The sequence below is a fragment of the Moschus berezovskii genome, chromosome 7, assembly GCF_049115385.1.
Source record: "Moschus berezovskii isolate FMDL1 chromosome 7, NW_MosBer_1.0, whole genome shotgun sequence".
Taxonomy (NCBI): Eukaryota; Metazoa; Chordata; class Mammalia; order Artiodactyla; family Moschidae; genus Moschus; species Moschus berezovskii.
In genome coordinates this window covers 2631771-2703006 of record NC_142466.1, presented here as the reverse complement: position 1 = coordinate 2703006, position 71236 = coordinate 2631771, and positions in this window count along the sequence as shown.

Sequence of the window (71236 nt, the reverse complement as noted above, 5' to 3'; positions counted from 1 at the left end):
AGTCAGGACTCGCTCTGGTTGCTTCAGGGAAGTCAAGACCCCTTTTGTGTTCAAAGGGGAACTTCCGGATTACTCTGGAGCCCTTTAAATGGAATAGGGCCTCTTCGCGAGTTGAGTCCATAAAGTGTGTATGCCTCTCCAATGGGGACGGATGTTAGGGAACTTTCTGAGGGGCTTAAAGTGTGTCAATTTCCCTTTTGCCTTTCAAGCGGGAATGTGGGATTTCTCTTGAGATTCTGCAGCGCAAAATTTCCTCATCTCGCATTGAGGGGATAATTTTGTGGTGTTTCTCGAGTTGCGGAGGGAAGCTGGGGGTACTTCTGGAGTTGCAACTGGGATCTCAGTATTTCACTCGAGTTACTTCAGGGAAGTCGGTTCACCTTTTGTGCTGGAAGGGGAACTTCCGGATTACTCTGGAGCCCTTTAAATGGAATAGGGCCTCTTATCCAGTTTAGTCCATAAAGTGAGTTCTCCTGTCCAATGGGTATGGATGTTAGGGAACATTCTGAGGGGCATAAGAGTGTCAAGTTCCCTTTTGCCTTTCAAGTGGGAATGTGGTATTTCTCTTGAGATTCTGCAGTGCAAAATTTCCTCATCTCGCATTGAGGGGATAATTTTGTGGTGTTTCTGGAATTGCGGCAAGAAGCAGGGAGTACTTCTAGAGTTGGGGCGGGGACCTCAGGAACTCACTCGAGTTACTTCAGGGAAGTCAGGTCCCCTTTTGTGCTGGAAGGGGAAATTCCGAATTACCCTCCATCCCTTTAATGGGAATAGGGGCTCTTCTGGAGTTGAGTCCATAAAGTGTGTATGCCTCTCCAAAGGGGACGGATGTTAGGGAACTTTCTGAGGGGCTTAAAGTGTGTCAATTTCCCTTTTGCCTTTCAAGCGGGAATGTGGAATTTCTCTTGAGATTCTGCAGCGCAAAATTTCCTCATCTCGCATTGAGGGGATAATTTTGTGGTGTTTCTCGAGTTGCCTCGTGAAGCTGGGGGTACTTCTCGAGTTGCGACGGGGACATCAGGAACTCGCTCGGGTTGCTTCAGGGAAGTCAAGTCCCCTTTGGTGTTGGAAGGGGAAATTCCGGTTTGCTCTCAAGCCCTTAAATGTGAACAGGGGCTCATCTCGAATTGAGTCTATAAAGTGTGTTCTCCTCTCCAATGAGGATGGCTGTTTGGGGGAACTTTCTGAGTCGAATAAAGGGTGTCATGAACCTTTTTGCCTCTCAAGAGGGAATGTGATATTTCTCTAGAGCTTCTGCATCGCAAAATTTCCTCCTCTCGCATTGAGGGGATAATTTTGTGGTGTTTCTCAAGTTGCGGCGGGAAGCTGTGGGTACTTCTCGAGTAGCGACGGGGACCTCAGGAGCTCGCTTGGTTGGCTTCAGGGAAGTCAGGTCCCCTTTGTTGTTGGAAGGGGAACTACCGGTTTGCCCCTAGCCCTTAAATGTGAACAGGGGCTCATCTCGAATTGAGTCCATAAAGTGTGTTCTCTTCTCCAATGGGGACGGCTGTGTGAGGGAACTTTCTGAGTCGAGTAAAGGGTTTCAAGTACCTTTTTTCCTTTCAAGAGGGAATGTGTTATTTCTCTTGAGCTTCTGCATCGCAAAATTTCCTCCTCTCGCATTGAGGGGATAATTTTGTGGTGTTTCTCGAATTGAGGCGGGAAGATGGGGGTACTTCTGCAGTTGCGACAGGGACCACAGGAACTCACTCCAGTTAATTCAGGCAAGTCAAGTCCCCTTTTGTGTTTAAAGGGGAACTTCCGGATTACTCGGGAGCCCTTTAAATGGAATAGGGCCTCTTCGCGAGTTGAGTCCATAAAGTGTGCTCTTCTCTCCAATAGGGACGGATGTTAGGGAACTTTCTGAGTGGCATAAAGTGTGTCAAGTATGCTTTTGCCTTTCAAGCGGGAATGTGGGATTTCTCTTGAGATTCTTCAGCTCAAAATTTTCTCATCTCTCATTGAGGGGATAATTTTGTGGTGTTTCTCGAGTTGTGGAGGGAAGCAGGGGTACTTCTCTAGTTGCGACGGGGATCTCAGGAACTCGCTCCAGTTGCTTCAGGGAAGTCAAGTACTCTTTTGTGTTTGAAGGGGAAATTCTTGATTACTCAGGAGCCTTTAAATGGGAATATTGCCTCTTCTCGATTTGATTCAATGAAATGTGCACTCCTCTCCACTGAGGACTAATGTTAGGGAACATTCTGAGTCGCATAAACGGAGTCAAGTACCCTTTTGCCTTTCAAGCGGGAATGTGGGACTTCTCTTGAGATTCTGCAGCGAAAATTTTCCTCATCTCGCATTGAGGGGATAATTTGTGGTGTTTCTCGAGGTGCAGCGGGAAGCAGGGGGTACTTCTTGAGTTGCGGCGGGGACCTCAGGAACTCGCTGGGGTTGCTTCAGGGAAGTCAAGTCTCCTTTTGTGCTGGAAGGGGAAATTCCGGATTACTCTCGAGCCGTTAAAAGGAAATATTGCCTCTTCTCCATTTGAGTCCATAAAGTATGTTCTCCTCTCCACTGAGAATGGATGTTACGGAATATTCTGAGTCGCATAAAGGGAGTCAAGTATCCTTTTGCCTTTCAAGCGGTAATGTGGTATTTCTCTTGAGATTCTGCAGCGCAAAATTTCCTCATCTCGCATTGAGGGGATAATTTTGTGGTGTTTCTCGAATTGCGGCGGGAAGCTGGGGTTACTTCTGGAGTTGCGACTGGGACCTAAGGAATTCACTCGAGTTACATCAGGGAAGTCAGGTCCCCTTTTGTGCTGGAAGGGGAACTTCCGGATTACTCTCAAGCCCTTGAATGGGAATACGGCCTCTTCTCCAGTTGAGTCCATAAAGTGTGTTCTCCTCTCCAGTGGGGACGGATGTTAGGGAACATTCTGAGAGGCATAAAGTGTGTCAAGTACGCTTTTGCCTTTCAAGGTTAATGTGGATTTTCTCTTGAGAATCTGCAGCACAAAATTTCCTCATCTCGCATTGAGGGGATAATTTAGTGGTGTTTCTCGAGTTGTGGTGGGAAGCAGTGTGCACTTCTCTATCTACTGCGGGGACCTCAGGAACTTGCTCGGGTTGCTTCAGGGAAGTCAAGTCCCCTTTTGTGATGGAAGGAGAAATTCCGGATTACTCTGGAGCTGTTAAATGGGAATAATGCCTCTTCTCGATTTGAGTCCATAAAGTGTGTTTTCGTCTCCACTGAGGAAGGATGGTAGGGAACATTCTGAGTCGCCTAAAGGGAGTCAAGTACCCTTTTTCCATTCAAGCGGGAATGTGGGATTTCTCTTGACGTTCTGCAGCGCAAATTTTGCTCATCTCGCATTGAGGGGATAATTTTGTGGTGTTTCTCGAGGTGCGGCGGGAAGCAGGGGGTACTTCTCGAGTTGCAGCGGGGACCTCAGGAACTCGCTCGGGTTGCTTCAGGGAAGTCAAGTCCCCTTTTAAGTTGGAAGGGGAAATTCCGGATTACTCTCGAGCCTTAAAAGGGAATATTGCCTCTTCTCCATTTGAGCCCATAAAGTATGTTCTCCTCTCCACTGAGAATGGATGTTACGGAATATTCTGAGTCGCATAAAGGGAGTCAAGTACCCTTTTGCCTTTCAAGCGGGAATTGGGATTCCTCTTGAGATTCTGCAGTGCAAAATTTCCTCATGTCACATTGAGGGGATAATTTTGTGGTGTTTCTCGAATTGCGGCGGGAAGCTGGGGGTACTTCTCGAGTTTCGGCGGGGACCTGAGGAACTCATTCAAGTTACTTCAGGGAAGTCAGGTCCCCTTTTGTGCTGGAAGGGGAACTTCCAGATTACTCTGGAGCCCTTAAATAGGAATATTGCCTCTTCTCGACTTGAGTCCATAAAGTGTGTTCTCCTCTCCAATGAGGACGATTTTAGGGGCCATTCTGAGTCGCCTAAAGGGATTCAAGTACCCTTGTGCCTTTCAAGTGGGAATGTGGGATTTCTCTTTAGATTCTGCAGCAAAAATTTACCTCATCTCGCATTGAGAGCATAATTCTGTGGTGTTTCTCGAGTTGCTGCGGGAAGCAGGGTTTACTTCTCCAGATTCGATGGGGAAGTCAGGACTCGCTCTGGTTGCTTCAGGGAAGTCAAGACCCCTTTTGTGTTCAAAGGGGAACTTCCGGATTACTCTGGAGCCCTTTAAATGGAATAGGGCCTCTTCGCGAGTTGAGTCCATAAAGTGTGTTCTCCTCTCCAATGGTGACGGATGTTAGGGAACTTTCTGAGTGGCATAAAGTGTGTCAAGTACGCTTTTGCCTTTCAATCAGGAATGTGGGATTTCTCTTGAGATTCTGCAGCGCAAAATTTCTTCATCTCGCATTGAGGGGACACTTTTCTGGTGTTTCTCAAATTGCGGCGGGCAGCTGGGGGTACTTCTCCAGTTGTGGCGGGGACCTCAGGAACTCGCTCGGGTTGCTTCAGGGAAGTCAAGTCCCCTTTTGTGTTGAAAGGGGAACTTCCGGATTACTCTCGAGCCGTTAAATAAGAATATTGCCGCTTCTCGACTTGAATCCATAAAGTGTGTACTCCTCTCCAATGAGGACGGTTTTAGGGGCCATTCTGAGTCGCCTAAAGGGAGTCAAGTACCCTTATGCCTTTCAAGCGGGAATGTAGGATTTCTCTTGAGATTCTGCAGCAAAAATTTACCTCATCTCGCATGGAGAGCATAATTTTGTGGTGTTTCTCGAGTTGCTGCGGGAAGCAGGGTTTACCTCTCGAGTTTCGAGGGGGAACTCAGAACTAGCTCGGGTTGCTTCAGGGATGTAAAGTCCCCTTTTTTGTTGGAAGTGGAACTTCCGGATTACTCTCGAGCTGTTAAATGGGAATATAGCCTCTTCTCGATTTGAGTCCATAAAGTGTGTTGTCCTCTCCACTGAGGAGGGATGTTAGGAACCATTCGGATTCGCCTCAAGGGAGCCAAGTACACTTTGCCTTTCAAGTGGGAATGTGGGATTTCTCTTGAAATTCTGCAGCGCAAAATTTCCTCATGTTGCCTTGAGGGGATAATTTTGTGGAGTTTCTCGAATTGTGGCGGGAAGCTGGGGGTACATCTCGAGGTGCCACGGGGACTTCAGGAACTCACTCGAATTACTTCAGGGAAGTCAGGTACCCTTTTGTGCTGGAAGGAGAATTTCCAGCTTACTCTGGAGCCGTTATATGGGAATATTGCCTCTTCTCGATTTGAGTCCATAAAGTGTGTTCTCCTCTCCACTGAGGACAGATGTTAGGGAACATTCTCAGTCATATAAAGGGAGTCAAGTACACTTGTGCCTTTCAAGCGGGAATTTGCGATTTCTCTTGAGATTCTGCAGCGCAAAATTTCCTCATATCGCATTGAGGGGATAATTTTGTGGTGTTTCTCGAATTGCGGCGGGAAGCTGGGGGTACTTCTGGAGTTACGATGGAGACCTCAGGAACTCACTCGAGTTACTTCAGGGAAGTCAGGTCCCCTTTTCTGCTGGAAGGGGAATTTCCGGGTTACTCTGGAGCCCTTTAATTGGAATAGGGCCTCTTCTGGAGTTTAGTCCATAAATCTGTTTTTCTCTCCAATGGGAACGGATGTTAGGGAACTTTCTGCGTGGTATTAAGTGTGTCAAGTACCCTTTTGCCTTTCAAGCGGGAAAGTGGGATTTCTATTGAGATTCTACAGCAGAAAATTACCTCATCTCACATTGAGAGCGTAATTTTGTGGTGTTTCTCGAGTTGAGGCAGGAAGCAGGGTGTACGTCTCGAGTTGTGACGGGCAACTCAGGGACTCGCTCGGGTTGCTTCAGGGAAGTCAAGTCCCCTTTTTGTTGGAAGGGGAATTTCCGGATTATTCATGAGCTGTTAAATGGGAATATTACCTCTACTCGATTTGAGTCCATAAAGTGTGTTATCCTCTCCTCTGAGAATGGATGTTAGGGATCATTCTGAGTCTCCTAAAGGGAGTCAAGTACCCTTTTGCCTTTCAAGCGGGAATGTGGGATTTCTCTTGAGATTATGCATCACAAAATTTCCTCAGGTCTCATTGAGGGGATAATTTTGTGGTGTTTCTCCTATTGCGCAGGTAATCTAGGGGTACTTCTCGAGTTGTGAACGGGACCTCATGAAATCACTGGAGTTACTGCAGGGAAGCCAGGTCCCCTTTTGTGCTTAAGGGGATCTGCCGGATTACTCTCGAGCCCTTTAATGGGAATAAGGCCTCTTCTCGATTTTAGTCCATAAAGTGTGTTCTCCTCTCCAATGGGGATTGATATTAGGGAAATTTCTGAGTGGCATAAAGTTTGTCAAGTACACTTTTGCCTTTCAAGCGGGAATGGGTGATTTGTCTTGAGATTCTTCAGCGCAAAATTACCTCATGTCTCATTGAGGGGATAATTTTTTGGTGTTTCTTGAGTTGCAGTGGGAAGCAGGGGGTACATTTCGAATTGCGAAGGGGACCTCAGGAACTCACTCTGGTTTCTTCAGGGAAGTCAAGTCCCCTTTTGTGTTGAAAGGGGAACTTCCGGATTTCTCTCAAGCCGTTAAATAGGAATATTGCCTCTTCTCGATTTGAGTCCATAAAGTGTGTTCTCCTCTCAAATGAGGACGGTTTTAGGGGCCATTCTTAGTCGCCTAAAGAGAGTCAAGTACACTTTTGCCTTTCAAGCAGGAATGTCATATTTCTCTTGAGATTCTTCAGCGCACAATTTCCTCATCTCGCATTAAGGGGATAATTTTGTGGTGTTTCTCGAGTTGCAGCGAGATGCTGCAGGTGCTTCTCGAGTTGCAACGGGGACCTCAGGAACTCGCTGGGTTTGCTTCAGGGAAGTCAGGTCCAATTTGGTGTTGTAAGGGGAACTTCCGGTTTCCTCTCGAGCCCTTAAATGTGCACAGGGGCTCATCTCGAATTGAGTCCATAAAGTGTGTTCCCCTCTCCAAAGGGGACGGCTGTGTGTGGGAACTTTCTGAGTTGAATAAAGGGTGTCAAGTACCTTTTTGCCTTTCAAGAGTGAATGTGGTATTTCTCTTGAGATTCTGCATCGCAAAATTTCCTCCTTTCACATTGAGGGGATAATTTTGGGGTGCTTCTTGAGTTGCGACTCTGACCTAAGGAATTCGCTCGGGGTGCTTCAGGGAAGTTATGTCCCCTTTGGTGTTGAAAGGGGAACTTCCGGGTTCCTCTCGAGCCCTTTAATGTGAACAGGGGCTCATCTGGAATTGTGTCCATAAAGTGTGTTCTCCTCTCCAAAGGGGACGGCTGTGTGAGGGAACTTTCTGAGTCGAATAAAGGGTGTCAAGTACCTTTCTCCTTTCAATAGGGAATGTGGTATTTCTCTTGAGAATCTGCATCGCAAAATTTCCTCATCTCGCTTTGAGGGGATAATTTTGTTGTGTTTCTCGAGTTGTGGCGGGAAGCTGGGGTGCTTCTCGAGTTGCGACGGGTACCTCAGGAACTAGCTGGTGTTTCTTCAAGGAAGTCAGGTCCCCTTTGTTGTTGGTAGGGGAACTTCCGGTTTCCACTCGAGCCCTTAAATGTGAACAGGGGCTCATCTCGAATTGAGTACATAAAGTGAGTTCTCGTCTCCAAAGGGGACGGATGTGTGAGGGAACTTTCTGAGTCGAACGAAGGGTTTCAAGTACCTTTTTGCCTTTCAAGAGGGAATGTGGTATTTCTCTTCATATTCTGCAGGGCAAAATTACCTCATTTCCCATTGAGGGGATAATTTTGTTGTGTTTCTCGAGTTGCGGCGGGAAGCAGGGTTACTTCTACATTTTCGACTGGGACCTCAGGTACTCACTCGAGTTACTTCAGTGAATTCAGGTCCCCTTTTGTGCTGGAAAGGGAACGTCCGGATTACTTTTGAGCCCTTTAAAGGGAATAGGGCTTCTTCTCGTGTTGAGTCCATAAAATGTGTTCTCCTTTCCAATGGGGATGGATGTTAGGGAACTTTCTTAATGGCATAAAGTGTGTCAAGTAGGCTTTTGCCTTTCAAGCGGGGATGTGGTATTGCTTTTGAGATTGTGCAGCGCAAAATTATCTCATCTAGCATTGAGGGAATAATTTTGTGGTGTTACTGGAGTTGCGGCAGGAAGCAAGGGGTACTTTTCGAGTTACAAGGGGTACCTGAGGAACTCACTCGAGTTACTTCAGGGAAGTCAAGTCTTCTTTTTTGCTGGAAGGCAACTTCCGGATAACTTTTGAGCCGTTAAATGGGAATATGGTCTCTTCTCAATTTGAGTCCATAAAGTGTGATCTCCTCTCCACTGAGGACGGATGTTAGGGAACATTCTGAGTCACATAAAGGGAGTCAAGTACCCTTTGCCATTCAAGCGGGAATGTGGAATTTCTCTTGAGATTCTGCAGCACAAAATTACCTCATCTCGCATTGAGGGGTTAATTTTGTGGTGTTTCTGGTGTTGCAGCGGGAAAAAGGGAGTACTTCTCGAGTTGCGAGGGGGACCTCAGGAACTCGCTCGGGTTGCTTCAGCGTAGTCAAGTCCCCTTTTGTGTTGGATGGGGAACTTCCAGATTACTCTCGAGCAGTTATTTGGAATATTGCCTCTTCTTGATTTCAGTACATAAAATGTATTCTCCTCTCCACTGAGGATGGATGTAAGGGAACATTCTGAGTCGCATAAAGGGTATCAAGTACCCTTTTTCCTTTCAACCGGGAATGTGGAATTTCAATTGAGATTTTGCAGCGCAAAATTACCTCATCTCCCAGTGAGGGGATAATTTTGTTCTGTTTCTTTAGTTGCTGCGGGAACCCGAGGGTACTTCTGGATATGGGAAGAGAACGTCAGGAACTCGCTAGGTTGCTTCAGGGAAGTCAAGTCCTCTTTTGTCTTGGACGTGGAACTTCCGGGTTTTTCTCGAGCCATTAAACGGGAATATTGCCTCTTCGCTATTTGAGTCAATACAGTGTGTTCCCCTCTCCACAGAGTTCGTATGTTAGGGAACATTGTGAGTCGCATAAATGGAGTCAAGTACCCTTTGGCCTTTCAAGCGGGAATGTGGAATTTCTCTTGAGATCCTGCAGCGCAAAATTTCCTCATCTCGCATTGAGGGCATAAATTTGTGGTAGTTCTCTAATTGTGGTGGGAAGCTGGGTGTACTACCTGAGTTGCGACGGGTAAGTCAGGAACTCACTTGAGTTATTTCAGAGAAGTCTGGTCGCCTTTTCTGCTGGAAGGGGAACTTCCGGAATACTCTCTAGCCCTTTAATTGGAATAGGGCCTCTTCTGGTGTTGAATCCATAAAATGTGTTCTCCTCTCCAATGAGGAAGGATGTTAGAGAACTTTCTGAGTGGCATAAACTGTGTCAAGTACCTTTTGCCTTTCAAGCGGGAATGTGGCATTTCTCGAGATTCTGCTTTGCAAAATTACCTCATTTCCCATTGAGGGGATAATTTTGTTCTGTTTCTCCAGTTGCGGCGGGAAGCCGGGGGTACTTCTGGAGTTGCGCCGGGATCTCAAGAAGTCGCTCTGGTTGCTTCAGGGAAGTCAAGTCCCCTATTGTGTTGGAAGTGGAACTTCCGGGTTACTCTCGAGCCATTAAATGGGAATATTGCCTCTCTTCGATTTGAGTTCATAAAGTGTGCTCTCCACTCCACTGAGGACGGATGTTAGGGAACATTCTGAGTCGCCTAAAGGGAGTCAAGTACCCTTTTGCCTTTCAAGCGGGAATGTGGGAATTCTCTTGATATTCTGCAGCGCAAAATTACCTTATCTCGCATTGAGGGGATAATTTTGTGGTGTTTCTAGAGTTGCGGTGGGAAGCAGCGGGTACTTTTCGATTTGCGAAGGGAACCTCAGGAACTCCCTCGAATTGCTTCAGGGAAGTCAAGTCCCCTTTTGTGTTGGAAGTGGAATGTCTAGGTTACTCTCTAGATGTTAAATCGGAATATTGCCTCTTCTAAATTTGAGTACATAAAGTGTGTTCTCCACTCCACTGATGACGGATGTTAGGGAACATTCTGAGTCGCATAAAGGGAGTAAAGTACCCTTTTGCCTTTCAAGCGGGAATGTGGCATTTCTCTTGAGATTCTGCTTTGCAAAATTACCTCATTTCGCATTGAGGGGATAATTTTGTTCTGTTTCTTCAGTTGTGGCGGGAAGCCGGGGGTACATCTGGAGTTGCGCCGGGATCCCAAGAAGTCGCTCTGGTTGCTTCAGGGAAGTGAAGTCCCCTTTTGTGTTGGAAGGGGAACCCTCGGATTACTCTCAAGCCGTTAAATGAGAATATTGCCTCTTCTCGATTTCAGTCAATAAAGTGTGTTCTCGTCTCCATTGAGGACGGATGTTAGGGAACATTCTGATTCGCATATGGGAGTCAAGTACCCTTTTTCTTTTCAAGCAGGAATGTGGGATTTCTCTTGAGATCCTGCAGCACAAAATTTCCTCATCTCGCATTGAGGGAATAAATTTGTGGTATTTCTCTAATTGTGGTGAAAAGTTGGGGGTACTACTGGAGTTAAAACGGGGAAGTCAGGAACTCACTTGAGTTATTTCAGAGAAGTCTGGTCGCCTTTTCTTTAGAAGGGGAACTTCCTGATTACTCTCGAGCCCTTTAAACGGAATAGGCCTCTTCTCGATTTGAGTCCATAAAATGTGTTCTCCTCTCCAATGGGGACAGATGATAGGGAACTTTCTGAATGGGATAAAGTGTGTCAAGTACCCTTTTGCCTTTCAAGCGGGAATGTGGGATTTCTCTTGAGATTCTGCAGCGCAAAATTACCTCATTTCGCATTGAGGGGATAATTTTCTGGTGTTTCCCGAGTTGCGGCGGGAAGCAGCGGGTACTTTTCGACTTGCGGTGGGAACCTCAGGAACTCGCTCGAATTGCTTCAAGGAAGTCAAGTCTCCTTTTGTGTTGGAAGGAGAACGTCTGCGTTACTCTCTAGATGTTAAATTGGAATATTGCCTCTTCTAAATTTGAGTCCATAAAGTGTGTTCTCCACTCCACTTAGGACGGATGTTAGGGAACATTCTGAGTCGCCTAAAGGGAGTCAAGTACCCTTTTGCCTTTCAAGCGGGAATGTGGGAATTCTCTCGATATTCTGCAGCGCAAATTTTCCTCATCTCGCATTGAGGGGATAATATTGTGGTTGTTCTCGAATTGCGGCGGGAAGCTGGGGTTACTAATCTAGGTGCGATGGGGACCTCAGGGACTCACTCGAGTTACTTCAGGGAAGTAAGTTCCCCTTTTGTGCTGGAAAGGGAACTTCCGGATTACTCTCGAGCCTTTTACTTGAAATAGGCCTCTTCTCGATTTGAGTCCATAAAATGTGTTCTCCTCTCCAACGGAGACGGATGATAGGGAACTTTCTGAATGGGATAAAGTGTGTAAAGTACCCTTTTGCCTCTCAAGCTGCAATGTGGGAATCTCTTGAGATTGTGCAGCGCAAAATTACCTCATCTCGCATTGAGGGAATAATTTTGTGGTTTTTCTGGAGTTGCGGCGGGAAGCAGGGGGTACTTCGCGAGTTAAGACAGGGACCTGAGGAACTCACTCGAGTTACTTCGTGGAAGTCAGGTCCCCTTTTGTGCTGGAAGGAAACTTCCGAATTACCTTCAAGCCATTAATTGGGAATATTGCCTCTTCTCGGTTTGAGTCCATAAAGTGGGTTCTCCTCTCCACTGAGGACGGATGTTAGGGAACATTCTGAGACGCATAAAGGGAGTCAAGTACCCTTTTGCCTTTCAAGCGGGAATGTGGGATTTCTCTTGAGATTCTGTAGCGCAAAATTACCTCATCTTGCATTGACGGGCTAATTCTGTGGTGTTTCTCCAGTTGCGTTGGGAAGCAGCGGGTAATTTTCGATTTGCGTCGGGAACCTCAGGAACTCGCTCCAATTGCTCAGCGATTTCAAGTCGCCCTTTGTGTTGGAAGGGGAACTTCCGGGTTACTCTCTAGAAGTTAAATGGGAATATTGCCTCTTCAAGATTTGAGTCCATAAAGTGTGTTCTCCACTCCACTGTGGACGGATGTTAGGGAAAATTCTGAGTCACATAAAGGGTATCTATTACCCTTTTGCCTTTCAAGCAGGAATCCGGGATTTCTCTTGAGATCCTGCAGCGCAAAATTTCCTCATCTCTCACTGAGGGCATAATATTGTGGTATTTCTCGAATTGTGGCGGGAAGCTGGGGGTTCTACTGGAGTTGCGACGGGGACCTAAGGAACTCACTTAAGTTATTTCAGAGATGTCAGGTCACGTTTTGTGCTGGAAGGGGAACTTCGTGTAATTGGAATAGGGCCTCTTCTGGTGTTGAATCCATAAAGTGTGTTCTCCTCTCCAATGGGGACGGATGTTAGGGAACTTTCTGAGTGGCATAAAGTTTGTCAAGTACCCTTTGGCCTTTCAAGCTGAATGTGGGATTTCTTTTGAGATTCTGCTTCGCAAAATTACCTCATCTCCCAGCGAGGGGATAATTTTGTTCTGTTTCTTTAGTTGCTGCGGGAACCCGAGGGTACTTCTGGATATGGGAAGGGAACGTCAGGAACTCGCTCGGGTTGCTTCAGGGAAGTCAAGTCCTCTTTTGTGTTGTAAGGGGAACTTCCGGGTTCTTCTCGAGCCATTTTATGGGAATATTGCCTCTTCTCTATTTCAGTCAATACAGTCTGTTCCCCTCTCCACAGAGTTCGGATGTTAGGGAACATTGTGAGTCGCATAAATGGAGTCAAGTACCCTTTTGCCTTTCAAGCAGGAATGTGGGATTTCTCTTGAGATCCTCAGCGCAAAATTTCCTCATCTCGCATTGAAGGCATAAATTTGTGGTATTTATCTAATTGTGGTGGGAAGTGGGGGTAATACCGGAGTTGCGGCGGGGACGTCAGGAACTCACTTGAGCTATTTCAGAGAAGTCTGGTCGCCTTTTCTGCTGGAAGGGGAACTTCCGGAATACTCTCTAGCACTTTAATTGGAATAGGGCCTCTTCTGGTGTTGAATCCATAAAGTGTGTTCTCCTCTCCTATGGGGATGGATGTTAGAGAACTTTCTGAGTTGCATAAACTGTGTCAAGTACCCTTTTGCCTTTCAAGCGGGAATGTGCGATTTCTCTTGAGATTCTGCTTCGCAAAATTACCTCATCTCCCAGTGAGAGGATAATTTTGTTCTGTTTCTTTAGTTACGGCGGGAACCCGGGGGTACTTCTGGATATGGGAAGGGAACGTCAGGAACTCGCTCTGGTTGCTTCAGGGAAGTCAAGTCCCCTTTTGTGTTGGAAGGGGAACTTCTGGATTTATCTCGAGCCTTTAAATGGGAATATTGCCTCTTCTCGATTTGAGTCCATAAATTGTGTTCCCCTCTGCACTGAGAACGGATGATAAGGAATATTCTGAGTCGCATAAATGGAGTCAAGTACCCTTTTTCCTTTCAAGCCGGAATGTGGGATTTCTCTTGAGATTCTGCAGCTCAAAATTTCCTCATCTCGCATTGAGGGGATAATTTTGTGGTATTTCTCGAATTGCGGCGGTAAGCTGGGGGTACTACTTGAGTTGCAACCGGGACCTCAGGAACTCGCTCGGGTTGCTTCAGGGAAGTCAGGTCCCCTTTTGTGCTGGAAGGGGAACTTCCGGATTACTCTCTAGCACTTTAATTGGAATAGGGCCTCTTCTTGTGGTGATTCATAAAATGTGTTCTCCTCTCCAATGGGGAGGGATGTTAGGGAAATTTCTGAGTGGTGTAAAGTGTGTCAAGTACCCTTTTACCTTTCAAGTGGGAAATTGGGATTTCTCTTGAGATTCTGCAGCACAAAATTTCCTCATGTCACATTGAGTGGATAATTTTGTGGTGTTTCTCGAGTTGCGGCCGGAAGCAGGGAGTACCTCTTGAGTTCTGACGTGGACGTCAGGAATTCGCTCCGGTTGCTTCAGGGAATTCAAGATCCCTTTTATGTTGGAAGGGGAACTTTCGGATTATTCTCAAGTCGTTAAATGAGAATATTGCCTCTTCCCGATTTCAGTCGATAAAGTGTGTTCTCCTCTCCACTGAGGACGGATGTTAGGGAACATTCTGATTTGCACAACGGGAGTCATGTACCCTTTTTCTTTTCAAGCGGGAATGTGGGTTTTCTCTTGAGATTCTGCAGCGAAAATTACCTCATCCACCAATGAAGGGATAATTCTGTGGTGTTTCTCGAGTTGCAGCTGTAAGCAGGGGGTACTTCTCGAGTTGGGACGGGGACCTCAGGAACTCGCTCGGGTTACTTCAGGGAAGTCAAGTCCCCTTTTGTTTTGGAAGGGGAACTTCCGGATTACTCTCGAGCCGTTAAATGGGAATATTGCCTCCTCTCGATTTCAGTGCATAAAGTGTGTTCTCCTCTCCTAGAGGACGGATGTTAGGTAAGATTGTGAGTCGCCTACAGCGAGTCAAGTACCCTTTTACTTTTCTAGAGGGAATGTGGGATTTCTCTTGAGATTCTGCAGTGCAAAATTACTTCATCTCGCATTGAGGGGTTAATTTTGTGGTCTTTCAAGAGTTGCGGCGGTAAACAGGGAGTGCTTCTCGAGTTGCGACGGGGACCTCAGGAACTCGCTCAGGTTGCTTCAGGGAAGTCAGGTCCCCTTTGGTGTTGGAAGGGGAACTTCCGGATAAATCTCGAGTCTTTAAATGTGAATAGGGGCTCATCTTGAATGAGTCCATAAAGTGTGTTCTCCTGTTCAATGGGGATGGCTTTGTGAGGGAAATTTATTAGTCGCATAAAGGTTGTCAAGTACCCTTTAGATTTTCTGGCAGTAATGTTGAATTTCTCCTGAATTGTGCAGTGCAAAATTTCCTCATCTCGCATTGAGCGGATAATATTGTGGTGTTTCTCCTCTTGAGGCGGGAAGCTGGGGGTACCTCTCGAGTTGTGACGGGGACCTCAGGTATTCGCTCGTGTTGCTTCAGGGTAGTTAGGTTCCCTTTAGTGATGGAAGGGGAATTTTGGGGTTACTCTCGACCCGTTGAATGGGAATAGGGCCTCTTCCCAAGTTGAGTCCATAAATTTTGTTCTCCTCTCCAATGGGGACACCTGTGTGAGGGAAGTTTCTGAGTCGCATAAAGGGTGTCAAGCACAGTTTTGCCTTTCCAGCCGGAACGTGAGATTTCTCTTGAATTGTGCAGCGCATAATTTCCTGATCTCGCATTGAGAGGAAAATTTTGTTGTGTTTCTCAAGTTGAGGCGGGAAGTTGGTGGAACTTTTGGAGTAGTGAAGAGGACGTCAGGAATTCACTCTGGTTGCTTCAGGGAAGTCAGGTCCCCTTTTGTGTTGAAAGGGGAATTTCGGGATTACTCTCGAGCCGTTAAATGGGAATAGGGCCTCTTCTCGAGTTAAGTCCATAAAGTGTGCTCTCCTCTCCAATGAGGACGACTGTGTGAGGGAATTTTCTGAGTCTCACCCGGCGGCACAGACTCGAGAGATGCCATCCCCTCCTGCGCAGATGCAAGAGAATCTTTCCCTGCCTGTTGAGACGCGAGAGACCTAGGCCCCGCCCGAGCAGTCGCGAGAGAACCCGGCTGTGCCCGTGCAGACCAAAAAGACTCCAGCCCCTCCCAGGCAGACAGGAGAGACGCCGGCCCTGGCGCAACCGACCATGCAAAGATGCACGGCCATGAGGAGTTACCCCACGCCTGAAGCCAGGACAGGCGGCCAAGAGGAGGTACCCCACGTCCAATAGGTTCAGGGGAGGGCTGAGAGGAGCTACTCACATTCAAGCTCAGGAGGCGCAGCCTTGAGGACATACCCCTCATCCAAGGTAAGGTGCAGCAGCTGCGCTCTCTTGGAGCAGCTGTGAAGAGATATCCCACACCCAAGGTAAGAGAAACTCAAATCAGATGGTAGGTATTGTGAGGGGGCATCAGAGGGCAGACACACTTAAATCATCATCACAGGAATCTAGTCAATCTGATCACATGGACCAGAGCCTAACGTGGTCCACTGGAGAAGGGAATGGCAAACCACTTCAGTATACTTGCCTTGAGAACCCCATGAACAGTATCAAAGGGCAAAATGACAGGATACTGAATGAGGAATTCCCCAGGTCGATAGGTGCCCAGTATGCTACTGGAGATCAGTGGAGAAATAACTCTAGAAGGGATGAAGGGATAGAGCAAAAGCAAAACCAGTACCCAGTTGTGGATGTGACTGGTGATAAAAGCAAGGTCTGGTGCTGTAAAGAGCAATATTGCATAGGAACCTGGAATGTTAGGTCCATGAATCAAGGCAAATTGGAAGTGGTCAAACAGGAGATGGCAAGAGTGAACATAGACATTCTAGGAATCAGTGAATTAAAATGGACTGGAATGTGTGAATTTAACTCAGATGACCATTATATCTACTACTGTGGGCAGAAATCCCTTAGAAGAAATGGAGTAGCAATCATGGTCAACAAAAGAGTCCGAAATGCAGTACTTGGATGCAATCTTAAAAACGACAGAATGATTTCTGTTCGTTTCCAAGGCAAACCATTCAACATTACAGTAATCCAGGCCGATGCCCCAACCAGTAACACTGAAGAAGCCGAAGTTGAACGGTTCTATGAAGACCTACAAGACCTTTTGGAACTAACACCCAGAAAAGATATCCTTTTCATTATAGGGGACTGGAATGCAAAAGTAGGAAGCCAAGAAACACCTGGAGTAACAGGCAAATTTGGCCTTGGAGCACGGAATGAAGCAGGGCCAAGGCTAATAGAGTTTTGTCAAGAGAACGCACTGGTCATAGCAAACTCCCTCTTCCAGCAACACAAGACAAGACTCTACACATGGACATTACCAGATGGTCAACACCAAAATCAGATTGATTATATTCTTTGCAGCCAAAGATGGAGAAGCTGTATACAGTTAGCAAAAACAAGACCAGGAGCTGACTGTGGCTCAGATCATGAAATCCTTATTGCCAAATTCAGACTTAAATTGAAGAAAGTAGGGAAAACCCCTAGACCATTCAGATAGGACAAAAATCAAATCCCTTATGATTATACAGTGGAAGTGAGAAATAGATTTAAGGGACTAGATCTGATAGATAGAGTGCCTGCTGAACTCTGGACGGAGGTTCGTGACATTGTACAGGAGACAGGGACCAAGAGCATTCCCCATGGAAAAGAAATGCAAAAATAGCAAAATGGTTGTCTGAGGGGGCCTTCCAAATAGCTGTGAAAAGAAGAGAATGGAAAAGCAAAGGAGAAAGGGAAAGATATATGCATTAGAATGCAGAGTTTCAAAGAATAGCAAGGAGAGATAAGAAAGCCTTCCTCAGTGATCTATGCAAAGAAATAGAGGAAAACAACAGAATAGGAAAAGCAAGAGATCTCTTCAAGAATATGAGAGATTCCAAGGGAACATTTCATGCAAAGATGTGCTCGATAAAGGACAGAAATGGTATGGACCTAACAGAAGAAGATATTAAGAAGAGGTGGCAAGAATACACAGAAGAACTGTACAAAAAAGATCTTCAAGACCAGGATAGTCACGAAAATGTGATCACTGACCTAGAGCCAGACATCTTGGAATGTGAAGTTAAGTGTGCCTTAGAAAGCATCACTATGAACAAAGCTAGTGGAAGTGATGGAATTCCAGTTGAGCTCTTTCAAATCTTGAAAGATGATGCTGTGAAAGTGCTGCACTCAATATGCCAACAAATTTGGAAAACTCAGCAGTGGCCACAGGACTGGAAGAGGTCAGTCTTCATTCCAATCCCAAAGAAAGGCAATGCCAAAGAATGCTCAAACTACCGCACAATTTCACTCATCTCACACGCTAGTTCAGTCATGCTCAAAATTCTCCAAGCCAGGATTCAGCAGTATTTGATCTGTGAAATCCCAGATGTTCAAGCAGGTTTTAGAAAAGGCAGAGGCACCAGAGATCAAATTGACAACATCCGCTGGATCATGGAGAAAGCAAGAGAGTTCCAGAAAAACATCTATTTCTGCTTCATTGACTATGTCAAAGCCTTTGACGGTGTGGATCACAATAAACTGTGAAAGATTCTGAAAGAGAAGGGAATCCCAGACCACCTGAGCTGCCTCTTTAGAAACCTGTATGAAGGTCAGGAAGCAATATTCAGAATTGTACATGGAACAACAGACTGGTTCCAAATAGGAAAAGGAGTACGTCAAGGCTGTATATTGTCACCTTGCTTATTTAACTTATATGCAGAGTACATCCTGAGAAATGCTGGGCTGGAAGAAAACAAGCTGGAATCAAGATTGCTGGGAGAAATAAAAATAACCTCAGATATGCAGATGACACCACCCTTAGGGCAGAAAATGAAGAGGAACTCAAAAGCCTCTTGATGAAATTGAAAGAGGAGAGTGAAAATGTTGGCTTGAAGCTCAACATTCAGAAAACAAAGATCATGGAATCTGGCTTGGCGAACAGTGATTCATGGAGTCACAGAGAGTAGGACACGACTGAGCAACTGAACTGAACTGAAGTGAATAAACTGTGTCAAGTACCCTTTTGACTTTCAGGCGGGAATGAGGAATTTCTCTTGATTGAGCAGTGCAAAATTTCCTCATCTCGCCTTGAGGGGATAATTTTGTGGTGTCTCTCAAGATGCAACGGGAAACTGGGGATTACTTCTCGAGTTGTCATGGGGACCTAAGGAACTCGCTCGGGTTGCTTCAGGGAAGTCAGGAACCCTTTCGTGTTGGAAGGGGAACTTCGGGATTACTTCCGAGCCGTTATAGGGAATAGGGCCTCTTCTCGAGTTGAGTTCGTAAAGTGTGTTCTCCTCTCCAATGGGGACGGCTGTTTAAGGGAACTTACTGAGGCGTATAAACGGTGTCAAGTAACCTCTTGCCTTTCAATGGGAAATGTGGGATTTCTCTTGAATTGTGCAGCGCAAAATTTCCTCATCTTGCATTGAGGGCATAATTTTGTGGTGTTTCACGACTTGCAGTGGGAAACTGGGGGTTTTCTCCTGTTGCGACGGGGACCTCAGGAACTCGCTCGGGTTGCTTCAGGGAAGTCAGGTCCCTCTTTTGGTTGGAAGGGAATATTCTGGATTACTCTCGAGCCGTTAAAGCGAATACGGCCTCTTCTAGAGTTGAGTCCATAAATGTGTTCTCCTCTCCAATGGGTTCGTCTGTTTGAGGGAAGTTTCTGGGTCACATAGAGGGGGTCAAGTACCATTTTGCCTTTCAAGTGGGAATGTGGATTTTCCCTTCAGATTCTGCAGTGCAAAATTTCCTCATCTCGCATTCAGGGAATAATTTTGTGGTGTTTCTCGAGTTGTAGCCGAAAGCTGTGCGGTACTTATGGACTCGATTTGAGTCCATAAAGTGTGTTCTCCTCTCTACTGAGGATGGACGTTAGGGAACATTCTGAGTCGCATAAATGCAGTCAAGTACTCTTTGCCTTTCAGTCGTAAATGTGGGGTTTCCCTTGAGATTCTGCAGCGCAAAATTTCCTCATCTTGCATTGAGGGGATAATTTTGTGGTGTTTATCGAATTGCGGCGGGAAGCTGGGGGTACTTCTCAAGTTGCGATGGGGACCTCAGGATTTCACTCGAGTTACTTCAGGGAAGTCAGGTCCCATTTTGTGCTGGATGGGGAACTTCCGGATTACTCTCAGCCCTTTAATGGGAATAGGGCCTCTTCTGGAGTTGAGTCCATAAAGTGTGTTCTCCGATCCAATAAGTACGGATGTTAGGAAACTATCTGAATCACATAAAGTGTGTCAAGTGCCCTTTTGCCTTTCAAGCGGGAATGTCGGATTTCTCCTGAGGTTCTGCAGCGCAAAATTACCTCATCTGGCATTGTGGGGATAATTTTGTGTTGTTTCTCGAGTTGCGGCGGGAAGCAGGGCATATTTCTCGAGTTGCCACGGGGACCTCAGGAACTCGCTTGGGTTTCTTCCAGGAAGTTAACTCACCTTTTGTTTTGGGAGGGGAGCTTCCGGATTACTGTCGAGCCGTTCAATGGGAATATTGACTCTTCTCGATTTGAGTCCATAAAGTGTGTTCTCCTCTCCAATGAGGACGGATGTTAGGGACCATTCTGATTCGCCTAATGGGAGTCAAGTAGCCTTTTGCCTTTCAACCGTGAATGTGGGAAATCTCTTGAGATTCTGCAGCGCAAATTTTCCTTATCTTGCATTGAATGGATAATTTTGAGATGTTTCTCTTATTGTGGCGGGAAGCTGGGGGTACTTCTACAGTTGCGACGGGGACCTCACAAACTCACTCGAGTTACTTTAGCTAAGTCAGGTCCCCTTTTGTGCTGGAAGGGGAACATACGGATTACTCTCGAGCCCTTTAATGGGAATAGGACCTCTTCTTGAGTTGAGTCCATAAAGTGTATTATCCTCTCCACTGGGGACGGATGTTAGGGAACTTTGTGAGTGGCATAAAGTGTGTCAAGTACCCTTTTGCCTTTCAAGCGGGAATGTGGTATTTCACTTGAGATTCTACAGCGCAAAATTTTCTAATCTCCCATTGAGGGAATAATTTTGTGGTGTATCTCGTGTTGTGGCGAGAAGCAGGGGGTACTTCTCGAGATGCAACGGGACCTGAGGAACTCGCTCGGGTTGCTTCAGGGAGGTCAAGTCCCCTTTTGTGCTGGAAGGGTAACTTCTGGGTTACTCTCGAGCCGATAAATGGGAATATTGCCTCTTATCGATTTGAGTCTATAAAGTGTGTTCTCCACCCACTGAGGACGGATATAAGGGAATATTCTGAGTCCCATAAAGGGAGTCCAGTACCCTTTTGCCTGTCAAGCGGGAATGTGGGATTTCTCTTGAGATTTTGCAGCCCAAAATTTCCTCATCTCGCATTGAGGGTATAATATTGTGGTGTTTCTCGAATTGCGGCGGGAAGTTGGGGGTACTTCTCGAGGCGCGATGGAGACCTCAGGAACTCACTCGTGTTACTTTAGGGAAGTCAGGTCCCCTTTTGTACTGGAAAGAGAAAGTCCATATTGCTTTTGAGCCCTTTAAAGGGCATAGGGACTCTTCTCGAGTTGAGTCCATAAAGTGTGTTTTCCTCTCCAATGGGGACGGATGTTAGGGAAATTTCTGAGTGGCATAAAGTGTGTCAAGTACACTTTCGCCTTTCAAGCGGAAATGTGGGATTTCTCTTGAGATTTTGCAGCAAAAATTACCTCAGCTCGCATTGAGGGGATAATTTTGTGGTGTTTCTGGACTTGAGGCAGAAAGCAGGGTGTTCTTCTCGAATTACGACGGGAACCTCAGGAACTCACTCGAGTTACTTCATGGAAGTCAGTGCCCCTAAAGTGCTGAAAGGGAAGTTCTGAATTACTCTCGAGCCGTTAAATGGGAATATTGCCTCTTCTCGATTTGAGTCCATAAGGTATGTTCTCTTCTCCTATGAGGTCGATGTTAAGGAACATTCTGAGTCGCATAAAGGGAGTCAAGTATCCTTTTGCCTTTCAAGCGGGAATGTGGGATTTCTCTTGAGATTCTGCATTGCAAAACTACCTCATCTCGCATTGAGGGGATAATTTTGTGGTGTTTCTCTAATTGCGGCAGGAAGCTGGGGGTACTTCTTGAGGTTCGAGGAGGACCTCAGGAACTCACTAGGGTTACTTCAGAATAATCAGGTCCACTTTTGGGCTGGAAAGGGAACTTCCGGATTACTCTGAAGCCCTTTAAAGGAAATAGGGCCTCTTCTTGAGTTGAGTCCATAAAATGTGTTCTCCTCTGCAATGGGGACAGATGTTATGGAACATTCTGAGTCGCATAAATGAGTCAAGTACCCTTTTGCCTTTCGAGCGGGAATGTGGGATTTCTCTTGAGATTCTGCAGCGAAAATTACCTCATCCACCACTGAGGGGATAATTTTGTGGTGTTTATCCTGTTGCGGCGGGAAGCAGTGAGTACTTTTCGATTTGCGTCCGGAACCTCAGGAACTCTCTTGGGTTGCTTCAGGGAAGGCAAGTCCCTTTTTGTGTTGGAAGGGGAACTTCCGGGTTACTCTCGAGCCGTTAAATGGGAATATTGCCTCTTCTCGATTTGGGTCAATATAGTGTTTCCCCTCTCCACAGAGGACTTATGTTAGGGACCATTGTGAGTCTCATAAAGGGAGTCAAGTACCCTTTTGACTTTCAAGCGGGAATGTGGTATTTCTCTTGAGATTCTGCAGCACCAATTTACCTCATATCGCATTGAGGCGATAATTTTGTCGTGTTTCTCGAATTGTGGCGGGAAGCTGGGGGTATTTCTCAATTGCCAATGGGACCTCAGGAAATCACTAGACTTACTTCAGGGATGTCAGTTCCCCTTTTGTGCTGGAAAGGGAACTTCTGGATTACTCTCGAGCGCTTTCATGGGAATAGGGCCTCTTCTCGAGTTGAGTCCATAAAGTGTAGTCTCCTCTCCAATAGGGACGGATGTTAGGGAATTTTCTTAGTGGCAAAAAGGGTGTCAAGTACCATTTTGCTTTCAAGCGGGAATGTGGAATTTCTTTTGAGATTCTGCAGTGCAAAATTACCTCATCTCACATTGAGGGGATGATTTTGTGGTATTTCTCGAGTTGCAGCGGGTAGCAGGGTTACTTCTCCATTTGCGACGGGAACCTCAGGAATTCACTCGGGTTACTTCAGGGAAGTCCAGTCCCCTTTTGTGTTGGAATGGGAACTTCTGGGTTACTCTGGAGCCATTAAATGGGAATATTGCCTCTTCTCGATTTGAGTCCATAAAGTGTATTCTCCTCTCCAATGGGGACGAATGTTAGGGAACTTTTTAAGTGGCATAAAGGAAGTCAAGTACCCTTTTTCCTTTCAAACGGGAATGTGGGATTTCTCGTGAGATTCTGCAGTGCAAAATTACCTCATCTCGCATTGAGGGGATAATTTTGTGGTGTTTCTCGAGTTGCATCGGGAAACACGGAGTACTTCTCAAGTTGCGACGGAGATTTCAGGAACTCGTCTGGGTTGCTTCAGGGAAGTCAGGTCCCCTTTTGTGTTGGAAGGGGAACTTCTTGATTAATCTCGAGCCATTAAATGGGAATATTGCCTCTTCTCGATTTGGGTCCATAAAATGTGTTCCCCTCTCCACTGAGGACGGATGTTAGGGAACATTCTGAGTCCCATAAAGGGAGTCAAGTACCCTTTTTCCTTTCAAGGGGAATGTGGGATTTCTCTTGAGATTCTGCAGTGGAAAATTACCTCAACTCGCATTGAGTGGATAATTTCGTGGTGTTTCTCGAGTTGCGGCGGGAAGCAGGGGGTACTTCTCGAGTTCCGAAGGGGACATCAGGCACTCTCTCAGGTTGCTTCAGGAAACTCAAGTCCCCTTTTGTGCTGGAAGGGGAACATCCGGATTATTCTCCAGCCGTTAAATGAGAATATTGCCTCTACTCGATTTCAGTGCATAAAGTGTGTTTTCCTCCTCTTGATGACAGATGTTAGGGAACATTCTGAGTCACATGAAGGGAGTCAAGTATCCTTTTTCTTTCAAGCGGGAATGTGGGATTTCTCTTGAGATTCTGCAGCTCAAAATTTCCTCATCTCGCATTGAGGGGATAATTTTGTGGTATTTCTCGAATTGGGGCGGGAAGCTGGGGTTACTACTGGAGTTGTGAGGGGGACCTCAGAAACTCACTTGTGTTGCTTCAGGGAAGTCAGGTCCCCTTTTGTGCTGGAAGGGCAACTTCCGGATTACTCTCTAACCCTTTAATTGGAATAGGGCGTCTTCCCGTGTTGAATCCATAAAGTGTGTTCTCTCCAATGGGGACGGATGTTAGGGAAATTTCTGAGTGGCATAAAGTGTTTCAAGTACCCTTTTGCCTTTCAAGCGGGAATGTGGGATTTCTCTTGAGATCCTGCAGCGCAAAATTACCTCATCTCGCATAGAAGGGATAATTTTGTCGTGTTTCTTTAGTTGCGACGGGAAGACAGGGCTACTTCTGGATTTGCGAAGGGAACGTCAGGAAGTCGCTAGGGTTGCTTCAGGGAATTGAAGTCCCCTTTTGTGTTGGAAAGGGAAATTCCGGGTTCCTCGCGAGCCGTTAAATGGGAATATTGCCTCTTCAAGATTTGAGTCAATAAAGTGTGTTCTCCTCTCCACTGAGAACCGATGTTAGGGAAAATTCTGAGTGGCATAATGTGGGTCAAGTACCCTTTTGCCATTGAAGCGGGAATGTGGGATTTCTCTTGAGATTCTGCATTGCAAAATTTCCACATCTCGCATTGAGGGGATAATGTTGTGGTATTTCTCGAATTGCGGCGGGATGTTGGTGGTATTCTCGACGTGCAACGGAGACCTCAGGAACTCACACCCGTTACTTCAGGGAAGTCAGGTCCACTTTTGTGCAGGAAAGGGAACGTCCGTATTACTTTTGAGCCTTTTAAAGGAAATAGGGCCTCTTCTCGATTTGAGTCCATAAAGTGTGTTCTCCTCTCCACTGAGGACGGATGTTAGGGAACATTCTGAATGGCACAATGTGTGTCAAGGACGCTTTTGCCTTTCAAGCAGGAATGTGGGATTTCACAGTAATTTGCAGCGCAAAATTACCTCATGTCGCATTGAGGGGACAATTTTGTGATGATTCTGGAGTTTCGGCTGGAAACAGGGGGTACTTCTCGAGTTGTGACGGGGATCACAGGAACTCGCTCTATTTGCTTAGGGAAGTCAAGTTCCCTTTTGTGTTGGAAGGAGAACTGTCGGGTTACTCTCGAGCCGTTAAATGGAAATATTGCCTCTCTTGATTTGAGTCCATAAAGTGTGTTCCCCTCTCCACTGAGCACGGATGTTAGGGAACATTTTGAGTCGCATAAAGGAAGTCAAGTACCCTTTTGCCTTTCAAGCGGGAATGTGGGATTTCTCTTGAGATTCTGCAGCGGAAGTTTTCCTCATCTCGTTTTGAGGGGATAATTTTGTGGTGTTTCTCGTGTTGTGGCAGGAAGCAGCGGATACTTTTCGATTTGCGAGGGGAACCTCAGCAACTCGCTCCAATTGCTTCGGGGAAGTCAAGTCCCCTATTGTGTTGGGAGGGGAACTTCTGGGTTACTCTCGAGCCGTTAAATGGGAATATTGCCTCTTCTTGATTTGAGTCCATAAATTGTGTTCTCCACTCCACAGAGGATGGATGTTAGTAAACATTCAGTGTCGCATAAGGGGTACCTATTACACTTTTGCCTTTCAAGCGGGAATGTGGGTTTTCTCTTGATATTCTGCAGCGGAAAATTTCCTCATCTCGCATTGAGAGGATAATATTGTGGTGTTTCTTTTTTGCTGCGGGAAGCTGGGGTACTTCTGGACTTGAGAATGGAACGTCAGGAACTCGCTAGGGTTGCTTCAGGGAAGTCAAGTCCCCTATTTTGTTGGAAGGGGAAATTCCTGGTTACTCTCAAGAAGTTAAATGGGAATATTGCCTCTTCTGGATTTGAGGCCATAAGTTGTGTTCCCCTCTCCACTGAGGACGGATGTTAGGGAACATTCTGAGTCGCATGAAGGGAGTCAAGTACACTTTTTCCTTTCAAGCGGGAATGTGGGATTTCTCTTGAGATTCTGCAGCTCAAAATTTCCTCATCTCGCATTGAGGGGATAATTTTGTGGTATTTCTCGAATTGCGGCGGGAAGCTGGGGGTACTACTGGAGTTGCGAGGGGGAGCTCAGGAATTCACCCATGTTGCTTCAGGGAAGTCAGGTCCCCTTTTGTGCTGGAAGGGGAACTTCCGGATACTCTCTAGCCCTTTAATTGGAATAGAGCTTCTTGACGTGTTAAATCCATAAAGAGTGTTCTCCTCTCCAATGGGGACGATTCTTAGGGAAATTTCTGAGTGGCATAAAGTGTGTCAAGAACCCTTTTGCCTTTCAAGCGGGAATGTGGGATATCTCTTGAGATCCTTCAGAGCAAAATTACCTCATCTCGCCTTGAGGGGATAATTTTGTCGTGTTTCTTTAGTTGCGACAGGAAGCCAGGGGTACTTCTGGATTTGCGAAGGGAAGTTCAGGAAGTCGCTAGGGTTCCTTTAAGGAATTCAAGTCCCTTTTTGTGTTGGAAGGGGAAATTCTGGGTTACTCTTGAGCAGTTAAATCGGAAAATTGCCTCTTCACGATTTGAGTCCATAAAGTGTGTTCTACTCTCCACTGAGGACGGATGTTAGGGAACATTCTGAGTCGCATAAACGGAGTCAAGTACCCTTTTGCCTTTCAAGCGGGAATCCAGGATTTCCCTTGAGATTCTGCAGCACAAAATTTCCTCATCTCGAATTGAGGGCATAATTTTGTGTTGTTACTCTAATAGTTGTGGGAACCTGGGCTTACTATTGAAGTTGCAACGGGGATCTCAGGAACTCACTTGAGTTATTTCAGAGAAGTCTGGTCGCCTTTTGTGCTGGAAGGGGAACTCTCTAGATTACTCTCTTTAATTGGAATAGGGCCTCTTCTGGTGTTGAATCCATAAAGTGTGTTCTCCTCTCCAATGGGTACGGATGTTAGGGAACTTTGTAAGTGGCATAAAATGTGTCAAGTACACTTTTGCCTTTCAAGCGGGAATGTGGGTTTTCTCTTGAGATTCTGCTTCGCAAAATTACCTCATCTCGCATTGAGGGGATAATTTTGTTGTGTTTCTTTTAGTTGTGGCAGGAAGCCGGGGGTACTTCTGGACATGGGAAGGGAACGTCAGAAACTCGCTAGGGTTGCTTCAGGGAAGTGAAGTTCACCTTTTTGTTGGAAGGGCAACTTCCGGGTTACTCTCGACCCGTTAAATGGGAATATTGCCTCTTCTCAATTTGAGTCCATAAAGTGTGTTCTCCTCTCAACTGAGGATGGATGTTAGGGAACATTCTGAGTCGCATAAAGAGAGTCAAGTACCCTTTTGCCTTTCAAGCTTGAATGTGGGATTTCTCTTGAAATTTTACAGCACAAAATTTCCTCATCTCGCTTTGAGGGGATACTTTTGTGGTGTTTCTCGAATTGCGGCGGGAAGTTGGGGGTATTTCTCGAGTTGCGACGGGGACCTCAGGCACTCGCTCGGTTTGCTTCAGGGAAGTCAAGTCCCTTTTTGTGTTGGAAGGGGAACATCCGGATTACTCTCCAGCCGTTAAATGAGAATATTGCCTCTTCTTGATTTCAGTGCATAAAGTGTGTTCTCCTCTCCTTGAGGACGGATGTTAGAAAACATTCTGAGTCGCCTAAAGGGAGTGAAGTACCCTTTTACTTTTCAAGCGGGAATGTGGGATATATCTTGAGATTCTGCAGCATAAAATTTCCTCATCTCGCATTGAGGGGATAAATTTGTGGTGTTTCTCGAATTGCGGCGGGAAGCTGGGGATAATTCTCGAGTTGCGATGCTGACCTGAGGAACTCACTCGAGTTACTTCAGGGAAGTCAGGTTCCCTTTGTGCTGGAAGGGAAACTTCCGGATTACTCTCTAGCCCTTTAATACTGATAGGGTGTCTTCACGTGTTGAATCCAGAAAGTGTGTTCTCCTCTCCAATGGGGAGGGATGTTACGGAAATTTGTGAGTGGCATAATGTGTGTCAAGTACCCTTTTGCCTTTCATGCGAGAATGTGGGATTTCTCTTGAGATTCTGCAGCGCAAAATTACCTCAACTAGCCTTGAGGGGATAATTTTGTCGTGTTTCTTTAGTTGCGACGGGAAGCCTGGGGTACTTCTGGATTTGGGAACGGAAGGTCAGGAACTCACTAGGGTTGCTTCAGGGAATTCAAGTCCCCTTTTGTGTTGGAAGGGGAACTTCCGGGTTACTCTGGAGACGTTAAATGGGAATATTGCCTCTTCAGGATTTGAGTCCATAAAGTGTGTTCTCCTCTCCACTGAGGACTGATGTGAGGGAACATTCTGAGTCGCATAAAGGGAGTCAAGTACCCTTTTGCCTGTCAAGCGGGAATGTGGGATTTCTCTTGAGATTCTGCATTGCAAATTTTCCTCATCTCGCATTGAGGCAATAATATTGTGGTGTTTCTCGAATTATGTCGGGAAGTTGGCGGTATACTCGACGTGCAACGGACACCTCAGGAACTCACTCCAGTTACTTCAGGGAAGTCAGGTCCCCTTTTTTGCTGGAAAGGGAACGTGTGTATTTCTTTTGAGCCCTTTAAAGGGAATAGGGCCTCTTCTCTATTTGAGTCCATAAAGTGTGTTCTCCTCTCCACTGAGGACGGATGTTAGGGAACATTCTGAATGGCACAAAGTTTGTCAAGTACGCTTTTGCCTTTCAAGCGGGAATGTGAGATTTCACTTGAGATTCTGCAGTGCAAAATTATCTCATCTCGCATTGAGGGGACAATTATGTGATGATTCTGGAATTTCGGCGGGAAGCAGGGGGTACTTTTCGAGTTGCGTCGGGGATCACAGGAACTCGCTCAATTTGCTTCAGGGAAATCAGGTTCCCGTTTTTGTTGGAAGGAGAACTTTCGGATTACTTTCGAGCCGTTCAATGGGAATATTGCCTCTTCACAATTGAGTCCATAAAGTGTGTTCCCCTCTCCACTGAGGACGGATGTTAGGGAACATTTTGAGTCGCAAAAAGGGAGTCAGGTACCCTTTTGCCTTTCAAGCGGGAATGTGTGATTTCTCTTGAGATTGTGCATTGCAAATTTTCCTCATCTCGCATTGAGGCGATAATATTGTGGTGTTTCTCGAATTGCGGCAGGAAGTTGGCGGTATACTCGATGTGCAACGGAGACCTCAGGAACTCACTCCAGTTACTTCAGGGAAGTCAGGTCCCCTTTTGTGCTGGAAAGGGAACGTGCGTATTTCTTTTGAGCCCTTTAAAGGGAATAGGGCCTCTTCTCGATTTGAGTGCATAAAGTGTGTTCTCCTCTCCACTGAGGACGGATGTTAGGGAACATTCTGAATGGCACAAAGTCTGTCAAGTATGCTTTTGCCTTTCAAGCGGGAATGTGGGAATTCACTTGAGATTCTACCACGCAAAATTACCTCATCTTGCATTGAGGGGAGAATTTTGTGATGATGCTCGAGTTTCGGCGTTAAGCAGGGGTTACTTTTCAAGTTGCGACGGGGATCACAGGAACTCGCTCAATTTGCTTCAGGGAAATCAAGTTCCCGTTTAAAACTGGAAGGAGAACTTTCGGATTACTTTCGAGCCGTTAAATGGAAATATTGCCTCTCTTGATTGGAGTCCATAAAGTGTGTTCCCCTCTCCACTGAGGACGGATGTTAGGGAACATTTTGAGTCGCATAAAGGGAGTCAAGTACCCTTTTGCCTTTCAAGCGTCAATGTGGGATTTCTCTTGAGATTCTGCCGCGGAAATTTTCCTCATCTCGCATTGAGGGGATAATTTTGTGGTATTTCTTGAATTGCGGCGAGAAGCTGGGGTACTTATCGAGGTGCGACGGGGAACTTAGTGACTCTCTGGAGTAACTTCAGGGAAGTCAGGTCCCCTTTTTTGCTGGAAGGGGAATTTCCGGATTACTCTCTAGCCCTTTAATTGGAATAGGGCCTCTTCTCGTGTTGAATCCATAAAATGTGTTCTCCACTCCACCGGGGAAGGATGTTAGGGAACTTTGTAAGTGGCATAAGTGTTCCAAGTACCTTTTTGCCTTTCAAGCGGGAATGTGGGATTTCTCTTGAGATCCTGCATTGCATAATAACCTCATCTCGCATAGAGGGGATAATTTGTGGTGTTTCTCCTGTTGCGGCGGGAAGCAGCGGGTACTTTACCATTTGCGAGGAGAACTTCAGGGACTCGCTCCAGTTATTTAAGGGAAGTCAAGTCCCCTATTTTGTTGGAAGGGGAACTTCCGGGTTACTCTCGAGAATTTAAATGAGAATATTGCCTCTTCTCGATTTCAGTGCATAAAGTGGGTTCTCCTCTTCTTGAGGACGGATGTTAGAGAACATTCTGAGTCGCCTAAAGGGAGTCAAGTACCCTTTTATTTTTCAAGCGGAAATGTGGGATTTCTCTTTAGATTCTGCAGCACAAAATTTCCTCATCTCGCATTGAGGGGATAAATTTGCGGTGTTTCTCGAATTAGGGCGGGTAGCTGGGGATAATTCTCGAGTTGCGACGCCGATCAGGAACTCACTGGAGTTACTTCAGGGAAGTCACGTGCCCTTTTGTGCTGGAAGGGAAACTTCCACTTTACTCTCTAGCCCTTTAATTGGAATAGGGCGTCTTCACGTTTTGAATCCATGAAGTGTGTTCTCCTCTCCAATGGGGATGGACGTTAGGGAACTTTGTTCGTGGCATAAAGTGTGTCAAGTATCCTTTTGCCTTTCAAGCGGGAATGTGGGATTTCTCTTGAGATCCTGCAGCGCAAAATTACCTCATCTCGCATAGAGGGGATAAATTTGTGTTGTTTCCGTGTTGCGGCGGGAATCAGCGGGTACTTTTCGATTTGCGACGTGAACCTCAGGAACTCGCTCCAATTGTTTCAGGGAAGTCAAGTCCCCTTTTGTTTTGGAAGGGGAACTTCCGGGTTACTCTCGAGCCATAAAATGGGAATATTGCCTCTTCTCGATTTGAGTCCATAAAGTGTGTTCTCCACTCCACTGAGGACGGATGTTAGGGAAAATTCAGAGTCGCATAAAGGGTATCAAGTACCCTTTTGCCTTTCAAGCGGGAATGTGGGATTTCTCTTGAGATACTGCAGCACAAAATTTCCTCATCTCGCATTGAGGGGATAATATTGTGGTGTTTTTTTAGCTGCGGCGGGGAGCCGGGAGTACTTCTGGATTTGCGAAGGGAACGTCAGGAACTCGCTAGGGTTGCTTCAGGGAAGTCAAGTCCCCTTTGTGTTGGAAGGGGAACTTCCGGGTTACTCTCGACCCGTTAAATGGGAATATTGCCTCTTTTCGATTTGAGTCAATATGGTGTGTTCCCTTCTCCACAGGGGAGGGATGTTAGGGAACATTCTGAGTCGCATAAAGAGATTCAAGTACCCTTTTGCCTTTCAAGCGGGAATTTGGGATTTCTCTTGAGATTCTGTAGCACCAAATTTCCTCATCTCGCATTGACTTGATAATATTGTGGGGTTTCTCGAATTGCAGCGGGAAGTTGGGGGTATTCTCGAGGTGCAACGGAGACCTCAGGAACTCACTCCAGTTACTTCAGGGAAGTCAGGTCCCCTTTTGTGCTGGAAAGGGAACGTCCCTATTACTTTTCAGCCCTTTAAAGGTAATAGGGCCTCTTCTCGATTTGAGTCCATAAAATGTGTTCTCCTCTCCACTGAGAACGGATGTTAGGGAACATTTTGAATGGCACAAAGTGTGTCAAGTACGCTTTTGCCTTTCAAGCGGAAATGTGGGATTTCACTTCAGATCCTGCAGCGCAAAATTACCTCATCTTACATTCAGGGGACAATTTTGTTATTATTCTGGAATTTCAGCGGGAAGCAGGGGGTACTTCTCGAGTTGCGACGGGGTTCACAGGTACTCGCTCGATTTGCTTTAGGGAAGTCAAGTTCCCTTTTGTGTTGGAAGGAGAACTTTCAGATTACTCTCGAGCCGTTAAATGGAAATATTGCCTCTCTTGATTTGAGTCCATAAAGTGTGTTCCCCTCTCTACTGAGGACGGATATTAGGGAACATTTTGAGTCCCATGAAGGGAGTCAAGTTCCCTTTTACTTTTCAGGCGGGAATGTGCGATTTCTCTTGAGATTCTGCAGCACAAATTTCCTCATCTCGCTTTGAGGGGATAATTTTGTGGTGTTTCTCGAATTACGGCTGGAAGCTTGGGGTACTTCTCGAGTTGCGACGCGGAACTCAGTGACTCACTCGAGTTACTTCAGGGAAGTCAGGTCCCCTTTTGTGCTGATAGGGGAAATTCCGAATTACTCTCTAGCCCTTTAATTGCAATAGGGCGTCTTCACGGGTTGAATCCTTAAAGTTTGTTCTCCTCTCCAATGGGGACGGATGTTAGGGAACATTTTGAATGGCAAAAAATATGTCAAGTACGCTTTTGCCTTTCAAGCGGGAATCTGGGATTTCGCTTCAGATTGTGCAGCGTAGAATTACCTCATCTCGCATTGAGGGGATAATATTGTGGTGTTTCTTTTTTGCTGCGGGAAGCCTGGGGTACTTCTGGATTTGCGAAGGGAACGTCAGGAACTCGCTAGGGTTACTTCAGGGAAGTCAAGTCCCCTTTTTTTGTTGTAAGGGGAACTTCCTGGTTACTCTCGAGCAGTTAAATGGGAATGTTTCCTCTTCTGGATTTGAGGCCATAAGTTGTGTTCCCCTCTCCACTGAGGACGGATGTTAGGGAACATTCTGTGTCGCATGAAGGAAGTCAAGTACCTTTTACCTTTCAAGCGGGAATGTGGGATTTCTTTTGAGATTCTGCAGCTCAAAATTTCCTCATCTCGCATTGAGGGGATAATTTTGTGGTATTTCTCGAATTGCGGCGGGAAATTGGGGGTACTACTGGAGTTACAAGGGGGACCTCAGGAATTCACTCGTGTTGCTTCAGGGAAGTCAGGTCCCTTTTGTGCTGGAAGGGGAACTTCCGGATTACTCTCTAGCCCTTTAATTGGAATAGGGCGTCTTCCCGTGTTAAATCCATAAAGAGTGTTCTCCTCTCCAATGGGGACGGATGTTAGGAAAATTTCTGAGTGGCATAAATTGTGTCAAGTACACTTTTGCCTTTCAAGCGGGAATGTTGGATTTCTCTTGAGATCCTGCAGAGCAAAATTACCTCATTGTGCCTTGAGGGGATAGTTTTGTCGTGATTCTTTAGTTGAGGCGGGAAGCCAGGGGTACTTCTGGATTTGCGAAGGGAATGTCAGGAAGTCGCTAGGTTTGCTTCAGGGAAGTCAAGTTCCCTTTTGTGTTGGAAGTGGAACTTCCAGGTTACTCTCGAGGCATTAAATCGGAAAATTGCCTCTTCTCGATTTGAGTCCATAAAGTGTGTTTTACTCTCCATTGAGGAGGGATGTTAGGGAACATTCTGAGTCGCATAAAGGGAGTCAAGTGCACTTTTGCCTTTCAAGCGGGAATGTGGCATTTCTCTTATGATCCTGCAGTGCAAAATTTCTCATTTCGAATTGAGGGCATAATTTTGTGGTATTTCTCTAATAGTGGTGGGAAGCTGGGCGTACTCCTGGAGTTGCGACGGGTAACTCAGAAACTCACTTGAGTCATTTCAGAGAAGTCTTGTCGCCTTGTGTGCTGGAAGGTGAACTTCTAGATTACTCTCTAACCTTTTAATTGGAATAGGGCCTCTTCTGGTGTTGAATCCATAAAGTGTGTTCTCCTCTCCAATGGGGGCGGATATTAGGGAACTTTCTGAGTGGCATAAAGTGTGTCAAGTACCCTTATGCCTTTAAAGCGGGAATGTGGGATTTCTCTTGAGATTCTGCAGCGCAAAATTACCTCATCTCGCCTTGAGGGGATAATTTTGTGGTGTTTCTCGAATTGCTGCGGGAAGCTAGGTGTACTTCACGAGTTGAGACGCGGACCTCATCAACTCACTCGAGTTACTTCAGGGAAGTCAGGTCCCCTTTTGGGCTAGAAGGGGAACTTCTGGATTACTCTCGAGCCTTTAAATGGGAATATTGCCTCTTCACGATTTGAGTCCATAAACTGTGTTCTCCTCTCCTTGAGGACGGATGTTAGGGAATATTCTGAGTGGCATAAAGTGTGTCAAGTACCCTTTTGCCTTTCAAGCGAGAATGTGGGATTTCTCTTGTGATTCTGCTTCGCAAATTTACCTCATCTCGCATTGACGGGATAATTTTGTTGTGTTTCTTTAGTTGCGGCGGGAAGCCGGGGGTACTTCGGGATATGGGAAGGGAAAGTCAGGAACTCGCTAGGGTTGCCTCACGGAAGTCAAGTTCCCTCTTTTGTTGGAAGGGGAACTTCCGGGTTACTCTCGAGCTGTTAAATGGGAATATTGCCTCTTCGCAATTTGAGTCCATAAATTGTGTTCTCCTCTCCACTGAGGACTGATGTTAGGCTACATTTTGAGTAGCATAAAGGGAGTCAAGTACCCTTTTTCCTTTCAAGCGGGAATGTGGGATTTCTCTTGAGATTCTGCAGCTCAAAATTTCCTCATCTCGCTTTGAAGGGATAATTTTGTGGTGTTTCTGGAATTGCGGCGGGAAGCTGGGGGTACTACTGGAGTTGCGAGGAGGACCTCAGGAACTCACTCGTGTTGCTTCAGGAAAGTCAGGTTCCCTTTTTTGCTGGGAGGGGAACTTCCGGGTTACTCTCGAGCTGTTAAATGGGAATATTGCCTCTTCGCAATTTGAGTCCATAAATTGTGTTCTCCTCTCCACTGAGGACTGATGTTAGGCTACATTTTGAGTAGCATAAAGGGAGTCAAGTACCCTTTTTCCTTTCAAGCGGGAATGTGGGATTTCTCTTGAGATTCTGCAGCTCAAAATTTCCTCATCTCGCTTTGAAGGTATAATTTTGTGGTGTTTCTGGAATTGCGGCGGGAAGCTGGGGGTACTACTGGAGTTGCGAGGAGGACCTCAGGAACTCATTCGTGTTGCTTCAGGAAAGTCAGGTTCCCTTTTTTGCTGGAAGGGGAACTTCCGGATTGCTCTCTAGCCCTTTAATTGGAATAGGGCCTCTTCTCGAGTTGAATACATAAAGTGTGTTCTCCTCTCCAATGGTGAAGGATGTTAGGGAACTTTGTGAGAGGCTTAAAGTGTGTCAAGTACCCTTTTGGCTTTCAAGCGGGAATGTGGGATTTCTCTTGAGATTCTGCAGCGCAAAATTACTTCATCTCGCATTGAGGGGATAATTTTGTGGTGTTTCTCGAGTTGCAGCTGGAAGCAGGGGGTACTTCTCGAGTTGCGACGGGGACCTCAGGCACTCGCTCGGGTTGCTTCAGGGAAGTCAAATCCCCTTTTGTGTTGGAAGGGGAACATCGGGATTACTCTCGAGCTGTTAAATGGGAATATTGTCTCTTCTGGATTTGAGGCCATAATTGTGTTCCCCTCTCCACTGAGGACGGATGTTAGGGAACATTCTGAGTCGCCTAAAGAGATTCAAATACCGTTTTACTTTTCAAGCGGGAATGTGGGATTTCTCTTGAGATCTTGCAGCACCAAATTTCCTCATCTCGCATTGAGGGGATAAATTTGTGGTGTTTCTCGAATTGCGGCGGGAAGCTGGGGATAATTCTCGAGTTTCGACGTGGACCTCAGGAACTCACTGGAGTTACTTCCGGGAAGTCAGGTCTCCTTTTGTGCTAGAGGGGAACTTCCGTGATACTCTCTACCCCTTTAATTGGAATAGGGCGTCTTCACGTGTTGAATCCATAAAGTGTGTTCTCCTCTCCAATGGGGACGGACGTTAGGGAACTTCGTTAGTGGCATAAAGTGTGTCAAGTACACTTTTGCCTTTCAAGCGGGAATGTAGGATTTCTCTTGAGATCCTGCAGGGCAAAATTACCTCATCTCGCATAGAGGGGATAATTCTGTCGTGTTTCTCGTGTTTCTGCGGGAAGCAGCGGGTACTTTTAGATTTGCGACGGGAACCTCAGCAACTCGCTCCAATTGTTTCAGGGAAGTCAAGTCCCCTTTTGTGTTGGAAGGGGAACTTCCGGGTTACTCTCGAGCCGTTAAAAGGGAATATTGCCTCTTCTCGATTTGAGTCCATAAAGTGTGTTCTCCACTCCACTGAGGACGGATGTTAGGGTACATTCAGAGTCGCATAATGTGTATCAAGTACCCTTTGCCTTTCAAGCGGAAATGTCGGATTTCTCTTGAGATTCTGCAGTGCAAAATTTCCTAATCTCGCATTGAGGGGATAATATTGTGGTGTTTCTTTAGTTGCAGTGGGAAGCCGGGGTTACTTCTGGATTTGCGAAGGGAAGGTCAGGAACTCTCTAGGGTTGCTTCAGGGAAGTCAGGTCCCCTTTTGTGTTGGAAGGGGAACTTCCGGGTTACTCTCGACCTGTTAAATGGGAATATTGCCTCTTCTCGATTTGAGTCAATATAGTGTGTTCCCCTCTCTACAGAAGACGGATGTTAGGGAAAATTCTGAGTCGCATAAAGGGAATCAAGTACACTTTTGCCTTTCATGAGGGAATGTGGGATTTCTCTTGAGATCCTGCACCGCAAAATTTCCTCATAACGAATTGAGGGCCAAATTTTTTTTGTATATCTCTAATAGTGGTGTGAAACTGGGTGTACTACTGGAGTTTCGACGGGGACCTCAGGAACTCACTTGAGTTATTTCAGAGTACTCTGGTCGACTTTTGTGCTGGAAGGGGAACTTCTAGATTACTCTGTAGCCCTTTAATTGATATAGGGCCTCTTCTGGTGTTGAATCCTTAAAATGTGTTCTCCTCTCCAAAGGGGGCGGATGGTAGTGAACTTTCTGAGTGGCATAAAGTGTGTCAAGTACCCTTTTGCCTTTCAAGCGGGAATGTGGGATTTCTCTTGAGATCCTTCAGCGCAAAATTACCTCATCTCGCATTGAGGAAATAATTTTGTTGTGTTTCTTTAGTTGCGGCGGGAAGCCGGGGATACATCTGAATATGGGAAGGGAAAATCAGGAACTCCCTAGGGTTGCTTCAGGGAAGTCAAGTCCCCTTTTGTGTTGGAAGGAGATCTCCCGGCTTACTCTCGAGCCGTTAAATGGGAATATTGCCTCTTCTCAATTTGAGTCCATAAAGTTTGTTCTCCTCTTCACTGAGGACGGATGTTAGGGAACATTCTGAGTGGCATAAACGGAGTCAAGTACCCTTTTACTTTTCAAGCGTGAATGTGGGAATTCTCCTGTGATTCTGCAGCCCAAAATTTCCTCATCTCACATTGAGGGGATAATTTGTGGTGTTTCTGGAATTGTGGCGGGAAGCTGGGGATACTTCTCGAGTTGCGACGCGGACCTCAGCGACTCACTCGAGTTACTTCAGGGAAGTCAGGTCCCCTTTTTTGCTGGAAGGGGAACTTCCGGATTACTCTCTAGCCCTTTAATTGGAATAGGGTGTCTTCACGTGTTGAATCCATAAAGTGTGTTCTCCTCTGAAATGGGGATGGATATTAGGGAAATTTTCTGAGTGGCATAAAGTGTGTCAAGTATCTTTTTGACTTTCAAGCGGGGATTTGGGATTTCTCTTGAGATCCTGCAGGGGAATATTACCTCATCTCGCATAAAGGGGATAATTTTGTGGTGTTTGTCATGTGGCGGCAGGAAGCAGCTGGTACTTTTCGATTAGCAAGGGGAACCTCAAGAACTCGCTCCAATTGCTTCAGGGAAGTCAAGTCCACTTTTGTGTTGGAAGGGGAAATTCCGGGTTACTCTCGAGCCGTTAAATGGGAATATTGCCTCTTTTTGATTTGAGTCCATAAAGTGTGTTCTCCACTCCACGGAGGACGGATGTTAGTGAATATTCAGTGTCGCGTAAAGGGTATCAAGTACCCTTTTGCCTTCAAGCGGGAATGTGGCATTTCTCTTGAGATCCTGCAGCGCAAAATTTCCTCATCTCGAATTGAGGGCATAATTTTGTAGTATTTCTCTAATAGTGGTGGGAAGCTGGGCATACTACTGGAGTTGGGACGGGGACCTCAGGAAATCACTTGAGTTATTTCACATAAGTCTGGTGGCCTTTTGTGCTGGAAGGGGAAATTCTAGATTACTCTCTATCCCTTTAATTGGAATAGGGCCTCTTCTGGTGTTGAATCCATAAAGTGTGTTCTCCTCTCCAATGTGGACGGATGTTAGGGAATTTTCTGAGTGGCATAAAGTGTGTCAAGTACCCTTTTGCCTTTCAAGCGGGAATGTGGGATGTCTCCTGAGATTCTGCTTCGCAAAATTACCTCATCTCGCATTGAGGGGATAATTCGTGGTGTGTTTCTTTAGTTGCAGCGGGAAGCCGGGGGTAATTCTGGATATGGGAAGGGAACGTCAGGAACTCCCTAGGTTTGCTTCAGGGCAGTCAAGTTCATTTTTGTGTTGGAAGGGGAACATCCGGGTTACTCTCGAGCCGTTCAATGGGAATATTGCCTCTTCGCAATTTGAGTCCATAAAGTGTGTTCTCCTCTAAACTGAGGATGGATGTAAGGGAACATTCTGAGTCGCATAAAGGAAGTCAAGTACCCTTTTGCCTTTCAAGCGGGAATGTGGGATTTCTCTTGAGATTCTGCAGCTCAAAATTTCTTCATCTCGCATTGAGGGGATAATTTTGTGGTGTTTTTCCAATTGGGGCGGGAAGCTGGGGGTACTACTGGAGTTGCGAGGAGGACCTCAGGAACTCACTCGTGTTGCTTCAGGGAAGTCAGGTCCCCTTTTATGCTGGAAGGGAAACTTCCGGATTACTCTCTAGCCCTTTAATTGGAATAGGGCCTCTTCTCGTGTTTAATCCATAAAGTGTGTTCTCCTCTCCAATCGGACCGGATGTTAGGGATCCTTGTGGGCGGCTTAAAGTGTGTTAAGTACCCTTTTGGCTTTCAAGCGGGAATGTGGGATTTCTCATGAGATTCTGCAGCCCAAAATTACCTCATCTCGCATTGAGGGGATAATTTTGTGGTGTTTCTCGAGTTGCAGCTGGAAGCAGGGGGTACTTCTCAAGTTGCGACGGGGACCTCAGGCACTCCCTCGGGTTGCTTCAGGGAAGTCAAATCCCCTTTTGTGTTGGAAGGGGAACACCGGGATTACTCTCGAGCCATTAAATGAGAATATAGCCTCTTCTCGATTTCAGTGCATAAAGTGTGTTCTCCTCTTCTTGAGGACGTATGTTAGGGAACATTCTGAGTCGCCTAAAGGGAGTCAAGTACCCTTTTACTTTTCAAGAGGGAATGTGGGATTTCTCTTGAGAATCTGCAGCACAAAATTTCCTCATCTCGCATTGAGGGGAAAAATTTGTGGTGTTTCTCGAATTGCGGTGGGAAGCTGGGGATAATTCTCGAGTTGCGACGTGGACCTCAGCAGCTCACTGAAGTTACTTCAGGGAAGTCAGGTGCCCTTTTTTGCTGGAAGGGGAACTTCCGGATTACTCTGCAACCCTTTAATTATAATAGTGCATCTTCCCGTTTTGAATCCGTAAAGTGTGTTCTCCTCTCTAATGGGGACGGACGTTAGGGAACTTTGTTAGTGGCATAAAGTGTGTCAAGTACCCTTTGGCCTTTCAAGCGGGAATTTGGGTTTTCTCTTGAGATCCTGCAGCACAATATTACCTCATCTCGCATAGAGTGGATAATTTTGTGGTGTTTTTCGCGTTGCGGCAGAAAGGAGGGTGTTCTTTTCGATTTGCTAGGGGAACCTCATGAAATCACTCCAATTGCTTCAGGGAAGTCAAGTCCCCTTATGTGTTGGAAGGGGAACTTCCGCGTTACTCTCGAGCCGTTAAATGGGAATATTGCCTCTTTTCGATTTGAGTCCATAAAGGGTGTTCTCCACTCCACGGAAGATGGATGTTAGTGAATATTCAGTGTAGCATAAAGGGTATCAAGTACCCTTTTGCCTTTCAAGCGGGAATGTGGCATTTCTCTTGAGATCCTGCAGCGCAAAATTTCCTCATCTCGCATTGAGGGCATAATTTTGTAGTATTTTTCTAATAGTGTTGGGAAGCTGGGCGTACTCCTGGAGTTGGGACGGGGACATCAGGAAATCACGTGAGTTATTTCAGAGAAGTTTGGTCGCCTTTTGTGCTGGAACGAGAACTTCTAGATTACTCTCTAGCCCTTTAATTGGAATAGACCTCTTCTGGTGTTGAATCCATAAAGTGTGTTCTCCTCTCCAATGGTGATGGATGATAGGGAACTTTGTAAGCGGATTAAAGTGTGTCATGTACCCTTTAGCCTTTCAAGCGGGAATGTGGGATTTCTCTTGAGATCCTTCAGTGCAAAATTATCTCATCTCGCATTTATGGGATAATTTTGTTGTGTTTCTTTAGTTGCGGCGGGAAGCCGGGGGTACTTCTGGATATGGGAAGGGAACGTCAGGAACTCGCTAGGGTTGCTTCAGGGAAGTCAAGTCCCCTTTTGTGTTGGAAGGGGAACTTCCGGGTTACTCTCGAGCCCTTTTATTGGAATAGGGCCTCTTCTCGTGTTGAATCCATAAAGTGTGTTCTCCTCTCCAATGGAGACGAATGTTAGGGAACTTTCTGAGTGAAATAAATTGTGTCAAGTACCCTTTTGCCTTTCAAGCGTGAATGTGGGATTTCTCTTGAGATTCTGCAGCGCAAAATTACCTCATCTCGCATTGAGGGAATAATTTTGTAATGTTTCTTTAGTTTCGGCGGGAAGCTAGGGGTCCTTCTGGATTTGCGAAGGGAATGTCAGGAAGTCGCTAAGTTTGCTTCAGGGAAGTCAAGTTCCCTTTTGTTTAGGAAGTGGAACTTCCAGGTTACTCTCGAGTCGTTAAATCGGAAAATTGCCTCTTCTCGATTTGAGTCCATAAAGTGTGTTCTACTCTCCACTGAGGACGGATGTTAGGGAACATTCTGAGTCGCATAAAGGGAGTCAAGTACACTTTTGCCTTTCAAGCGGGAATGTGGGATTTCTCTTAAGATCCTTCAGCGCAAAATTTCTCATCTCGAATTGAGGGCATAATTTTGTGGTATTTCTCTAATAGTGGTGGGAAGCTGGGCATACTCCTGGAGTTGCGACGGGTAAATCAGGAACTCACTTGAGTCATTTCAGAGAAGTCTGTTCGCCTTGTGTGCCGGAAGGTGAACTTCTAGATTACTCTCTAACCCTTTAATTGGAATAGGGCCTCTTCTGGTGTTGAATCCATGAAGTGTGTTCTCCTCTCCAATGGGGGCGGATGTTAGGGAGCTTTCTGAGTGGCATAAAGTGTGTCAAGTACACTTTTGCCTTTAAAGCGGGAATGTGGGACTTCTCTTGAGATTCTGCTTCGCAAAATTACCTCATCTCGCCTTGAGAGGATAATTTTGTGGTGTTTCTCGAATTGCTGCGGGAAGCTAGGTGTACTTCTCGAGTTGTGATGCAGACCTCAGCAACTCACTCGAGTTACTTCAGGGAAGTCAGGTCCCCTTTTGTGCTAGAAGGGGAACTTCTGGATTACTCTCGAGCGTTTAAATGGGAATATTGCCTCTTCACGATTTGAGTCCATAAAATGTGTTCTCCTCTCCTTGAGGAAAAATGTTAGGGAACATTCTGAGTTGCATAAAATGTGTCAAGTACCTTTTTGCCTTTCAAGCGGAAATGTGGGATTTCTCTTGAGATTCTGCTTCGCAAATTTACCTCATCTCACATTGAGGGGATAATTTCGTTGTGTTTCTTTAGTTGCGGCGGGAAGCCGGGGGTACTTCTGGATATGGGAAGGGAACGTCAGGAACTCGCTAGGGTTGCCTCACGAAGTCAAGTTCCCTTTTGTGATGGAAGGGGAATTTCCGGGTTACTCTCGAGCCTCTTCACAATTTGAGTCCATAAATTGTGTTCTCCTCTCCACTGTGGACGGATGTTAGGGAACATTCTGAGTCGCATAAAGGGAGTCAAGTACCCTTTTTCCTTTCAAGTGGGAATGTGGGAATTCTCTTGAGATTCTGCAGCTCAAAATTTCCTCATCTCGCATTGAAGGGATAATTTTGGTGTTTCTCGAATTGTGGCGGGAAGCTGGGGCTACTACTGGAGTTGTGAGGTGGACCTCAAGAACTCACTCGTGTTGCTTCAGGGAAGTCAGGTCCCCTTTTTTCGCTGGAAGGGGAACTTCCGGATTACTCTCTAGCCCTTTAATTGGAATAGGGCCTCTTCTGGTGTTGAATCCATAAAGTGTGTTCTCCTCTCCAATGGGGGCGGATGTTAGGAAACTTTCTGAGTGGCATAAAGTGTGTCAAGTACCCTTTTGCCTTTAAAGAGGGAATGTGGGATTTCTCTTAAGATTCTGCTTCGCAAAATTACCTCATCTCGCCTTGAGAGGATAATTTTGTGGTGTTTCTCGAATTGCTGCGGGAAGCTAGGTGTAATTCTCCAGTTGTGAGGCGGACCTCAGCAACTCACTCGAGTTACTTCAGGGAAGTCAGGTCCCCTTTTGTGCTAGAAGGGGAACTTCTGGATTACTCTCGAGCCTTTAAATGGGAATATTGCCTCTTCACGATTTGAGTCCATAAACTGTGTTCTCCTCTCCTTGAGGACGGATGTTAGGGAACATTCTGAGTTGCATAAAATGTGTCAAGTACCCTTTTTCCTTTCAAGCGGGAATGTGGGATTTCTCTTGAGATTCTGCAGCTCAAAATTTCCTCATCTGGCATTGACGCAATAATTTTGTTGTATTTCTCGAATTGCAGCTGGAAGCTGGGGGTTCTAATGGAGTCGCGAGGAGGACGTCATTAACTCACTCGTGTTGCTTCAGGGAAGTCAGGTCCCCTTTTGTGCTGGAAGGGGAACTTCCGGATTACTCTCTAGCCCTTTAATTGGAATAGGGCCTCTTCTCGTGTTGAATCCATAAAGTGTGTTCTCCTCTCCAATGGTGATGGATGATAGGGAACTTTGTAAGCGGATTAAAGTGTGTCATGTACCCTTTTGCCTTTCAAGCGGGAATGTGGGATTTCACTTGAGATTCTGCAGCGCAAAATTACCTCATCTCGCATTGAGGGGATAATTTTGTGGTGTTTCTTGTGTTGCAGCTGGAAGCAGGGGATACGTCTCCAGTTGCGACGCGGACCTCAGGAACTCACTGGAGTTACATCAGGGAAGTCAGGTCTCCTTTTGTGCTGGAAGGGGAACTTCCGCGTTACTCTCTAGCCCTTTAATTGGAATAGGACGTCTTCACGTGTTGAATCCATAAAGTGTGTTCTCCTCTCCAATGGGGACGGAAGTTAACGGACTTTATTAGTGGTATAAATTATGTCAAATACCCTTATGCCTTTCAAGCGGGAATGTGGGATTTCTCTTGAGATCCTGCAGCTCAAAAATACCTCATCTCGCATAGAGGGGATAATTTTGTCGTGTTTCTCGTCTTGCTACGGGAAGAAGCGGGTACTTTTTCGATTTGCGACGGGAACCTCAGCAACTCGCTCCAATTGTTTCAGGGAGGTCAAGTCCCTTTTTTTTGGAAGGGGAACTTAGGGGTTACTCTCGAGGCGTTAAATGGGAATATTGCCTCTTCTCGATTTGAGTCCATAAAATGTGTTCTCCACTCCACTGAAGACGGATGTTAGGGAACATTCAGATTCGCATAAAGGGTATCCAGTACCCTTTGCCTTTCAAGCGGAAATGTGGGATATCTCTTGAGATTCTGCAGTGCAAAAATTTCCTAATCTCGCATTGAGGGGATAATATTGTGGTGTTTCTTTAGTTGTGGTGGGAAGCCGGGGGTAATTCTAGATATGGGAAGGGAACGTCAGGAACTCGCTAGGGTTGCTTCAGGGCAGTCAAGTTCATTTTTGTGTTGGAAGGGGAACATCCGGGTTACTCTCGAGCCGTTCAATGGGAATATTGCCTCTTCGCAATTGAGTCCATAAAGTGTGTTCTCCTCTCCACTGAGGACGGATGTTATGGAACATTATGAGTCGCATAAACGAAGTCAAGTACCCTTTTTCCTTCCAAGCGGGAATGAGTGATTTCTCTTGAGATTCTGCAGCTCAAAATTTCCTCATCTCGCATTGAGGGGATAATTTTGTGGTGTTTCTTGAATTGCGGCGGGAAGCTGGGTGTACTACTGGAGTTGCGAGGGGGACCTCAGGAACTCATTCGTGTTGCTTCAGGGAAGTCACATCACCTTTTGTGCTGGAAAGGGAACTTCCGGATTACTCTCTAGCCCTTTTATTGGAATAGGGCCTCTTCTCCTGTTGAATCCATAAAGTGTGTTCTCCTCTCCAATGGGGACGGTGGTTAGGGAACTTTATGAGTGGCATAAAGTCTGTCAAGTACCCTTTTACCTTGCAAGCGGGAATTTCGGATTTCTCTTGAGATTCTTCAGCTCAAAATTACCGCATTTCGTATTGAGGGGATAATTTTGTGGTGTTTCTAGAGTTGCGGCTGGATGCAGGGGGTAATTATCGAATTGCGACAGGGACCTCAGGCACTCGCTCGGGTTGCTTCAGGGAAGTCAAGTCCCAATTAGTATTGGAAGGGGAACATCCGGTTTACTATCGAGCGGTTAAATGGGAATATTGCCTCTTCTCGATTTGAGCCCATAAAATGTGTTCTCCGCTCCACTGAGGACGGATGTTAGGGAACATTCTGAATGGCACAAAGTGTGTCAAGTACGCTTTTGCCTTTCAAGCGGGAATGTGGGATTTCACTTGAGATTCTGCAGCGCAAAATTTCCTCATCTCGAATTGAGGGCATAATTTTGTGGTATTTCTCTACTAGTGGTGGGAAGCTGGGGGTATTAATGGGGTTGCGACGGGGACCTCAGGAAATCACTTGAGTTATTTCAGAGAAGTCTGGTCGCCTTTTGTGCTGGAAGAGGAACTTCTAGATTACTCTCTAGCCCTTTAATTGGAATAGGGCCTCTTCTGGTGATGAATCCATAAAGTGTGTTCTCCTCTCCAATGGGGGCGGATGTTAGGGAACTTTCTGAGTGGCATAAAGTGTGTCAAGTACCCTTTTGCCTTTCAAGCGTGAATGTGGTATTTCTCTTGAGATGCTACAGCACAAAATTTCCTCATCTTGCTTTGAGGAGATAATTGTGTGGTGTTTCTCGAACTTCGGCGGGAAGCTGGGGGTACTTCTCGAGTTTTGACGCGGACCTCAGCAACTCACTCGAGTTACTTCAGGGAAGTCAGGTCCCCTTTTGTGCTAGAAGGGGAACTTCTGGATTTCTCTCCAGCCCTTAATAGGGAATATTGCCTCCTCTCGATTTCAGTGCATAAATTGTGCTCTCCTCTCCTTGAGGACCCATGTTAGGGAACATTCTGAGTCGCCTAAAGGGAGTCAATACCCTTATACTTTTCAAGCGGGAATGTGGGATTTCTCTTGAGATTCTGCAGCACAAAATTTCCTCATCTCGCTTTGAGGGGATAATTTTGTGGTGTTTCTCGAATTGAGGCTGGAAGCTTGGGGGTACTTCTGGAGTTGCGACGCGGACCTCAGCGACTCACTCGAGTTACTTCAGGGAATTCAGGTCCCCTTTTGTGCTGATAGGGGAACTTCCGGATTACTCTCTAGCCCTTTAATTGGAATAGGGCGTCTTCACGTGTTGAATCCTTAAAGTATGTTCTCCTCTCCAATGGGGACGGTTGTTAGGGAACATTTTGAATGGCACAAAATGTGTCAAGTACGCTTTTGCCTTTCTAGCGGGAATGTGGGATTTCACTTGAGATTCTGCAGCGCAAAATTATTTCATCTTGCATTGAGGGGACAATTTTGTGATGATTCTCGAGTTTCAGCGTGAAGCAGGGGGTACTCCTCGAGTTGGGACGGGGTTCACAGGAACTCGCTCGATTTGCTTTAGGGAAGTCAAGTTCTGTTTTGTGTTGGAAGGAGAACTTTTGGATTACTCTCCAGCTATTAAATGGAAATATTGCATCTCTTATTTTGAGTCCATAAAGTGTGTTTCCTTCTCCACTGAGGACGGAGGTTACTTAATATTTTGAGTCACATAAAGGGAGTCAAGTACCCTTTTGCCTTTCAAGCGTGAATGTGGGATTTCTCTTTACATTCTGCAGCGGAAAATTTCCTCATCTCGCACTGAGTTATAATTTATGGAGTTTCTCGAGTTGCAGCTAAAAACAGGGGGTACTTCTCGAGTTACGAGCCGAACCTCAGGCACTCGCTCAGCTTACTTCAGGGAAGTCAAGTCCCCTTTTGTGTTGGAAGGGGAACTTCCCCATTACTCTCGACCGTTAAATGATAATATTCCTCTTCTCGATTTCAGTGCATAAAGTGTGTTCTCCTCTCCTTGAGGACGAATGTTAGGGAACATTCTGAGTCGCCTAAAGGGAGTCAAGTACCCTTTTACTTTTCAAGTGGGAATGTGGGATTTCTCTTGAGATTCTGCAGTACAAAATTTCCTCATCTCGCATTGAGGGGATAAATTTGTGGTTTTTCTCGAATTGCGGCGGGAAGCTGGGGATAAATCTCGAGTTGTGATGAGGACCTCAGGAACTCACTCGAGTTACTTGAGGGAAGTCAGGTCCCCTTTTGTGCTGGAAGGGGAACTTCCGGATTACTCTCTAGCCCTTTAATTGGAATAGGGCGTCTTCACGTGTTGAATCCATAAAGTGTGTTCTCCTCTCCAATGGGGATGGATGTTAGCGAACTTTGTGAGTGGCATAAAGTGTGTCAATTAAACTTTTGCCTTTCAAGTGGGAATGTGCGATTTCTCTTGAGATCCTGCAGCGCAAAATTACCTCATCTTGCATACAGGGGATAATTTTGTCGTGTTTCTCGTGTTGTGGCGGGATGCAGCGGGTACTTTTCGATTTGTGATGGGAACCTCAGGAACTCGCTCCAATTGCTTCAGGGAAGACAAGTCCCCTTTGGTGTTGGAAGGGGAACCTCCGGTTTACTCTGGAGCCGCTAAATGTGAATAGGGGCCCATCTCGAATTGAGTCCATAAAGTGTGATCTCCTGTTCAATGGGGCCTGATGTTAGTGAAATTTCTCAGTCGCATAAACTGTGTCAAGTACTCTTGCCTTTCAAGAGGGAATGTGGTATTTCTCCTGAGATTGTGCACCGCAAAATTTCCTCATCTCGCATTGAGGGAATAATTTTGTGGTGTTTATCGAGTTGCGGTGGGAAGCTGGGGGTACTTCTCGAGTTGCGACGGGGACCTCAGGAACTCGCTCGGGTTGCTTCAGGGAAGTTATGTCCCCTTTGGTGTTGGAAGGGGAACTTCCGGTTTACTCTCCAGCCATTAAATTTGAATAGGGCCTCATCTCGAATTGAGTCCATATAGTGTGTTCTCCTCTCAAAAGGGGAATGATGTTAGTGAAATTAATCAGTCGCATAAAGGGTGTCAAGTACCCTTTGTCTTTCAGAAGGGAATGTGGTATTTCACTTGAGATTCTGCAGCGCAAAATTTCCTCATCTCGCATTGAGGGGATAATTTTGTTGTGTTTCTCGAGTTGCGGCGAGAAGCAGGGGGTATTTCTCGTGTTGCGGCGGGAAGCTGGGGGAACTTCTCGAGTTGCGACGGGGATCTCAGAAACTCGCTCGGGTTGCTTCAGGAATGTCAGGTCCCCTTTGGTGTTGGACAGGGAACTTCCGGTTTACTCTCCAGCCGTTTAATGGAACAGGAATTCATCTCGAATTTAGTCCATTAAGTGTGTTATCCGCTCCAATGGGGACTGATGGTATTGAAATTTCTGAGTCGCATAAAGTTTGTCAAGTACCATTTTGCCATTCAAGAGGGAATGTGGTATTTCTCTTGAGATACTGCGCCGCAAAATTTCCTCCTCTCACATTGAGGGGATAATTTTGTGGTGTTTCTCGAATAGAGGCGGGGAGCGGGCGGTACTTCTCAAGTTGGGACGGGGACATCAGGAACTCTCTCGGGTTCCTTCAGGGAAGTCAGGTCCCCTTTGTTATTGGAAGGGGAACTTCCGGTTTACTCTGGAGCCCTTAAATATGAATAGGGGCTCATCTCGAATTGAGTCCATAAAGTGTGTTCTCCTCTGCAATGGGGACGGCTGTTTGAGGGACTTTCTGAGTCGAATAAAGGGTGTCAAGACCCTTTTTGCCTTTCAAGAGGGATGTGGTATTTCTCTTGAGATTCTGCATCACAAAATTTCCTCCTCTCGCATTGAGGTGATAATTTTCTGGTGTTTCTCGAGTTGCGGCGGGAAGATGGGGGTACCTTTCGACTTGCAACGGGGACCTCCGGAACTCGCTCGGGTTGCTTCAGGGAAGTCAGGTCCCCTTGGTAATGGAAGGGGAAATCCGGGTAACTCTCGAGCCCTTCAATGTGAACAGGGGCTCATCTAGAATTGAGTCCATAAAGTGTGTTCTCCTCTCCAATGGGGACGGCTGTGTGAGGGAATTTTCTGAGTCGCATAAATGGTGTCGAGTAACTTTTAGCCTTTCAAGAGGGAAAGTGTTATGTCTCTTGAGATTCTGCATCGCAAAATTTCCTTCTCTCGCATTGAGGGGATAATTTTGTGGTGTGTCTCGAGTTGCGGCAGGAAGCTGGGGGTACTTCTCGAGTTGCGACGGGGAACTGAGGAACTCACTCGGGTTGCTTCACGGGAGTCAGGTCCCTTTTGGAGTTGGAAGGGGAAATTCCGGTTTACTCTGGAACCCTTAAATATGAATAGAGACTCATCTCAAATTGAGTCCATAAAGTGTGTTCTCCTCTGCAATGGGGACGTTTGTGTGAGGGACTTTCTGAGTCGAATAAAGGGTGTCAAGAGCCTTTCAAGAGGTAATGTGGTATTTCTCTTGAGATTCTCCATCGCAAAATTTCCTCCTCTCTCATTGAGGCGATAATTGTGTGGTGTTTCTCGAGTTGCGGCTGGAAGCTGGGGGTCATCTCGAGTTGCGACGGGGACCTCCGGAACTCGCTCGTGTTGCTTCAGGGAAGTCAGGTCCCCTTTGGTGATGGAAGGGGAACTTCCGGTTTGCTCTCGAGCCCTTAAATGTGAACAGGGCCTCATCTCGAATTGAGTCCATAAAGTGTGTTCTCCTCTCCAATGGGGACGGCTGTTTGAGAGAACTTACTGAGTCGAATAAAGGGTGTCAAGTACCTTTTTTCCTTTCAAGAGGGAATATGGTATTTCTCTTGAGATTCTGCATCACAAAATTTCCTCATCTCGCATTGAGGGGATAATTTTGTGGTGTTTCTCGAGTTGAGGCAGGAAGCAGGGAGTACGTCTCGAGTTGTGACGGGCAACTCAGGAACTCGCTCGGTTTGCTTCAGGGAAGTCAAGTCCCCTTTTTGTTGCAAGGGGAATTTCCGGATTACTCCCGAGCTGTTAAATGGGAATATTGCCTCTTCTCGATTTGAGTCCATAAAGTGTGTTTTCCTCTCCACTGAGGATGGATGTTAGGGATCATTCTGAGTCGCCTAAATGGAGTCAAGTACCCTTTTGCCTTTCAAGCGGGAATGTGGGGTTTCTCTTGAGAACCTGCAGCGCAAAATTTCCTCATGTCTCATTGAGGGGATAATTTTGTGGTGTTTCTCCTATTGCGGAGGGAATCTAGGGGTACTTCTCAAGGTGCAAAGGGGACCTCATGAAATCACTGGACTTACTGAAGGGAAGCCAGGTCCCCTTCTGTGCTTAAGGGGAACTTCCGGATTACTCTCGAGCCCTTTAATGGGAATAAGGCCTCTTCTCGATTTGAGTCCATAAAGTGTGTTCTCCTCTCCATTGAGGACGGGTATTAGGGAAATTTCTGAGTGGCATAAAGTGTGTCAAGTACCCTTTTGCCTTTCAAGTGGGAATGGGCGATTTGTCTTGAGATTCTGCAGCACAAAATTACCTCATCTCTCATTGAGGGGATTATTTTGTGGTGTTTCTTGAGTTGCGGTGGGAAGCAGGGGGTACATTTCGAGTTGCGACGGGGACCTCAGGAACTCACTCCGGTTTCTTCAGGGAAGTCAAGTCCCCTTTTGTATTGAAAGGGGAACTTCCGAATTTCTCTCCACCCGTTAAATAGGAATATTGCCTCTTCTCGATTTGAGTCCATAAAGTGTGTTCTCCTCTCAAATGAGGACGGTTTTAGGGGCCATTCTTAGTTGCCTAAAGAGAGTCAAGTACGCTTTTGCCTCTCAAGCCGGAAGATGGGATTTCTCTTGAGATTCTGCAGCGCACAATTTCCTCATCTCGCATTGAGGAGATAATTTTGCGGTGTTTCTCGAGTTGCGGCGGGATGCTGGGGGTGCTTCTCGAGTTGCAACGGGGACCTCAGCAATCCGCTCGGGTTGCTTCAGGGAAGTCAGGTCCCCTTTTGTGTTGGAAGGGGAACTTCCGCTTTACTTTCGAGCCATTAATTGGGAATAGGGATTCATCTGGAGTTGAGTCCAAAAAGTGGTTTTTCCTCTCCAATGGGTACGGCTGTGTGAGCAAACTTTCTGAGTCGCATAAACTGTGTCAAGTAACCTTTTGCCTTTCAAGCAGGTATGTGGGACTTCTCTTGAGATTTTGGAGTGCAAAATTTCCAAATCTCGAGTTGTTGTGTCTCGAGTTTCAGCTTGGATCTGGGGGTACTTCTCGCGTTGCAACATGGACCGCAGGAACTCGTTTGGGTTGCTACAGGGAAGTCAGGTCCCCTTTTTTTGGAAGTGGAACTTCCGGATTACTCTCGAGCCCTTAAACGGGAATAGAGCCTCTTCTAGATTTGAGTCCATAAAGTGTGTTCTCTGCTCCAATAAGGACGGGTGTTAGGAAACTATCTGAATCGCATAAAGTGTGTCTAGTGCCCTTTTGCCTTTCAAGCGGGAATGTGGGATTTCTATTTAATTGTGCAGTGCAAAATTTCCTCATCTCACATTGAGCGGATAATTTTTTGGTGTTTCCCCTTTTGAGGTGGGAAGCTGGGGGTATATCTCGAGTTGAGACAGGGACCTCATGAACTCGCCTGTGTTGCTTCAGGGAAGTTAGCTACCCTTTTCTGCTGGAACAGGAATTTCGGGATTACTCTCGAGCCGTTAAATGGGAATAGGGCCTCTTCCCAAGTTGAGTCCATAAATTGTGTTCTCCTCTCCAATGGGGACGGCTGTGTGAGGGAACATTCTGAGTCACATAAAGGGTGTCAAATACAGTTTTGCCTTTCCAGTGGAACGTGGGATTTTTCTTGAATTGTGCAGTGGAATATATTCCTGATCTCGCATTGAGAGGATGATTTTGTGGTGTTTCTAGAGTTGCGGCGAGAAGCTGGTTGAACTTCTCAGGTAGCGAAGAGGACCTCAGGATTTCACTCTGGCTGCTTCAGGGAAGTCAGGAACCCTTTTGTGTTGGAAGGGGAATTTCGGGATTACTGTTGAGCCTTTAAATGGGAATAGGGCCTCTTCTCGAGTTAAGTCGATAAAGTGTGTTCTCCTCTTCAATGGGAACGACTGTTTGAGGGAATTTTTTGAGTCTCACCCGGCTGTGCAATTGGGAGAAATACCAGCCCCACCCACGCAGACACGAGAGATGCCGGCCCAGGCGGCTAAGACGTCAGAGACACGGGCCTTGCCGGCGCAGAGGCGAGAGAGGCCTTCCCCACCCGCGCAGACGGGAGAGACCCCGGCCCCGCCCGTGCAGACTCGAGAGACCCCGACCCCGCCCGCAAAGACGCGAGAGACCCCGTCACTGCCCGCCCAGATGCGAGAGACCCCGGCCCCGCCCACCAGACGCGGGTTACGCAGGCCCCGCCCGCGCAGACTCGAGAGAAGCTGGCTCTGGTACAACCGACAATGCAAAGATGCACGGCGGTGACGAGCTACCCCATGCCTGAGGCCAGGGCAGGTACCCCACCTCCAATAGGAGGTGGCTGTGTGGGGGAGGGCCGAGAGGATGTACACACGTTCAAGTTCAGGAGGGGCGGCCTTGAGGACATACCCCTCATCCAAGGTAAGGTGCAGCAGCTGTGCTTTCTGGGAGCAGCTGTGAAGAGATATCCCACACCCAAGGTAAGAGAAACTCAAATCAGATGGTAGGTATTGCGAGGGGGCTTCAGATGGCAGACACACTGAAATCATAATCACAGGAATCTACTCAATCTGATCACATGGACCACAGCCGAATGTGGTCCACTGGAGAAGGGAATGGCAAACCACTTCAGTATATTTGCATTGAGAACCCCATGAACAGTATCAAAGGGCAAAATGACAGGATACTGAATGAGGAATTTCCCAGGTCTGTAGGTGCCCAGTATGCTACTGGAGATCGGTGGAGAAATAACTCTAGAAGGAATGAAGGGATGGAGCAAAAGCAAAACCAGTACCCAGTTGTGGATGTGACCGGTGATAGAAGAAAGGTCTGGTGCTATAAGAGCAATAATGCATAGGAACCTGGAATGTAAGGTCCAGGAATCAAGGCTAATTGGAAGAGGTCAAGCAGGAGATGGCAAGAGTGAACATAGACATTCTAGGAATCAGTGAATTAAAATGGACTGGAATGTGTGAATTTAACTCAGATGACCATTATATATATACTACTGTGGGCAGAAATCCCTTAGAAGAAATGGAGTAGCCATAATGGTCAACAAGAGACTCCGAAATGCAGTACTTGGATGCAATCTTAAAAACGACAGAATGATTTCTGTTCGTTTCCAAGGCAAACCATTCAACATTACAGTAATCCAGGCCTTTGCCCCAACACTATGGCTGAAGAAGCCAAAATTTAACGGTTCTATGAAGACCTACAAGACCTTTTAGAACTGACACCCAAAAAAGGTGTCCTTTTCATTATAGGGGACTGGAATGCAAAAGTAGGAAGTCAAGAAACACCTGGAGTAACAGGCAAATTTGGCCTTGGAGCACGGAATGAAGCAGGGCCAAGTCTAATAGAGTTTTGTCAAGAGAACGCACTGGTCATAGCAAACTCCCTCTTCTAACAACACAAGAGAGGACTCTACACGTGGACATCACCAGATGGTCAACACCAAAATCAGATTGATTATATTCTTTGCAGCCAAAGATGGAGAAGCTGTATACAGTTAGCAAAAACAAGACCAGGAGCTGACTGTGGCTCAGATCATGAACTCCTTATTGCCAAATTCAGACTTAAATTGAAGAAAGTAGGGAAAACCCCTAGACCATTCAGATATGACCTCAATCAAATCCCTTATGATTATACACTGGAAGTGAGAAATAGATTTAAAGGGACTAGATCTGATAGATAGAGTGCCTGATGAACTCTGCATGGAGGTTCGTGACATTGTACAGGAGACAGGGACCAAGAGCATCCCCATGGAAAAGAAATGCAAAAAAAGCAAAATGGCTGTCTGAGGTGGCCTTACAAATAGTTGTGAAAAGCAGAGAAGTGAAAAGCAAAGGAGAAAGGGAAAGATATAAGCATTAGAATGCAGAGTTCCAAAGAAAAGCAAGGAGAGATAAGAAAGCCTTCCTCAGTGATCAATGCAAAAATAGAGGAAAAGAACAGAATAGGAAAAACAAGAGATCTCTTTAAGAATATTAGAGATTCCAAGGGAATATTTCATGCAAAGATGGGCTCGATAAAGGACAGAAATGGTATGGACCTAACAGAAGCAGAAGATATTAAGAAGAGGTGGCAAGAATACACAGAAGAACTGTACAAAAAAGATCTTCACGATCAGGATAGTCATGAAAATGTGATCACTGACCTAGAGTTAGACAACTTGGAATGTGAATTCAAGTGTGCCTTAGAAAGCAACACTACGAACAAAGCTAGTGGAAGTGATGGAATTCCAGTTGAGCTATTTCAAATCTTGAAAGAGGATGCTGTGAAAGTGCTGCACTCAATATGCCAACAAATTTGGAAAAATCAGCAGTGGCCACAGGACTGGAAAAGGTCAGTCTTCATTCCAATCCCAAAGAAAGGCAATGCCAAAGAATGCTCAAACTACCACACAATTGCACTCATCTCACACGCTAGTTCAGTCATGCTCAAAATTCTCCAAGCCAGGCTTCAGCAATATGTGATCCGTGAACTCCCAGATGTTCAAGCAGGTTTTAGAAAAGGCAGAGGCACCAGAGATCAAATTGCCAGCATCCGCTGGATCATGGAGAAAGCGAGAGAGTTCCAGAAAAACATCAATTTCTGCTTCATTGACTATGCCAAAGCCTTTGACTGTGTGGATCACAATAAACTGTGGAAGATTCTGAAAGAGATGGGAATACCAGACCACGTGACCTGCCTCTTTAGAAACCTGTATGCAGGGCAGGAAGCAACAGTCAGAGTTGTGCATAGAACAACAGACTGGTTCCAAATAGGAAAAGGAGTACGTCAAGGCTGTATATAATAATCTTGCTTATTTAACTTCTATGCAGAGTGCATCGTAAGAAATGCTGGGCTGGAAGAAGAACAACTGGAATCAAGATTGCTGGGATAAATATAAATAACCTCAGATATGCAGATGACACCACCTTTAGGGCAGAAAGTGAAGAGGGACTCAAAAGCCTCTTGATGAAAGTGAAAGAGGAGAGTGAAAATGTTGGCTTAAAGCTCAACATTCAAAAAACAAAGGTGATGGAATCTGGTCCCAACACTTCACGGGAAAGAGATGGAAAAACAGTGGAAACAGTGTCACACTTTATTTTTTTGGGCTCCAAAATCACTGCAGATGCTGATTGCAGCCATGAAATATAAAGGCGCTTACTCCTTGGTCGGAAAGTTATGAACAACCTTGATAGTATATTAAAAAGCAGAGACATCACTTTGCCAAAAAAGGTCCATATAGTCAAAGTTATGGTTTTTCCCGTGGTCATGTATGGATGTGAGAGTTGGACTGTGAAGATAGCTAATCGCCGAAGAATTGATGCTTTTGAACTGTGCTATTGGAGAAGACTCTTGTGAGTCCCTTGGACTGCAAGAAGATTCAACCAGTCCATTCTAAGGGAGATCAATCGTCGGTGTTCATTGGAAGGACTGATGCTAAAGGTGAAACTGCAATACTTCGGCCACCTCATGCGATGAGTTGACACACTGGAAAAGATTCTGAAGCTAGGGAATGTTGGGGACTGGAGGAGAAAGGGACGACAGAGAATGAGATGGGTGGATAGCATCACCGACTAAGTAGCCATGAGTTTGAGTGAACTCCGGGAGTTGGTGATGGACAGGGAGGCCTGGCCTACAGTGATAATGGGGTCGCGGAGAGTCAGACACGACTGAGGGACTGAACTGAACTGAACTGAATAAAGTGTGTCAAATACCCTTTTCCCTTGCAGGCGGGAATATGGGATTTCTCTTGAGATTCTGCAGCGCAAAATTTCCTCATCTCGCATTGAGGGGATAATTTTGTGGTGTTTCTCGAATTGCAGCGGGAAGCTGGGGGTATTCCTAGAGGTGCGAAGGGGACCTCAGGAACTCAACAGAGTTACTTCAGGGAAGTCAGCTCCCCTTTTGTGCTGGAAGGAGAACTTCCGGATTACTCTCGAACCGTAAAATGGGAATATTGCCTCTTCTCGATTTGAGTCCGTAAAGTGTGTTCTCCTCTCCATTGAGGACGGATGTTAGGGAACATTCTGATTCGCCTAAAGGGCGTCAAGTACCCTTTTGCCTTTCAAGCGGGAATGTGGGATTTCTCTTGAGAATGTGCAGTGCAAAATATCCTCATCACACATGGAGGGGATAATTTTTTGGTGTTTCACGAATTGGGTTGGGAAGCTGGGGGTACTTCTGCAGTTGCGACGAGTACCTCTGGAACACACTCGAGTTACTTCAGGGAAGTCTGGTCTCATTTTGTGCTGGAAGGGGAACTTCCGTATTAAACTCGAACCCTTTAATGTGAATAGGGCCTTTCTCGAACAAAGTCCATAAAGTGTGTTCTCCTCTCCAATGGGGATGGAGGTTAGGAAAAATTCTGACTGTCATAAAGTGTGTTAAGTACACTTGTGCCTTTCAAGCGGGAATGTGGGATATCTCTTGAGATTCTGCATCGCAAAATTTCCTCATCTCGCATTGAGGGGATAATTTTGTGGTGTTTCTCGACTTGCGGCGGGAAGCCGGAGGTGCTTTTCCAGTTGCGACGGGAACCTCAGGAACTCGCTCAGGTTGCTTCAGGGAAGTCAGGTCGCCTTTGGTGTTGGAAGGGGAACTTCCGGTTTCCTGTCGAGCCCTTAAATGTGAACAGTGGCTCATCTCGAATTGAGTCCATAAAGGGTGTTATCCTCTCCAATGGGGACGTCAGTGTGAGGGAACTTTCTGAGTCGAATAAAGGGTGTCAAGTACATTTTTGCCTTTCAAGAGGGAATGTGGTATTTCTCTTGAGATGCTGCATCGCAAAATTTCCTCATCTCGCATTGAGGGGATAATTTTGTCGTGTTTCACGAGTTACGGCGGGAAGATGGGGGTACTTCTAGAGTTGCGACGGGGACCTCAGGAACTCGGTGGGGTTGCTTCAGGGAAGTCAGGTACCCTTTGGTGTTGGAAGGGAAACTTCCGGTTTCCTCTCGAGCCCTTAAATGTGCACAGGGGATAATCTCGAATTGAGTCCATAAAGTGTGGTCTCCTCCCAAATGGGGACTGCTGTTTGAGGGAAAGTGTTGAGTCGAATAGAGGGTGTCAAGTACCTTTTTGCCTTTCATGAGGGAATGTGGTATTTCTCTTGGGATACTGCATCGCAAAATTTCCTCCTCACGCATTGAGGGAATAATTTTGTGGTGTTTCTCGAGTTGCGGCGGGAAGTAGGGGGTACTTCTCGAGTTGCGACGGGGACCTCAGGAACTCGCTCGGGTTGCAACAGGGAAGTCAGGTCCCCTTTGGTGTTTGAAGGGAAACTTCCGGTTTTCTCTCGAGCCCTTAATGTGAACAGGGGCACATCTCGAATTGAGTCCATAAAGGGTGTTCTCCTGTCCAATGGGGAACGCTGTGTGAGGGAACTTTCTGAGTCGAACAAACGGTGTCGAGTACCTTTTTGCCTTTCAAGAGGGAATGTGGTATTTCTCTTGAGATTCTGCATTGCAAAATTTCCTCATCTCGCTTTTAGGGGATAATTTTGTGGTGTTTCTAGAGTTTCGGCGGGAAGCTGAGGGTACTTCTTAAGTTGACACTGGGACCTCAGGAACTCGCTCGGGTTGCTTAAGGGAAGTCTGGTCTCCTTTGGTTTTAGAATGGGAACTTCCGGTTTGCTCTCGAGCCCTTAAATGTCAACAGGGGCTCATCTCGTTTTGAGTCCATAAAGTGTGTTCTCCTCTCCAATGGAAACGGCTATGTGAGGGAACATTTTGAGTCGAATAAAGGGAGTCAAGTACCTTTTTGCCTTTCAAGAGGGAATGTGATATTTCTTTTGAGATTCTGCATCGCAAAATTTCCTCCTCTAGCATTGAGGGGATAATTATGGGGTGTTTCTCGAGTTGCGGCGGGAAGCTGGGGGTTCTTCTCGAGTTGCGACAGGGAACTCAGGAACTCGCTGGGGTTGTGTCAGGGAAGTCAGGTCCCCTTTGGTGTTGGAAGGGGAACTTCCGGTTTCCTCTCGAGTCCTTCAATGTGCACAGGGGCTCATCTCGAATTGAGTCCATAAAGTGAGTGCTCCTCTAAAAGGGGACGGCTGTGTGACGGAACTTTCTGATATAAATAAAGAGTGTCAAGTAACTTTTTGCCTATCAAGAGGGAATCTGGTATTTTTCTTGATATGCTGCATCGCAAAATTTCCTCATCACGCATTGAGAGGATAATTTTGGTGTGTTTCTCGAGTTGTGGCGGGAAGCTGGATGTGCTTCAAGAGTTGCGACTTGGGCCCTCAGGAACTCGCTGGGGTTTCTTCAGGGAAGTCAGGTCCCCTTTGGTGTTAGAAGGGGAACTTCCGTTTTACTCTCAAGCCCTTAAATGTGCACAGGGGCTCATCTCGAATTGCGTCCATAAAGTGTGTTCTCCTCTAAAAGGGGACGGCTGTGTGTGGGAACTCTCTGAGTCGAATAAAGGGTGTCAAGTACCTTTTTGCCTTTCAAGAGGGAATGTGGTATTTCTCTTGAGATGCTGCATCGCAAAATTTCGTCATCTCGCATTGAGGGGATAATTTTGGAGTGTTTCACGAGTTGCGTCGGGAAGCTGGGGGTGCTTCTCGAGTTGCGACGGGGACCTCAGGAACTCGCTGGGGTTGCTTGAGGGAAGTCAGATCCCCTTTGATGTTGGAAGGGGAACTTCCGGGTTCCTCTCGAGCCCTTAAATGTGCACAGGGGCTCATCTCGAATTGAGTCCATAAAGTGTGTTCTCTACAAAGGAGACGGCTGTGTGAGGGAACTTTCTGAGTCGAAAAAAGGGTGTCAAATACCATTTTGCCTTTAAAGAGGGAATGTGGTATTTCTCTTGAGATGCTGCATCGCAAAATTTCCTCATCTGGCATTGAGGGAATAATTTTGGGGTGTTTCTCGAGTTGCGTCGGGAAGCTGGGGGTGCTTCTCGAGTTGCGACGGGGCCTCAGGAACTCGCTGTGTTTGCTTCAGGGAAGTCTGGTCCCCTTAGCTGTTGGAAGGGGAACTTCCGTGTTCCTCTCAATCCCTTAAATGTGCACAGGGGCTCATCTCGAATTGAGTCCATAAAGTGTGTTCCCCTCTCCAAAGGGGACGGCTGTGTGTGGGAACTTTCTGAGTTGAATAAAGGGTGTCAAGTACCTTTTTGCCTTTCAAGAGTGAATGTGGTATTTCTCTTGAGATTCTGCATCGCAAAATTTCCTCCTTTCACATTGAGGGGATAATTTTGGGGTGCTTCTTGAGTTGCGACTCTGACCTAAGGAATTCGCTCGGGGTGCTTCAGGGAAGTTATGTCCCCTTTGGTGTTGAAAGGGGAACTTCCGGGTTCCTCTCGAGCCCTTTAATGTGAACAGGGGCTCATCTGGAATTGTGTCCATAAAGTGTGTTCTCCTCTCCAAAGGGGACGGCTGTGTGAGGGAACTTTCTGAGTCGAATAAAGGGTGTCAAGTACCTTTCTCCTTTCAATAGGGAATGTGGTATTTCTCTTGAGAATCTGCATCGCAAAATTTCCTCATCTCGCTTTGAGGGGATAATTTTGTTGTGTTTCTCGAGTTGTGGCGGGAAGCTGGGGTGCTTCTCGAGTTGCGACGGGTACCTCAGGAACTAGCTGGTGTTTCTTCAAGGAAGTCAGGTCCCCTTTGTTGTTGGTAGGGGAACTTCCGGTTTCCACTCGAGCCCTTAAATGTGAACAGGGGCTCATCTCGAATTGAGTACATAAAGTGAGTTCTCGTCTCCAAAGGGGACGGATGTGTGAGGGAACTTTCTGAGTCGAACGAAGGGTTTCAAGTACCTTTTTGCCTTTCAAGAGGGAATGTGGTATTTCTCTTCATATTCTGCAGGGCAAAATTACCTCATTTCCCATTGAGGGGATAATTTTGTTGTGTTTCTCGAGTTGCGGCGGGAAGCAGGGTTACTTCTACATTTTCGACTGGGACCTCAGGTACTCACTCGAGTTACTTCAGTGAATTCAGGTCCCCTTTTGTGCTGGAAAGGGAACGTCCGGATTACTTTTGAGCCCTTTAAAGGGAATAGGGCTTCTTCTCGTGTTGAGTCCATAAAATGTGTTCTCCTTTCCAATGGGGATGGATGTTAGGGAACTTTCTTAATGGCATAAAGTGTGTCAAGTAGGCTTTTGCCTTTCAAGCGGGGATGTGGTATTGCTTTTGAGATTGTGCAGCGCAAAATTATCTCATCTAGCATTGAGGGAATAATTTTGTGGTGTTACTGGAGTTGCGGCAGGAAGCAAGGGGTACTTTTCGAGTTACAAGGGGTACCTGAGGAACTCACTCGAGTTACTTCAGGGAAGTCAAGTCTTCTTTTTTGCTGGAAGGCAACTTCCGGATAACTTTTGAGCCGTTAAATGGGAATATGGTCTCTTCTCAATTTGAGTCCATAAAGTGTGATCTCCTCTCCACTGAGGACGGATGTTAGGGAACATTCTGAGTCACATAAAGGGAGTCAAGTACCCTTTGCCATTCAAGCGGGAATGTGGAATTTCTCTTGAGATTCTGCAGCACAAAATTACCTCATCTCGCATTGAGGGGTTAATTTTGTGGTGTTTCTGGTGTTGCAGCGGGAAAAAGGGAGTACTTCTCGAGTTGCGAGGGGGACCTCAGGAACTCGCTCGGGTTGCTTCAGCGTAGTCAAGTCCCCTTTTGTGTTGGATGGGGAACTTCCAGATTACTCTCGAGCAGTTATTTGGAATATTGCCTCTTCTTGATTTCAGTACATAAAATGTATTCTCCTCTCCACTGAGGATGGATGTAAGGGAACATTCTGAGTCGCATAAAGGGTATCAAGTACCCTTTTTCCTTTCAACCGGGAATGTGGAATTTCAATTGAGATTTTGCAGCGCAAAATTACCTCATCTCCCAGTGAGGGGATAATTTTGTTCTGTTTCTTTAGTTGCTGCGGGAACCCGAGGGTACTTCTGGATATGGGAAGAGAACGTCAGGAACTCGCTAGGTTGCTTCAGGGAAGTCAAGTCCTCTTTTGTCTTGGACGTGGAACTTCCGGGTTTTTCTCGAGCCATTAAACGGGAATATTGCCTCTTCGCTATTTGAGTCAATACAGTGTGTTCCCCTCTCCACAGAGTTCGTATGTTAGGGAACATTGTGAGTCGCATAAATGGAGTCAAGTACCCTTTGGCCTTTCAAGCGGGAATGTGGAATTTCTCTTGAGATCCTGCAGCGCAAAATTTCCTCATCTCGCATTGAGGGCATAAATTTGTGGTAGTTCTCTAATTGTGGTGGGAAGCTGGGTGTACTACCTGAGTTGCGACGGGTAAGTCAGGAACTCACTTGAGTTATTTCAGAGAAGTCTGGTCGCCTTTTCTGCTGGAAGGGGAACTTCCGGAATACTCTCTAGCCCTTTAATTGGAATAGGGCCTCTTCTGGTGTTGAATCCATAAAATGTGTTCTCCTCTCCAATGAGGAAGGATGTTAGAGAACTTTCTGAGTGGCATAAACTGTGTCAAGTACCTTTTGCCTTTCAAGCGGGAATGTGGCATTTCTCGAGATTCTGCTTTGCAAAATTACCTCATTTCCCATTGAGGGGATAATTTTGTTCTGTTTCTCCAGTTGCGGCGGGAAGCCGGGGGTACTTCTGGAGTTGCGCCGGGATCTCAAGAAGTCGCTCTGGTTGCTTCAGGGAAGTCAAGTCCCCTATTGTGTTGGAAGTGGAACTTCCGGGTTACTCTCGAGCCATTAAATGGGAATATTGCCTCTCTTCGATTTGAGTTCATAAAGTGTGCTCTCCACTCCACTGAGGACGGATGTTAGGGAACATTCTGAGTCGCCTAAAGGGAGTCAAGTACCCTTTTGCCTTTCAAGCGGGAATGTGGGAATTCTCTTGATATTCTGCAGCGCAAAATTACCTTATCTCGCATTGAGGGGATAATTTTGTGGTGTTTCTAGAGTTGCGGTGGGAAGCAGCGGGTACTTTTCGATTTGCGAAGGGAACCTCAGGAACTCCCTCGAATTGCTTCAGGGAAGTCAAGTCCCCTTTTGTGTTGGAAGTGGAATGTCTAGGTTACTCTCTAGATGTTAAATCGGAATATTGCCTCTTCTAAATTTGAGTACATAAAGTGTGTTCTCCACTCCACTGATGACGGATGTTAGGGAACATTCTGAGTCGCATAAAGGGAGTAAAGTACCCTTTTGCCTTTCAAGCGGGAATGTGGCATTTCTCTTGAGATTCTGCTTTGCAAAATTACCTCATTTCGCATTGAGGGGATAATTTTGTTCTGTTTCTTCAGTTGTGGCGGGAAGCCGGGGGTACATCTGGAGTTGCGCCGGGATCCCAAGAAGTCGCTCTGGTTGCTTCAGGGAAGTGAAGTCCCCTTTTGTGTTGGAAGGGGAACCCTCGGATTACTCTCAAGCCGTTAAATGAGAATATTGCCTCTTCTCGATTTCAGTCAATAAAGTGTGTTCTCGTCTCCATTGAGGACGGATGTTAGGGAACATTCTGATTCGCATATGGGAGTCAAGTACCCTTTTTCTTTTCAAGCAGGAATGTGGGATTTCTCTTGAGATCCTGCAGCACAAAATTTCCTCATCTCGCATTGAGGGAATAAATTTGTGGTATTTCTCTAATTGTGGTGAAAAGTTGGGGGTACTACTGGAGTTAAAACGGGGAAGTCAGGAACTCACTTGAGTTATTTCAGAGAAGTCTGGTCGCCTTTTCTTTAGAAGGGGAACTTCCTGATTACTCTCGAGCCCTTTAAACGGAATAGGCCTCTTCTCGATTTGAGTCCATAAAATGTGTTCTCCTCTCCAATGGGGACAGATGATAGGGAACTTTCTGAATGGGATAAAGTGTGTCAAGTACCCTTTTGCCTTTCAAGCGGGAATGTGGGATTTCTCTTGAGATTCTGCAGCGCAAAATTACCTCATTTCGCATTGAGGGGATAATTTTCTGGTGTTTCCCGAGTTGCGGCGGGAAGCAGCGGGTACTTTTCGACTTGCGGTGGGAACCTCAGGAACTCGCTCGAATTGCTTCAAGGAAGTCAAGTCTCCTTTTGTGTTGGAAGGAGAACGTCTGCGTTACTCTCTAGATGTTAAATTGGAATATTGCCTCTTCTAAATTTGAGTCCATAAAGTGTGTTCTCCACTCCACTTAGGACGGATGTTAGGGAACATTCTGAGTCGCCTAAAGGGAGTCAAGTACCCTTTTGCCTTTCAAGCGGGAATGTGGGAATTCTCTCGATATTCTGCAGCGCAAATTTTCCTCATCTCGCATTGAGGGGATAATATTGTGGTTGTTCTCGAATTGCGGCGGGAAGCTGGGGTTACTAATCTAGGTGCGATGGGGACCTCAGGGACTCACTCGAGTTACTTCAGGGAAGTAAGTTCCCCTTTTGTGCTGGAAAGGGAACTTCCGGATTACTCTCGAGCCTTTTACTTGAAATAGGCCTCTTCTCGATTTGAGTCCATAAAATGTGTTCTCCTCTCCAACGGAGACGGATGATAGGGAACTTTCTGAATGGGATAAAGTGTGTAAAGTACCCTTTTGCCTCTCAAGCTGCAATGTGGGAATCTCTTGAGATTGTGCAGCGCAAAATTACCTCATCTCGCATTGAGGGAATAATTTTGTGGTTTTTCTGGAGTTGCGGCGGGAAGCAGGGGGTACTTCGCGAGTTAAGACAGGGACCTGAGGAACTCACTCGAGTTACTTCGTGGAAGTCAGGTCCCCTTTTGTGCTGGAAGGAAACTTCCGAATTACCTTCAAGCCATTAATTGGGAATATTGCCTCTTCTCGGTTTGAGTCCATAAAGTGGGTTCTCCTCTCCACTGAGGACGGATGTTAGGGAACATTCTGAGACGCATAAAGGGAGTCAAGTACCCTTTTGCCTTTCAAGCGGGAATGTGGGATTTCTCTTGAGATTCTGTAGCGCAAAATTACCTCATCTTGCATTGACGGGCTAATTCTGTGGTGTTTCTCCAGTTGCGTTGGGAAGCAGCGGGTAATTTTCGATTTGCGTCGGGAACCTCAGGAACTCGCTCCAATTGCTCAGCGATTTCAAGTCGCCCTTTGTGTTGGAAGGGGAACTTCCGGGTTACTCTCTAGAAGTTAAATGGGAATATTGCCTCTTCAAGATTTGAGTCCATAAAGTGTGTTCTCCACTCCACTGTGGACGGATGTTAGGGAAAATTCTGAGTCACATAAAGGGTATCTATTACCCTTTTGCCTTTCAAGCAGGAATCCGGGATTTCTCTTGAGATCCTGCAGCGCAAAATTTCCTCATCTCTCACTGAGGGCATAATATTGTGGTATTTCTCGAATTGTGGCGGGAAGCTGGGGGTTCTACTGGAGTTGCGACGGGGACCTAAGGAACTCACTTAAGTTATTTCAGAGATGTCAGGTCACGTTTTGTGCTGGAAGGGGAACTTCGTGTAATTGGAATAGGGCCTCTTCTGGTGTTGAATCCATAAAGTGTGTTCTCCTCTCCAATGGGGACGGATGTTAGGGAACTTTCTGAGTGGCATAAAGTTTGTCAAGTACCCTTTGGCCTTTCAAGCTGAATGTGGGATTTCTTTTGAGATTCTGCTTCGCAAAATTACCTCATCTCCCAGCGAGGGGATAATTTTGTTCTGTTTCTTTAGTTGCTGCGGGAACCCGAGGGTACTTCTGGATATGGGAAGGGAACGTCAGGAACTCGCTCGGGTTGCTTCAGGGAAGTCAAGTCCTCTTTTGTGTTGTAAGGGGAACTTCCGGGTTCTTCTCGAGCCATTTTATGGGAATATTGCCTCTTCTCTATTTCAGTCAATACAGTCTGTTCCCCTCTCCACAGAGTTCGGATGTTAGGGAACATTGTGAGTCGCATAAATGGAGTCAAGTACCCTTTTGCCTTTCAAGCAGGAATGTGGGATTTCTCTTGAGATCCTCAGCGCAAAATTTCCTCATCTCGCATTGAAGGCATAAATTTGTGGTATTTATCTAATTGTGGTGGGAAGTGGGGGTAATACCGGAGTTGCGGCGGGGACGTCAGGAACTCACTTGAGCTATTTCAGAGAAGTCTGGTCGCCTTTTCTGCTGGAAGGGGAACTTCCGGAATACTCTCTAGCACTTTAATTGGAATAGGGCCTCTTCTGGTGTTGAATCCATAAAGTGTGTTCTCCTCTCCTATGGGGATGGATGTTAGAGAACTTTCTGAGTTGCATAAACTGTGTCAAGTACCCTTTTGCCTTTCAAGCGGGAATGTGCGATTTCTCTTGAGATTCTGCTTCGCAAAATTACCTCATCTCCCAGTGAGAGGATAATTTTGTTCTGTTTCTTTAGTTACGGCGGGAACCCGGGGGTACTTCTGGATATGGGAAGGGAACGTCAGGAACTCGCTCTGGTTGCTTCAGGGAAGTCAAGTCCCCTTTTGTGTTGGAAGGGGAACTTCTGGATTTATCTCGAGCCTTTAAATGGGAATATTGCCTCTTCTCGATTTGAGTCCATAAATTGTGTTCCCCTCTGCACTGAGAACGGATGATAAGGAATATTCTGAGTCGCATAAATGGAGTCAAGTACCCTTTTTCCTTTCAAGCCGGAATGTGGGATTTCTCTTGAGATTCTGCAGCTCAAAATTTCCTCATCTCGCATTGAGGGGATAATTTTGTGGTATTTCTCGAATTGCGGCGGTAAGCTGGGGGTACTACTTGAGTTGCAACCGGGACCTCAGGAACTCGCTCGGGTTGCTTCAGGGAAGTCAGGTCCCCTTTTGTGCTGGAAGGGGAACTTCCGGATTACTCTCTAGCACTTTAATTGGAATAGGGCCTCTTCTTGTGGTGATTCATAAAATGTGTTCTCCTCTCCAATGGGGAGGGATGTTAGGGAAATTTCTGAGTGGTGTAAAGTGTGTCAAGTACCCTTTTACCTTTCAAGTGGGAAATTGGGATTTCTCTTGAGATTCTGCAGCACAAAATTTCCTCATGTCACATTGAGTGGATAATTTTGTGGTGTTTCTCGAGTTGCGGCCGGAAGCAGGGAGTACCTCTTGAGTTCTGACGTGGACGTCAGGAATTCGCTCCGGTTGCTTCAGGGAATTCAAGATCCCTTTTATGTTGGAAGGGGAACTTTCGGATTATTCTCAAGTCGTTAAATGAGAATATTGCCTCTTCCCGATTTCAGTCGATAAAGTGTGTTCTCCTCTCCACTGAGGACGGATGTTAGGGAACATTCTGATTTGCACAACGGGAGTCATGTACCCTTTTTCTTTTCAAGCGGGAATGTGGGTTTTCTCTTGAGATTCTGCAGCGAAAATTACCTCATCCACCAATGAAGGGATAATTCTGTGGTGTTTCTCGAGTTGCAGCTGTAAGCAGGGGGTACTTCTCGAGTTGGGACGGGGACCTCAGGAACTCGCTCGGGTTACTTCAGGGAAGTCAAGTCCCCTTTTGTTTTGGAAGGGGAACTTCCGGATTACTCTCGAGCCGTTAAATGGGAATATTGCCTCCTCTCGATTTCAGTGCATAAAGTGTGTTCTCCTCTCCTAGAGGACGGATGTTAGGTAAGATTGTGAGTCGCCTACAGCGAGTCAAGTACCCTTTTACTTTTCTAGAGGGAATGTGGGATTTCTCTTGAGATTCTGCAGTGCAAAATTACTTCATCTCGCATTGAGGGGTTAATTTTGTGGTCTTTCAAGAGTTGCGGCGGTAAACAGGGAGTGCTTCTCGAGTTGCGACGGGGACCTCAGGAACTCGCTCAGGTTGCTTCAGGGAAGTCAGGTCCCCTTTGGTGTTGGAAGGGGAACTTCCGGATAAATCTCGAGTCTTTAAATGTGAATAGGGGCTCATCTTGAATGAGTCCATAAAGTGTGTTCTCCTGTTCAATGGGGATGGCTTTGTGAGGGAAATTTATTAGTCGCATAAAGGTTGTCAAGTACCCTTTAGATTTTCTGGCAGTAATGTTGAATTTCTCCTGAATTGTGCAGTGCAAAATTTCCTCATCTCGCATTGAGCGGATAATATTGTGGTGTTTCTCCTCTTGAGGCGGGAAGCTGGGGGTACCTCTCGAGTTGTGACGGGGACCTCAGGTATTCGCTCGTGTTGCTTCAGGGTAGTTAGGTTCCCTTTAGTGATGGAAGGGGAATTTTGGGGTTACTCTCGACCCGTTGAATGGGAATAGGGCCTCTTCCCAAGTTGAGTCCATAAATTTTGTTCTCCTCTCCAATGGGGACACCTGTGTGAGGGAAGTTTCTGAGTCGCATAAAGGGTGTCAAGCACAGTTTTGCCTTTCCAGCCGGAACGTGAGATTTCTCTTGAATTGTGCAGCGCATAATTTCCTGATCTCGCATTGAGAGGAAAATTTTGTTGTGTTTCTCAAGTTGAGGCGGGAAGTTGGTGGAACTTTTGGAGTAGTGAAGAGGACGTCAGGAATTCACTCTGGTTGCTTCAGGGAAGTCAGGTCCCCTTTTGTGTTGAAAGGGGAATTTCGGGATTACTCTCGAGCCGTTAAATGGGAATAGGGCCTCTTCTCGAGTTAAGTCCATAAAGTGTGCTCTCCTCTCCAATGAGGACGACTGTGTGAGGGAATTTTCTGAGTCTCACCCGGCGGCACAGACTCGAGAGATGCCATCCCCTCCTGCGCAGATGCAAGAGAATCTTTCCCTGCCTGTTGAGACGCGAGAGACCTAGGCCCCGCCCGAGCAGTCGCGAGAGAACCCGGCTGTGCCCGTGCAGACCAAAAAGACTCCAGCCCCTCCCAGGCAGACAGGAGAGACGCCGGCCCTGGCGCAACCGACCATGCAAAGATGCACGGCCATGAGGAGTTACCCCACGCCTGAAGCCAGGACAGGCGGCCAAGAGGAGGTACCCCACGTCCAATAGGTTCAGGGGAGGGCTGAGAGGAGCTACTCACATTCAAGCTCAGGAGGCGCAGCCTTGAGGACATACCCCTCATCCAAGGTAAGGTGCAGCAGCTGCGCTCTCTTGGAGCAGCTGTGAAGAGATATCCCACACCCAAGGTAAGAGAAACTCAAATCAGATGGTAGGTATTGTGAGGGGGCATCAGAGGGCAGACACACTTAAATCATCATCACAGGAATCTAGTCAATCTGATCACATGGACCAGAGCCTAACGTGGTCCACTGGAGAAGGGAATGGCAAACCACTTCAGTATACTTGCCTTGAGAACCCCATGAACAGTATCAAAGGGCAAAATGACAGGATACTGAATGAGGAATTCCCCAGGTCGATAGGTGCCCAGTATGCTACTGGAGATCAGTGGAGAAATAACTCTAGAAGGGATGAAGGGATAGAGCAAAAGCAAAACCAGTACCCAGTTGTGGATGTGACTGGTGATAAAAGCAAGGTCTGGTGCTGTAAAGAGCAATATTGCATAGGAACCTGGAATGTTAGGTCCATGAATCAAGGCAAATTGGAAGTGGTCAAACAGGAGATGGCAAGAGTGAACATAGACATTCTAGGAATCAGTGAATTAAAATGGACTGGAATGTGTGAATTTAACTCAGATGACCATTATATCTACTACTGTGGGCAGAAATCCCTTAGAAGAAATGGAGTAGCAATCATGGTCAACAAAAGAGTCCGAAATGCAGTACTTGGATGCAATCTTAAAAACGACAGAATGATTTCTGTTCGTTTCCAAGGCAAACCATTCAACATTACAGTAATCCAGGCCGATGCCCCAACCAGTAACACTGAAGAAGCCGAAGTTGAACGGTTCTATGAAGACCTACAAGACCTTTTGGAACTAACACCCAGAAAAGATATCCTTTTCATTATAGGGGACTGGAATGCAAAAGTAGGAAGCCAAGAAACACCTGGAGTAACAGGCAAATTTGGCCTTGGAGCACGGAATGAAGCAGGGCCAAGGCTAATAGAGTTTTGTCAAGAGAACGCACTGGTCATAGCAAACTCCCTCTTCCAGCAACACAAGACAAGACTCTACACATGGACATTACCAGATGGTCAACACCAAAATCAGATTGATTATATTCTTTGCAGCCAAAGATGGAGAAGCTGTATACAGTTAGCAAAAACAAGACCAGGAGCTGACTGTGGCTCAGATCATGAAATCCTTATTGCCAAATTCAGACTTAAATTGAAGAAAGTAGGGAAAACCCCTAGACCATTCAGATAGGACAAAAATCAAATCCCTTATGATTATACAGTGGAAGTGAGAAATAGATTTAAGGGACTAGATCTGATAGATAGAGTGCCTGCTGAACTCTGGACGGAGGTTCGTGACATTGTACAGGAGACAGGGACCAAGAGCATTCCCCATGGAAAAGAAATGCAAAAATAGCAAAATGGTTGTCTGAGGGGGCCTTCCAAATAGCTGTGAAAAGAAGAGAATGGAAAAGCAAAGGAGAAAGGGAAAGATATATGCATTAGAATGCAGAGTTTCAAAGAATAGCAAGGAGAGATAAGAAAGCCTTCCTCAGTGATCTATGCAAAGAAATAGAGGAAAACAACAGAATAGGAAAAGCAAGAGATCTCTTCAAGAATATGAGAGATTCCAAGGGAACATTTCATGCAAAGATGTGCTCGATAAAGGACAGAAATGGTATGGACCTAACAGAAGAAGATATTAAGAAGAGGTGGCAAGAATACACAGAAGAACTGTACAAAAAAGATCTTCAAGACCAGGATAGTCACGAAAATGTGATCACTGACCTAGAGCCAGACATCTTGGAATGTGAAGTTAAGTGTGCCTTAGAAAGCATCACTATGAACAAAGCTAGTGGAAGTGATGGAATTCCAGTTGAGCTCTTTCAAATCTTGAAAGATGATGCTGTGAAAGTGCTGCACTCAATATGCCAACAAATTTGGAAAACTCAGCAGTGGCCACAGGACTGGAAGAGGTCAGTCTTCATTCCAATCCCAAAGAAAGGCAATGCCAAAGAATGCTCAAACTACCGCACAATTTCACTCATCTCACACGCTAGTTCAGTCATGCTCAAAATTCTCCAAGCCAGGATTCAGCAGTATTTGATCTGTGAAATCCCAGATGTTCAAGCAGGTTTTAGAAAAGGCAGAGGCACCAGAGATCAAATTGACAACATCCGCTGGATCATGGAGAAAGCAAGAGAGTTCCAGAAAAACATCTATTTCTGCTTCATTGACTATGTCAAAGCCTTTGACGGTGTGGATCACAATAAACTGTGAAAGATTCTGAAAGAGAAGGGAATCCCAGACCACCTGAGCTGCCTCTTTAGAAACCTGTATGAAGGTCAGGAAGCAATATTCAGAATTGTACATGGAACAACAGACTGGTTCCAAATAGGAAAAGGAGTACGTCAAGGCTGTATATTGTCACCTTGCTTATTTAACTTATATGCAGAGTACATCCTGAGAAATGCTGGGCTGGAAGAAAACAAGCTGGAATCAAGATTGCTGGGAGAAATAAAAATAACCTCAGATATGCAGATGACACCACCCTTAGGGCAGAAAATGAAGAGGAACTCAAAAGCCTCTTGATGAAATTGAAAGAGGAGAGTGAAAATGTTGGCTTGAAGCTCAACATTCAGAAAACAAAGATCATGGAATCTGGCTTGGCGAACAGTGATTCATGGAGTCACAGAGAGTAGGACACGACTGAGCAACTGAACTGAACTGAAGTGAATAAACTGTGTCAAGTACCCTTTTGACTTTCAGGCGGGAATGAGGAATTTCTCTTGATTGAGCAGTGCAAAATTTCCTCATCTCGCCTTGAGGGGATAATTTTGTGGTGTCTCTCAAGATGCAACGGGAAACTGGGGATTACTTCTCGAGTTGTCATGGGGACCTAAGGAACTCGCTCGGGTTGCTTCAGGGAAGTCAGGAACCCTTTCGTGTTGGAAGGGGAACTTCGGGATTACTTCCGAGCCGTTATAGGGAATAGGGCCTCTTCTCGAGTTGAGTTCGTAAAGTGTGTTCTCCTCTCCAATGGGGACGGCTGTTTAAGGGAACTTACTGAGGCGTATAAACGGTGTCAAGTAACCTCTTGCCTTTCAATGGGAAATGTGGGATTTCTCTTGAATTGTGCAGCGCAAAATTTCCTCATCTTGCATTGAGGGCATAATTTTGTGGTGTTTCACGACTTGCAGTGGGAAACTGGGGGTTTTCTCCTGTTGCGACGGGGACCTCAGGAACTCGCTCGGGTTGCTTCAGGGAAGTCAGGTCCCTCTTTTGGTTGGAAGGGAATATTCTGGATTACTCTCGAGCCGTTAAAGCGAATACGGCCTCTTCTAGAGTTGAGTCCATAAATGTGTTCTCCTCTCCAATGGGTTCGTCTGTTTGAGGGAAGTTTCTGGGTCACATAGAGGGGGTCAAGTACCATTTTGCCTTTCAAGTGGGAATGTGGATTTTCCCTTCAGATTCTGCAGTGCAAAATTTCCTCATCTCGCATTCAGGGAATAATTTTGTGGTGTTTCTCGAGTTGTAGCCGAAAGCTGTGCGGTACTTATGGACTCGATTTGAGTCCATAAAGTGTGTTCTCCTCTCTACTGAGGATGGACGTTAGGGAACATTCTGAGTCGCATAAATGCAGTCAAGTACTCTTTGCCTTTCAGTCGTAAATGTGGGGTTTCCCTTGAGATTCTGCAGCGCAAAATTTCCTCATCTTGCATTGAGGGGATAATTTTGTGGTGTTTATCGAATTGCGGCGGGAAGCTGGGGGTACTTCTCAAGTTGCGATGGGGACCTCAGGATTTCACTCGAGTTACTTCAGGGAAGTCAGGTCCCATTTTGTGCTGGATGGGGAACTTCCGGATTACTCTCAGCCCTTTAATGGGAATAGGGCCTCTTCTGGAGTTGAGTCCATAAAGTGTGTTCTCCGATCCAATAAGTACGGATGTTAGGAAACTATCTGAATCACATAAAGTGTGTCAAGTGCCCTTTTGCCTTTCAAGCGGGAATGTCGGATTTCTCCTGAGGTTCTGCAGCGCAAAATTACCTCATCTGGCATTGTGGGGATAATTTTGTGTTGTTTCTCGAGTTGCGGCGGGAAGCAGGGCATATTTCTCGAGTTGCCACGGGGACCTCAGGAACTCGCTTGGGTTTCTTCCAGGAAGTTAACTCACCTTTTGTTTTGGGAGGGGAGCTTCCGGATTACTGTCGAGCCGTTCAATGGGAATATTGACTCTTCTCGATTTGAGTCCATAAAGTGTGTTCTCCTCTCCAATGAGGACGGATGTTAGGGACCATTCTGATTCGCCTAATGGGAGTCAAGTAGCCTTTTGCCTTTCAACCGTGAATGTGGGAAATCTCTTGAGATTCTGCAGCGCAAATTTTCCTTATCTTGCATTGAATGGATAATTTTGAGATGTTTCTCTTATTGTGGCGGGAAGCTGGGGGTACTTCTACAGTTGCGACGGGGACCTCACAAACTCACTCGAGTTACTTTAGCTAAGTCAGGTCCCCTTTTGTGCTGGAAGGGGAACATACGGATTACTCTCGAGCCCTTTAATGGGAATAGGACCTCTTCTTGAGTTGAGTCCATAAAGTGTATTATCCTCTCCACTGGGGACGGATGTTAGGGAACTTTGTGAGTGGCA